The sequence below is a fragment of the Poromitra crassiceps genome, assembly GCF_964638095.1.
Source record: "Poromitra crassiceps genome assembly, chromosome: 4".
NCBI lineage: Eukaryota > Metazoa > Chordata > Actinopteri > Beryciformes > Melamphaidae > Poromitra > Poromitra crassiceps.
In genome coordinates, this window is record NC_139626.1 from 47,734,847 (window position 1) to 47,794,846 (window position 60,000).

General features: G+C 43.7%; 3 protein-coding genes across 5 annotated transcripts; 2 read left to right on the forward strand and 1 right to left on the reverse strand.

Annotated features, from left to right (window-relative positions):
* The first annotated feature begins 27,179 nt into the window (after positions 1-27,179).
* LOC310774653 (protein EOLA1) lies at positions 27,180-37,709 on the forward strand. Its single transcript, XM_083634756.1, has 3 exons — positions 27,180-27,290; positions 31,272-31,532; positions 35,533-37,709. Exons 2-3 carry the CDS (start codon positions 31,274-31,276, stop codon positions 35,739-35,741), a joined length of 468 nt encoding a protein of 155 aa, XP_083490882.1. The 5' UTR covers positions 27,180-27,290; positions 31,272-31,273; the 3' UTR covers positions 35,742-37,709.
* LOC310775824 (G-protein coupled receptor 35) lies at positions 35,848-47,084 on the forward strand (the record flags this gene model as incomplete). Its single annotated transcript, XM_083635953.1, has 4 exons — positions 35,848-35,974; positions 42,600-43,018; positions 44,306-44,475; positions 46,721-47,084. 4 exons carry the CDS (start codon positions 35,848-35,850, stop codon positions 47,082-47,084), a joined length of 1,080 nt encoding a protein of 359 aa, XP_083492079.1.
* Positions 47,085-48,914: 1,830 nt separating this feature from the next.
* Positions 48,915-54,911, reverse strand: LOC310774721 (uncharacterized protein). 3 transcript variants are annotated; one of them, XM_083634845.1, is made up of 3 exons: positions 54,794-54,911; positions 53,035-53,302; positions 48,915-50,011 (listed from the first exon to the last, which is right to left on the reverse strand). In XM_083634845.1, exons 1-3 carry the CDS (start codon positions 54,880-54,882, stop codon positions 49,325-49,327), a joined length of 1,044 nt encoding a protein of 347 aa, XP_083490971.1. In that variant the 5' UTR covers positions 54,883-54,911; the 3' UTR covers positions 48,915-49,324. The 3 variants fall into 3 exon arrangements, with proteins under 3 accessions (XP_083490971.1, XP_083490973.1, XP_083490972.1); XM_083634847.1 differs by having other exon boundaries at positions 54,783-54,899; XM_083634846.1 differs by having other exon boundaries at positions 54,733-54,835.
* Positions 54,912-60,000: the final 5,089 nt, after the last annotated feature.

Here is a 60,000-nt window from a genome sequence, read left to right on the forward strand (position 1 = left end):
TGTGTGTGTGTGTGTGTGTGTGTGTGCGTGTGTGTGTGTGTGTGTGTGTCTGTCTCTGTCTCTCTCTCTCTCTCTCTCTCTCTCTCTCTCTCTCTCTCTCTCATCTGTGGATTTTGATGTGCATTTTTTAATTTCTGTTTCTGAAAAGAAAATAGAATTACAAAAATGAGAAGAAATCAAAACATGAACCATGAGGCTGTGATTAGCTGACTTTTGGAATGTAATAAAATCTAATGTTTTAAGATGAGGTGGCGCTGATGATAATAATAATAATAATAATAATAAAAAATAGCCTAAGTTCCACCATAATGTTACTAAGTCCTTATACGTTCTAAACTTTCAATATTTGAATAGACGCCTAACCAAAACACAATGTTTATTACAGATTTATGACTATGAAAACTTGACACAGTGCTGATAACCTGTTTTATTATATAAAATAATTGTCCCCTCAGTCACTTGATTGTGGAGCTGTTTGTAACTGAAGTAACAAATGGTGTGATCAAAGACTTACCTGTGACAGTCAGAGTGACTCCAGGTGAAGCAGTATAGTTCCCAGCTGGATGGTTTGTTGTGAAGCTGAACTTGTACACAGCTGAGTCGCTCTCTCTCAGGTCTGTGATTCTCAGGCTGCAGTTCCTCTGATCACCACCATACTCCACACGACCTGCATACTCTGAGTCTGTTGTCACATCCACAGGTTCACCACCCTCCTCTTTAAACCACAACGTCTTCTTAACTGTGACAGGAAGGTCATCTAGGTAGGCTGGGTATGTGTAGGAGCAGAGTATGTCCACTGTTGATCCTTTGATGGCACAGATGTCAGTAGGAGTGTAAGTCACTCCCCAGTCATCCTGAGCCGCCTGTACCACTGTAACACAGAGCACATCACAAACCACAATCACATTCACAAACACATGACAGGATAGGGGTGTAAAAGAATAATCATTTAATCGATGCATCCAGGGTTCGATCGAATCATGAGGCCAGTGAAGATTCACAGCCCTGTTACAGGACAGACTCTCATCTGCAGTGGAACTGCTGCAGTAGAGCTGCACCACCACATGCACAAAATATAAATACAAATACAAATCTGATTATTTTGAGAGATATTGCGATTGCGATATCAGTCACAATTTTAGTGGGAATGCTGTTAGCATTTCATTTTCACTGAAAAAAGTAAAAATGATGATGTGATTTGGTTCGTACCAAACAAGCATGTTCCCACTGGAGAATCTGATTTGTAGGCCGGGGGATCTCTATAGCACCACAATGCTTCATTTACTGCATGTTGTCAAACCACAGCTGCTCCTGTGATTTGAATATTGTACTTGGCCATATTGTGATTTGAATATTGTACTTGGCCATATTGTGATTTGAATATGTACTTGGCCATATTCTGATTTTGATATTGATTCTATTATTTGTGCAGCCCTATGCTGCTGTATGTGATCCATGAACTACAGTTCTTCAAAGCACTTTGACATTTTGCTGGTCAAAGGTCAAAGTTCAAGCTCGTGGTGAGGCAAAGGGGCGGAGCTAGGGATAGGAAGGTCATAGAGGGTCGGGGTTTGACGGGTGGTTAGAGGGAGTGGCTACGGGGATGTGGGAGGCGGTGTCAAAGAAGGGGGTGGGGCTGGGGAAAAGGTGCTGTAGCTATGGATAGGAATGTCGTAGAGAGTCGGGATTTGAGGGGTGGGTTGGGGGAATGTCGACGGCAGTGGTTCCCAAATAGTGTGCCGCAGGGGCGTAGCTATGGGCCCATGGGGTACAAGGGCCCGTAGCCCCTGCCTGTTTTTTTTCTCCATCCAAATTCACCATTAACTATTTACCTGAATAGTTTATGATGTTATATATAGTGTCATTGTAGTCCTTGACCATCAAAACGGTGTCACCTTTTCTGTATTATCATGTGTGGTTCAGGAGATATGATGCAAAATGCATAATTTGGTTGGGGCAGAAAGTAAAATGGCTGCCATGGCCACCACAAGGCATTGGCCACATGGCTCCCTTTCTGAAAATGTTCAGAGCCACAAACTGTACAAGTACAGAAAGTTTCATGCTTTTATGAAAAAGTGAAAATCATTTTCACATCACCTCGACAACCAGTGACTGAAAATGCTGTTTTCTCTGATTTGAGGTATAGTGCGGATTTTCGGCTACAGCAAGGGTCATTTTTCAGATAGGAAGTTCATCTTGGGCTCAAATTGAAGCTTATGAACTTTGGCAGTTTTTTTTATACAAATGAGGAAGTGATATTCACCATAAAGTGCTGGGGGGGGAAAACACTTTCCCCCCATGGGGAAAAGTGCTTTTGAGATGGCCCAAGGTATAAGATAACAGGGAATCATAGTGAAAAAAGGTAGTAGAAAACATCCTGAGGGGCATGTCTGGCTCCCGGCCTTAATAAGCATATATCACGGTCTGAAGTAATATATTGCTTTTATAAAACGGTTACCAAGTATGGCAATATGAAAGTATACTAAACAACTCAGATTTAAATCGCTTAAATCACTGTTTTGTTTTGTTTTTGGTCCGAGTGAAATGTTATGGTCTCTCCTGATTCAAAATATTGCTGAATCGCTTGGTTTGACCAATAAAACTATTTTTATAAGCATTTTACGAAATGGCGATGCGAAAATAAATGGCGGATGAAATCCCCTGGTTCCAAAATAAGTGGACACTAAAAGGCCAATGAGACCGCGCAAGTAACTGTACTGTATGTCAAATTACACTTTTCTATGCAGGTCAGAGATCCTATCTATCTATCTATCTATCTATCTATCTATCTATCTATCTATCTATCTATCTATCTATCTATCTATCTATCTATCTATCTATCTATCTATTTATCTATCTATGTATCTATCTATCTATCTATCTATCTATCTATCTATCTATCTATCTATCTATCTATCTATCTATCTATCTATCTATCTATCTATACAACTATCTACTAGCAACTAGCTAGCCTAATATTTAAAATACCTGTTGGTGGGTTGCGTTGATGGGTACATTGGTGGTTGTCAGAGATGGGAAGTATTTTGAATACATGTATTTAAAATATGTTTTTGAAATACATTTGTGTATTTTGTCATTTGTATTTGGCTGGACAGAGAAAAACAAGATGTAATTTGTATCAAAATACTTTCAGACCTTGTATTTTGTGTATTTTAAATACATTTCATTCTCAAATTGACACATTTTAAACATTGACGCAGGTTTAAACGGTGGAATAAAAAAAACGCAATGTGAGATGTCACTTCTACTGCGCCTCTGATTGGCTCAGAACAAACTCAACCACAAATCAGAGGCAGAGTAGGGTGAGTCTTGAGTCGCACTTCACATCACTTCTTCGTCGAAACACTAGCCACAGGATTAACAAGTTCCGCTCACCATGAAAGCCATACTGCGGCAACTTTAAGTACCATGGTTACATGCTACTGAAAAGTCACCTTTTGTGGTGGAATAAATAATGTTGCTGTATTTCTATATTGTTAAATAAAGACTATATACTGTATGTGACAATTTACTGACACTAGGCAGTGCACTTGATTGGCTCGCTTGCTACGCAGGCTCGGTAGCTCGGCCGCTGTGTGGCCTCACCCAAGGGCGCGGGAAGGTGGGTGCTGAGGGTGCGGCAGCACCCCCTGGTGGCAAGAGATGGAATTTTCGAAATTGTTGGATTTGGCTCTACTGTGTTTCTGTGCATGAGTCTGTGTAGTGGATATCTTGTCCATAGACGATCTTTGCTCAACGCAGTGGTTCTTCAGTGGTTCTTGGGTAAAAATAGGATCCACACAATGTGAAGCGTGCACTCCGGGAAATGCTGATGTTTTGTTTACTTAGCCTCACGTTGAAACTAGTGTTGTTTACATCCTGTAGCATGTTTACTTTGTTCACGGAGTCGGAGACAAAAATTACGACTCTGCCAGTCAAATCCCAGCTTTGTGAAGAGAAAGAGATACGAGATGACAACACTGACAAAAAAAGAAAGAGAAGATGGGAGGAATAGCAGGTAGGCTATCACTGTCCTGAGGGTAAATTGAGTAATGCTGCAGAGAAGAGGAGAAGATACTGAATAATGACATCACAACAGTATGATCCTAATGTTCCTAATGGGACATCAGTTGAAAATTAGCCGTTTGGCTAACACTGGCATGTTTACAATCATGTTAATTAATGTGCACTGTCCCTCAAATAAATCAATAAATACAAATACAAATACAAATACACTTCTAAAATTAAATATTCCTCTAAATATGGCTAAAAGGCAAAAAAAAATCCCATTTTCTTTGGCGCAGGCAGCGCCGAGAGTCCCTTTCTTACAGCACCCCATACTTAAAAGTAGTTCCAGCACGGCTGCCCTCACCCGCCCTGCAGCTCGCATACGCAGCTCGTCTGCTGCGTGGCCTCGCCTGCTGTATTGGCATACGCAGCGCACAATTGCTCAACTTCGCATGCCTATGACATCATCAGTGATGTCATAAGATGATTTTACTCAATAATGATGTCACTGATGACATCAATGAAGATGTCATAGCCATTGTGACATCATCAGTGGGCCCAAATTTGAAACAAACAAACAAAGTCCACTGGCTCCCTTTCATATGATGATGGTGGATGTGAAGTTGTTTAAAGGGGACCTACAATGTTTTTTCTAGATTTCAGTTATATATATGTGTACTATTATGATGTCAGATATCTATGGCTGAACATGATCAACTTGCGGTTAACATGTAGAAATGCTGCCAATACTGTAAGTCAAAAGCCCTCACAGAAGGCCAGGGGCGTCATGCAAGCCAAAATGCTGAGGGGCCGACATTCGCCCACGACCAAAGGTCCCCGGCTAAAACATTTTGTTGGCGACCTAAGGTCTGAATAGATCTGCAATGATTCAATCAGTCTGCCCAGATAAAGTGTGCTGAATCCACTCATGATTGATTGATTTATCTATCCTCCATTTAGCTATTTCTAAAATGTTGGCCATTTGAAGCCAGATTTAGAGGAATATCTCATTTTAAAGGGGGACTAACCCCCCAGATATGTATCAGAACAGTGATTTGAAAATACCTATGGAAAAAACCAAGAAATGACATATGCTCTTGTCTATACTAAACTCTTTGGCTGTGTTCAAGTCAAGATTTTTTTTCGGAAATGGACGCCATTACAGTTTGCCTACTGCCTCAAAAATAATTTATTTGAGAGGGGCAATATCTTTTATAAATATCAACAACTAGCCAATGCTGGTGGCATGTATGGAAAGACTGTTGCTCAAAATGGTTGATAGTTATATCAATTTGGTAATTCAGTGGCGAACTAGAAATTTAATTATTTTTGTCCCATTTTGTCCCATGTGTGTGTGCGTGGCTTGTCTAAACTTACGTTAAAAGAGCCTCGCTGCTCGCAGCACACAGCACAGTGAGAACAAATCTCTCGCTCTGGGGTAACACAATGTGAGATTTCTCCACGTAATTCCCTCGTCTAACTAGAGATAAACCGCGCAATGAAATCCGTTTTGAGAGAAATCCGGTGCATGAGCGAGCAGAGCTTGGGGCTCGTCCATGAGGTTACGACTCTCTCCCGCCTGCCTGGGCTGGAGAGAGTGCTTCCAACTCGGACTGATAATATAAACATCATCATTCGAGCTTATCCAGGTAAGATATTAATAAAGTAGTGACACATTCAGCGGGAAACTAACTATAATTAAAGGTCCCATTCCGTGCAAAAGCTGTTTTTACTTGTAAATGCATATATACTGCTGTCAGCCCTCCCTGTAATGAGTGGTCACACGCTCAGAACTGCCACAGTTGGATTTGTCCCTATCCAGCGTCCCTCTGCAGTCTCCTCCAAGCCACACCCCCAAACGCTTCGTTTGCCCAGAGGGGAATCTGGGGGAATCGGGACGTCACTAGCTTCCTTCTGCATACTGCGCGGGTCTCTCTCACACAAGCTACCTGCACCATTTAGTCTATAGCCACAAAATTAACACTTCTAGCTGGAGCGACGCCAACTGTACGTGATCCAGCAACTGCAGAGGTGCATTCGGTAAGTCTAGGCATTTTGAGATGTCCTCTTTAGCGTAGTACCGTTTAGTTAACGATAACTCGCAACCTAGCGTGCTGGTCCACAGACGCTAATCTGATTGGCCGCTGGGAGCCTGGGGCGGGCTCTCCCTCAGCGGCCAATGGGAACTGTTAGTTCTGAATATATTATAGAAACAGGCCATTCTTGGAAAGCGACCAGAAGAGGGAGTGAGAACTCCGTCACAACAAACGGGTTTGCTATATTTTCGACAGATTAATCCAGAATCATGTTTTATGGACCAGAGACACACGTTTTTAAGAGGTTACAGCTGCACGAATTGGGACCTTTAAGACATGTGCCAACTTTGACGACGTTTGGTTCAGTATTTTAAGAGCAAACAGATTTTTTTTTACTTCAGTTAGAGCCCTCTGGAGCCTGATACTAAGTGAGGTTTTTCCATCTTGCCTAGTTGTATAGGCTTTGGAGATGCACCAGATGCACGCGCTAAACCCACCGTGACGTCAGGTTGTACCAAATATCCCATTCATTTGAGAAAAGAAAAAAAAGCAGTCTTCCACCCTTAGAGGGCGCTTATGCCAGATATGCTGCTGAAAAATGATACAAATGGTAAAATGGCAACAGTTTGGTGTCAAATGTGGAAATTCTGACCAGAATTCTTCACACATCACCCCCAAAGTCATATATATTGGTTAAAAGCTGAAAAAAAGTGTTTTGGGGGTTAGTTACACTTTAAATTAACAGGGTTAGATTAGCCTTTATTGTCTCCTTTAGGAGAAATTTGTCTTAGACTGTTGTGATGTCATTATTCAGTTTTAACCATCAATATGTTTGCTCCTTTCCTCATTATTAGGGTAAATACTAGAGATGCACCGATTGCCATTTTCATCAAACGTTTTTGTAACTTTGTTTGAAAATTAAGATTCATATAACAATTCTTATCATTTGCATGAAGTAGGACCATCTCACTCAAACACATCTCAAAATAAAAGTGTTCCAGGTTACTGGACCGAGCTTTTTTGTGCAAATACAATGAATTCAAAAATTAAATAAAATCCAATAGCCTATATCCCACAGCTATCATGCATTTACTTTTCCAAAAGAAAACAGGTGCAACAGAACATCAAAATGATTCATGGAGAAGGAGTTTATAGCCTGGCTCCAGACCAGTCCTCTTGAGTAGAGGGGAAATGAGTTAATGAGTTACAGTAACGATCTTCAGTCTGAATATCAGGCGGAGTTTACACACATTCTGAAATTTCGTATGCGTTTTTTTTTATCTGCCATCCGAAAAAAGATTGTCACGCACAGAAAACCTTGCACACTTGTGAGTCCGATGCATTTTTATTATTATGTCCGTCGTTGCAATACGAAACAAATAGTCTCTCCTGTATCCACGTTACAACATGACTGACAGGCTGAGGCAGCAGCGCTGATGTGGAATGGAGAAAGCAGGTCGGGGAATGGTTATACTGGACACAATGCTCGCGTTCACCTCGCCAAGCCGGCTGTGCGCGGTGGCGGGTTGCTGGAGCACCACTTCCCAGGGAGAGAGAGCAGAGAGAGGGGGGCCAGTGAGGTGAAGGCAGTGGGTGAAGCGAGCCGCTCAGACTGGACTCCAGCCGAGCGGGACTCGGCCGCACCTCTGTCTCCACGACTTATTTGTGACAAACTGCGAGCTTTGTCTACTTCACTGACGGTGAAAAAAATCCACAACGAGGGAGGTATGCTGACGTGTGTGGTGTGGTGGCTGGGTGCCTGTCTCGGTGCTTTGGGGTGCGCCGGGCCCAGCGCCACGAGGGGGCGCCAGGGGGCTTTGCACCCTCAGTTCAATTTTCTGCCCCCTCATTTTTTTTTTTTTTTTTTTTTTACAATAGTTCATCTATAAAGGCCAGTTAGACAATCTTTGTACCTGACATGTTTCGGCTGTTGTTTCTGCAGTCTTCATCAAATTTGATCAGTTTAAGTTGATGTAGGCTACCCCCTATAAACATAGCTCCGTTGTTTCAGAATTGGCAGGGAAGCGATATTTGCTATGCTTTGGTTGTCACACTCACAAGGTGTCAGAGATGTAGCTATTTATTAAATTTGAACCTCACTGCATGTTGTAGTGATCATGACGTGATTAAAAGAAACACACACACACACACACACACACACACACACACACACACACACACACACACACACACACACACACACAGAGAGAGAGAGAGAGACAAATCAGCTGCACCCAAGCACACAGCATGCCATGAGCAGAAAGATGGAGACAACACATCTGATCACTTTATTTCTTTAATTTAATGAACCTGGCACTGACTGGCTATTATTTTGTTTAGTTTTTTGTCGATTTTTGCAGCAATTGTTTATTCTATGACTTTTCATATAGACATATATGTTCAGAGTGCTCCAGACAGGTCCCGCATTTCACGTTATGCAAAGCTCAGCTCTATTAATGCCTTAATCTGCTGCTGTGAAATAAATGTTTTATTTGATTTTGAATAGTCTTTCTTGTGTTGTTATTGCGCTTTTCAGAGGTTATTATGGTTAAAAAGTCCAGAAATAGGCATAGCGGGTATATAACATATGTTTTACGATATAGAAATATCATATAAAAAAAAAAAAAAAAAAAAAAAAAATCAGCCCCCTCCCCAGTTATAACCGCCCCCTCAGTCATTTCATTCTGGCGCCGGCCCTGGGGTGTGCGCACGTCATGTGTAAATACTGTATATTTATTTAGAGATAAACATTCGGCGGCGACCAAAGGTCCCCGGCTATTTTTTTCCGGTGGTGACCTAAGGTCTGAATAGATCTGCAATGATTTATTCAGTCTGCCCAGATTAAGTGTGCTGAATCCACTCATGAGTGTGAGTGGCTCCACCAAAACAGGCTCACCCTGAACCAGAGAAAGACTGTCACCATGGGCTTTTCCATTAAAAAACAACAGGAACAACTCAGAGTGACAATGCAGGGAGAAGAAATTGAGACGGTGAACGAATTTAAGTATCTAGGTATTGTGCTAGATTCCAATCTTAAATTTAACAAACATGTGAAAAAGATGACAAAGTCGGTTAAACGCAACCTAAGTTGCTTTAAAATAATCAGGCATCATATACCACTAAAAGCAGCACAGTTGTTTATGCATGCCATGGTCTTTTCTCATATGTCGTACTGTATTACTGTGTGGAGCCAAGCCTCCCAAACCATAATTCAACCAGTTGCAACCCTTTATAAGCAGACTCTAAAAATAATGGCAAAAAAAACCCATGCGATGGCATCACTGCCGGATACTGAAACAATATAACCTGTTAAGCTTTGATAACTTTTTTCCCCCCAGCAATCTTAAACTGGTTTTTAAATGTCTACATAATTTAGCACCTGAGCCTCTGAGCCGATTTGTCAGTCGACAAAGCGGCATCAGGGTTACCAGGGGCACGGCTAGTGGAAACTGCAAAATTGCACGCCGCAAAACCTCTTTCGGACAGTCCGCGTTCTCCATTAAGGGGTCTCAAATGTGGAACACACTGCCGGAGGAAATAAAACTAAACCTAGAAATTAAGGGTTTTAATAAAAACGTCAAAGACTGGTTGAAGCTCCACCAGGTTTGTACACACTCTTAGGAGTGTGTACAATAAGCACACACTCTTAACTAAACTGAACATAATTTGAACTGTCTTAACTGTGATATTTGAATTGTTACTGTACTGAAATTTGACCTGAATTTTACGTTTAGTAGCCTATCTGATCTTTGATATGTGTCTTTTTATTGTATTTTGCTGTATTTTTGTGTATTATTATTTTTATTTTACAGGAATGTCTGGTTACATCTAGGGACTGGCATTGCAAACTAGCCCTGGGCTATACATGCTTTGGTACAACACATCATAGGTTTATTGACATTTTATGTTGTGAACACTATTTATGTACGTGTACCTGTCCCTATTCAAATAAACAAATAAATGAAATGAAATGAAATCATTCATTGATTGATCTGTCAAACGGTCCATTTAGCTATTTCTAAAATGTTGGACATTTAAAGCCAGATTTAGAGGAATATCTCATTTTAAATTAACATTAGGATTAGACTGTTGTGATGTCATTCATTTTTAACCATCAATATTTTGCTCCATTTCTCATTAGGGTAATCGTGCGTTCCTTTATCGCAAAAGAACTGGGATGTGAAGGCTAAATGACGTCACATCCGTTTTGTTAGCATTCCATTTGCAGAAAAGTTGAGCTGGGAAGTTCACTGTTCACTGGTCAGATCCACTCGCTAGCCAGGCTAGCCATTGTTAGCAATAACAGTTGATAACAAGGCATTTCGTGGCATTTTGCGCATACAAACACTGCAGCCTCATGTCCACACAGATAGAAGTATAGGCCGTGCTGTGTGTACAGCTGATTTAACGAGACACAAACAAGACAGAAGTGCTAAATAGCATTTATACGATTATAACTACTGTTGTTGCGTGGATCAGCCATCTTGGATTTTTGAGGTTGGGGCTGCTGAGGCTCCTACGAGTTTGGAATGTGAAATACCAGCTCTAGTGACGTCACGTCCCAGCTCATGAACTTTGAACCGGTAAGATGACCAGTTCCCAGTTATAAAGTAATGCACGATAAATACTGTATATTTATTTAGAGATTTTGGTCAATTATTTGTGCTTTTATGGTTATTAGCTTAATCACTCACTTCTACACTATAGCTTCTAGACTGCTGCCACTTTTGTTGAAATAGCTAAATCTTGCTTCAGCTAAAATGTTATTCACATAAAAAGACTATATCCACAAGAACTGCAGACCTGGATACATCAAATGGAATTCAGTGTTTTGCAACAGTAACTACAGTATAACCTGTGAGTGATAGTGGTGGAAACTAACAGCTTTTTTTTTTTTCTTCTCTCCCCCCCAGGGGCGGTTTTAGCATCAGAGCTTTGGGTGGGCTCAGCCCACCCAAAGGTCATGGACCGCTGAACCCCTAGGGGGGTCCGGGGGCATGCCCCCCCGGAAGAAAATTTTGTACAGTTTCAAGTAAAAATGGATCAAACTGGCGCACTTTGAGATCAAAATGAAGAGACTAGGGGCTCTATTCTCCCACAGGCCATCGGCGCTATTACGGGCCTTAACCGCAAAAAAACGTGCCTTGCGCCTGTTTCGGCAAGATAGCAATAGGCTTTAGGCTGCCAAATGCGCTTTAGGCCGAATGGGCGTGGCGCAGTCCCAAAGTGGGCGTGTCGGCGCTAAATACCAGCCTAGTCATATCTTGGGAGCTGGCCTACATTTAGCGCTTTGCGCTTTTCAAAAGCAGGCCTATTCTTTGCCTTCACTGCTTCTTCTCTGTCACCCTTCTCTCTCTCTCTCTCTGAGTTCCCAGCATGCATTGTGTTTCTTCATTTCGCTACTAAATAGCCACCAAATGAGCCAAAATAGATATAAAAGGTAGTTCTAAATTAATGTGTAATGGTAACACAGCCTGCCATTGTCAACATTTCAATATTGGACCAAATAAAACCTCGAAATGAAAACACCACCCTATGTGAAACATATATGTCCTCCTGGGCATATATATACCCCTTGTCGAGTTAACGTGATTTAGAGAAGTAACAGCGGAACGCGCTTCGGAACGCGCTTCTAATGGCATCTGCTATACTGTGATGTCCGTCCAATAACTTGGCCCTATTTCACATTTAGTTTTACAATAAAAACACATTTATGCAATGACTTGACATAATGTAGGGTATATTTATGTGCATCATCCTTCCTGCAGCAGGCGAGAGAAAATGATATCTTTCTGGACAAACTTTCACCAATCTAATAGGCTATATTTTTCTAGCTGATGCATAGAACATTATTTTCACTTTGATCTTGCTATAGTGTAGCGTATTTACATGCTTGCAGTATTGAAACTGCAGTTAGATTGGTTTGAGAAGCATAATAATATGGAATAATAGCCTATAATGCAGACAGACAGGCTGGATGAAGGGAGGGGGGGGGGGGGGGGCAGAGCGTTTGGCTTTCGTCTGGTTTTGCGGGATCACTGGAATTGGAGCTAAAAAGGCAAGCGTGCGATTCCTTTATTGCACTTATCCAATGAGCATGACGGTGCATAATTTTACGCCTAAAAGGCGTGGTTGTAATGCTTTGGGCTGCATCTAGCGCCAGCACGACGATATCAAGTGCGCCTTTCCACGCCCACTGCTTTGATCTGCGCCTGCCGCTCGGCCTAGAAACTGCGCCGATGCAACGATAGGGGCCTAGATCTATGAAGAACTACACACATCAATATCTTCTTTACCGTTCTGTGGTTTTACAGCAATGAAAAAATAATTGTTTCCCTATATATACTATATATATTCTGCATACAGGTTACTATATGGTAGAATTATGCTTGCATAAATAATACCAAAATCACTTCAGGGGAGTTTCAAGTAAAGTAACATTTTGCTTTGTAGGCAAAACAAAAGTAAAATTAAATCAAAAGGGAACTTCCTAACTTATTGGCTGGAATAATATTCCGACAAGATAATAACATACTGTAAGCACTAAAGCAGGAGTTTGCAGTCAACTAGTTGAAATTAATATGTGGCAGTATTTGTGGGGGTCAAAATCTATGTAGGGTGTACCACCACAAATAGATCAGTGTATGGGAAACACTGACTATTAAATTGTGTGACTAGAAAGACACCAATAAATCTGAGAAAATGTACTTTAATTTTGAACAACAGCACTACAATGGTGGCATTACAAATGGTATTATGAAATTATTGTGTGAAAAAACAAGAATGCCACTTTTTTCATGAACTTTAAGCAGAAAATTAAAAAATAGTTTTAAAGCAAAAATAAATAATAAATAAAGATCATTTTAACATTGGCTCAACCAGCCCATCTTACTGACCACCAGGGGTCCTGGTCCTTAATCCCTTTTTATTACTCCCATGCCACTGGTACTGTACACAAACAAGGCTGTTTAAATATCTGCCTTGCACTCCCTTAGGGAAATAACAAGCCTGTAAGAACTTTTATTGAGATACTGAACTAACATCACAGCAAGACATAAGTGATGCCATGCACGCATGTTAAGCTATCGTCATCATCACATCAGACAGGCTGTGTAAAGCAGCCACTTGCGATTCTGAAGGGCTTAATTTCATTCAGATAACAAGGGACCCGTTTGAAAATGTTTGTCACTTATCACTTAAACTAATCTCCGGTAAGAAAAAAGCACCATGGAGAAACGCTCCCTCTGTAAATAACAAAAAAAGAGATTGTAGGAAAGCCAAGCGCAAATGGCGGAAAACTAAACTTCACATCGATTATGACATCTATAAAAATAGTCTTCACTCCTACAACCAGGAACTAAAAAATTCCAGAAAATTCTTCTTCTCCGACATTATCAGCAAAAACACCAATGACGCTCGCACTCTTTTTGCCACTGTTGACAGGCTGACAAACCCCCCCCACAAATTGCCCCATATCTTCTATCCAATGTCAAATGCAATGAATTTGCGACCTTCTTTAGGGATAAAATTATAAACATCAGACTAACTATTTCCACATCAAGAACAAATGTGGCTCCGCCGCACCCACAGAAAAGGTGCTCAATTAACATGACTCAGTTCAATGTCATTGACCACAAGAAACTAGAAGAAACGATACGAGGCCTTAAATCCTCATCGTGTTGCCTAGACACCCTGCCAACAAGCTTTCTAAAAAATGTCTACAGTTGCCTGGCGACCGACATACTGAAGATAATTAATACCTCTCTTCTTACAGGCATTTTTCCAAAATCTCTAAAAACTGTAGTTGTTAAGCCCCTGCTAAAGAAGCGTAGCCTCGACCCCTCTATAATCAGCAACTACAGACCAATATCAAATCTTCCCTTTATTAGCAAAATACTCGAAAAAACTGTCTACCAACAACTCAATACCTTTCTATCCTCCAATGACCTCCTAGATCCCTTCCAATCAGGCTTCCGACCCCATCATAGCACCGAAACTGCGCTTATCAGAGTTATAAATGACATCCGAATGAACACTGATTCAGGTAAAATCTCAATCTTAGTGTTACTAGACCTCAGCGCTGCCTTTGACACGGTTGACCACGAAATTCTACTGGACAGACTGGAAAACTGGGTTGGGCTTTCCGGCACGGTCCTAGAGTGGTTCAGATCTTATCTGCAAGACAGGAACTACTTTGTCTCCATTGGCAACTACACATCTGACCAAACCAAAATGACATGTGGGGTACCCCAAGGATCAATTTTAGGTCCTGTCCTATTTAACCTTTATATGCTCTCTCTAGGCCTAATTATGCAAAAAAACAAAATAGCTTACCATAGCTATGCAGATGACACCCAACTTTACATAGCCCTCTCATCGGATGACTATGCCCCCATAGAGACACTGTGTCAGTGCCTTGCGCAAATTAATGATTGGATGTGCCAGAATTTTCTCCAACTTAATAAAGACAAAACAGAGATAATTGTCTTCGGCAAAAAAGAAGATAGGCTCAAAGTTACTGCTCACCTTGAATCCCTATCTTTGAAGCCAAAGGACCAGGTAAAAAATCTTGGCATTATTATTGACTCTGATCTAAATTTCAACTCCCACATCAAGCTTATAAGAAAATCTGCCTTCTATCATCTAAAAAATATAGCAAGGATTAGAGGCTATGGTCCCTATTCTCCCACAGGCCTTCGGCGCTAAAACGGGCCTTAAACGCAAAAAAACGTGCCTTGCGCCTGTTTCGGGAAAATAGCAATAGGCTTTAGGCTGCCAAATGCGCTTTAGGCCGAATGGGCGTGGCGGAGTCCCTGAATGCGCCGAAGTGGGCGTGGCGGCGCTAAATACCGGCGTACTACTATCTTCCAGCCATCTTCCGACCTGGCCGACTTTTAGCGCTTTGCGCTTTTGAAAAGCTGGCCTAAAGCAGGATTCTGTGCACCGGGGACAGGAAAGTGAATGGAGAATACAATATATAGAAAAAAATACTTTAGAATACAATAGAATATAAGATTGCAACCCTTCTCAGGCTTTTTGGGTGAAGCTGTAATGCAGTTTCATAAATTTAGTTTAGGCTATCATAATAATCCCCATTTATGTGTAATATAGCTCTACGTTTTATTACCCCCCCCCCCCCGAAATTAGCTAGGCTACTAATATTACTAATATTCCTAATTAATATGTATTATTATTTCATTCAGATAATTGACATTATAGGCATGTATATCGTTTAATGTGAGAGAAAGGGAGAGAGAAAGAAAGAGAGAGAGAAACTGGATCAACTGTTGTGTAGCGCTTCTTCAAACCCCACTCTTCATTACAGCTATTCATTACAGAATTGTCTGTTGTATTTATTTTTTCTGTGTGCAAAGCATAGAAAGTTATAATTATTTCCAAATGTTTCCCCCGTCTGTGGCAGCGGAGCTGTCCGAGGTGCTGAACAAGCGCAGCGCATAGACGGCCACCTGGGGCGGCTCACTCAGGCGGTCCAGGACTGGGCGCGGGGCGTCGGCGGGGTAATTCTCCTCCCCAAACAGTGCGCGATGGTACATTTGAACCTGAATGGATAGATGAATAAACAACTTAAGTAAAGAGTTGTTTTGTAGCTATTCAAAATGAATGGTGGACAGATATATCACCTGATTCGCCAGCACCATCTTCTCCTCAGCTGTGAATTTAGTGGATCGGTTTTGGTCTGCCATATTGATCACACTGCGCCAGCTGCTGCCAATCTGGCTTTTAAAGCCCCTCTGATTGATTACTGAAGATTTTATTGAGAATGAACATATTTGTCAGAGCCTGTGGGCAGGGGGTGGGGGGGACGCATATATAGGCCAAATAAAATACTATTACTCAATAATAAAATCCTGTAAATTAAATAGAATTAAGTTATCAGATCCAGTAAAAGTGATAGGTGTCATTCAGAGGATGTTGCATCGTGCAGTGGGGGAGGAGAGATAAAACGATATCATTCTGGCCATCTAATCTCATGACATCCAGCCATAGGCAATATTTTTTTCTATCAGATGCATTTAGAAATTATTTTCACTTTGGTCTTGCTATAGTGTAGCGTATTTACATGCTTGCAGTATTTTAACTGCAGTTATTGGTTTGAGAAGCATAATAATATGGAATAATAGCCTATATATGGAGATAGACAGACCGGATGAAGGGAGGGGGGGGCGGCGGAGCCCTTGGCTTTGTCTGGTTTTACCGGATTTGTCCAGGAATTGGAGCTTAAAAGGCAAGCGTGTGTCTCTTCCCTGCAATTCTCCAATGAGCGGACAATGCATAATTTTACGCTTAAAAGGCGTGGTTATAATGGTTGAGGCTGAGTTTAGCGCCGATACCAAGATATCAAGTGCGCCTTTCCACGCCCACTGCTTTGCGCTGCGGCTGGCGTTCGGCCTAGAAACTGCGCGGCTGCAACGATAGAGCCCTATGGGCTCTATCGTTGCATCGGCGCAGTTTCTAGGCCGAGCGGCAGGCGCAGATCAAAGCAGTGGGCGTGGAAAGGCGCACTTGATATCGTCGTGCTGGCGCTAGATGCAGCCCAAAGCATTACAACCACGCCTTTTAGGCGTAAAATTATGCACCGTCATGCTCATTGGATAAGTGCAATAAACGAATCGCACGCTTGCCTTTTTAGCTCCAATTCCAGTGATCCCGCAAAACCAGACGAAAGCCAAACGCTCTGCCCCCCCCCCCCCCCTCCCTTCATCCAGCCTGTCTGTCTGCATTATAGGCTATTATTCCATATTATTATGCTTCTCAAACCAATCTAACTGCAGTTTCAATACTGCAAGCATGTAAATACGCTACACTATAGCAAGATCAAAGTGAAAATAATGTACTAAACGCATCAGCTAGAAAAATATAGCCTATTAGATTGGTGAAAGTTTGTCCAGAAAGATATCGTTTTCTCTCCCCTGCTGCAGGTAGAATGATGCACATAAATATACCCTACATTATGTAAAGTCATTGCATAAATGTGTTTTTATTGTAAAACTAAATGTGGAGTAGGGCGAAGTTATTGGAGCGCACATCACAGTATAGCAGATGACAGTAGAAGCTTCCGAAGCGCGTTCCGCTGTCACTTACCTAAATCACGTTAAATCCACACAGGGTATATATAGGCTCAAGAGGACATATATGTTTCACATAGGGTGGTGTTTCATTTCATGTTTTATTTGGTCCAATATTGAAATGTTCGACAATTGCAGGTTGTCTTACCATTACACATTATTTTAGATCTACCTTTTATATCTATTTCGGCTCTATTTAGTAGCGAAATGGAGGACCCAATTGCATGCTGGGAGTGGACATTCACAGGCAGTAAACTTACAACTGCTATTTCCTATGGGAAGCTGGGTGCTGCTATGTGTTGTGTCTGTTTGAGCGAGGGAGTCAGAGAGAGAGAGAGAAGGGTGACTCAGAGGCAGAAGAGCACTGGCGCGCTGAATAGGCCTGGTTTCAGAGAGAGACAGAGAAGGGTGACAGGGGAGAGGCACAAGTGCACTGGCGCAGTGAATAGGCCTGGTTTTCAAAGGCGCAAAGCGCTAAATTTAAGGCAGGTGCCAAGATATCAGTACGCCGAGATTTAAGGCCGACACGCCCACTTTGGCGCATTCAGGGACTCCGCCACGCCCATTCGGCCTAAAGCGCATTTGGCAGCCTAAAGCCTATTGATATTTTCCCGAAACAGGCGCAAGGCACGTTTTTTTGCGTTTAAGGCCCGTTTTAGCGCCGAAGGCCTGTGGGAGAATAGGGACCTACATGTCCAAACAAGATCTTGAAAAACGAATTCATGCTTTCATTTCTAGCAGGCTAGACTACTGCAACAGTCTTTTCAATGGTCTTCCCAAAAAAGCTATTAAACAACTACAGCTCATTCAGAATGCGGCTGCTAGAGTTCTAACAAGAACCAAGAAAGCTGAACACATTACACCAGTTCTCAAATCCCTGCATTGGCTGCCAGTAAATCTTAGAATAGACTTTAAAATTCTGCTAATAGTTTACAAATCTCTCAACGGGTCAGGCCCACACTACATCTCTGAAATGCTTCTACACTATGAACCATCCAGATCCCTGAGATCTTCAGGCACTGGTCTACTAATTGTCCCGAGGACCAAATCAAAACATGGTGAAGCCGCGTTCCCCCACTATGCCTCTCATAACTGGAACAAACTCCCTGAACATATTAGATCTGCCCCTACTCTGCCTATTTTTAAATCCAAGCTAAAGACCTTTATGTTTACTCTTGCCTTTAACTGCTACTAAACTACTGCCTCTCTCCAGCCCGGCAGAATAAACCTGTATTCGGCCTGTAATTTTTAATTTTTTTTCCTGTACATTTCCAACAAATGGACTGTACATGTAATAATAATACTGAAGAATGCCTTGTAACTTATTTAAAACAGAAATAATGTTTCATGTTTGTTAATTTGAGTATATATTCTAACTAAAACTGTCGCCTGTGTTTTTTATATATGCATTGCTTTGCTGCTTGTTTTTTCGATTATTTTTTTGTAAAGCACCTTGAATTGCCTTTGTGTATGAAAGGTGCTATATAAATAAATTTAACTTGACTTGACTTATGCCCATATGTTTCTCAAAAAACATCACATCCATTTACACCCGCTTACTGCGAGCTAGCATGACATGGCTGGCTGGTGCCATGGTAGCCTACCTACCTTCCTCCAGTCCACCTGTTTGTCTGGCAGGCACAGCGACAAGTTCTTTTCTTTAGCCTACGACAACGTTACGTGCTAATTTGCATATCAATATGCGCTAATTAAGTAACTACTAACGACTCTGACTGCTCAATGCTCACCTCAGTTTCATTGATCATGAGTGGGGAGAACGATTGTGTGGACTGTGGAGGACCACTTCGCTGCTGTACTGTGTGTGTGACCTGTGTGAAGTGATGTGGGATTAGGCAGATAGATGGAGGAGGGAGCGCCTGCGCAGCCGCGGTTCTAGAAACTTTTCGGGTGGGCTGAACCCCCATAAATTTTTGTCTCAGCCCACCCTAAGAACATAGAGGGGGGGGGGGGAAACATGCACACAGCGCATTGAGTGTAGTCAGAAACTGCTACTAATGACCACCATGGATTTGGAGAGGGATTAAAAAAAAAAAAAAAAAAAGTTTTTTTTGCCTCTATTTTTTTGGGTGGGCTGAGACTATTTTTGGGTGGGCTACCCAAAAACGGCCTAGAATCGCCCCTTGAGTCCCCCCCCCAAAAAAAATCTGAGGGGGCAACTGCAGTTTCAATGGGCATGACACTTCTGCAGAAGGCGAATAACAGTTGAAGTGAGGGAGAAATTAGTTGTGCTGAAAAACAACTAAAACTGAAATGGAAGAGTGTGTTATGGCTCAATCCCACCACACTTAACAGCCCTGCACAGCTCGTCCCCACTCGGCTCCACTCGTCTCTACTCGATGGATGTTTTGCTTCGACCGGCGCTCGATCGGCCCCCACCCACCCCCGCCCACAGCTGGTCGTCTAAAAATAGCGACCGCATATCTGTCCTTCGGCTATAACATAACGTTACAATTAAATCCATCCACAGAACTTTTAAACTGTTTATGAAATACTGGTGCCTCTAAATGACCTACAGTGTACATGGGCAAATGTGACAATCGGCCAAGAGAATGATATCACAGGCATGCTGCGCTGTGCGGGGACGGGAGAGGCGCAACAGAGTGAAGCCTCTACCCCGCAGCCTCTCACCAGGCAAGACCGGGGCTTCCAAAAACCCGCTGCGGCCTAGCGGAGCGCTGCAGCCTCCACTCAGCTACAGAGCTCCCTGAGCGAGCAGCGGACTTTTTTCTCAGACAATTGAACACCCGCCACGATTTTATTTCACCGGAGGTGAAGGCAGCGACACAAAATACTGATGGAAATATACATAACAGAAGATAAGGTAAGACCACTAAACTGGTATGCAGCCGCCAGCATTGCATTGACAGTCAGTAGACAGAGTAAACACGATTCTCTCTGACCAATCAGTAGCCATCAGAGTTTTACGTCACCATTTGGGACCTACTCGCCAGCCCGAAGTACCCCGACGAGGCAGGGACCAAAAGTAGCACGACTCGGCCTTAAATCAAATCGAGCTGGGCCGGTTTTTGATGGTGGGATGAGACCAAAAGTCGAGTCGAGCGGAGCGGGACCGCGCTACTAGCTGCTGTGGAATTGGGCCATTAGAGGGTACATTACACAAAGGAAAATACTGTCACAGACGACTAAAGAGAAGAAAATGTCACATTTGAGATGCTGGAATAAGAGAATTAGGACATTTTTCCTTAAAGGTCCCAATTCGTGCAGCTCTAACTTCTTAAAAACGTGTGTCTCTGGTCCATAAAACATGATTCTGGATTGATTTCTCGAAAATATAGCAACCCCGTTTGTTCTGACGGAGTTGTCACTTCCTCATCTCGTTGTGTCCCAAGAATGGTCTGTTTCTATAATATATTCAGAACTAACAGTTCCCATTGGCCGCTGAGGGAGAGCCCGCCCCAGGCTCCCAGCGGCCAATCAGATTAGCGTCTGTGGACCAGCACGCTAGGTTGTGTCCACAACTAACGTTAGCAACGAGCTATCGCTAACTTAACGGTTGCTACGCTAAAGAGGACATCTCAAAATGCCTAGACTTACCGAATGCACCTCTGCAGTTGCTGGATCACGTACAGTTAGAAGTGTTAATTTTGTGGCTATAGACAAAATGGTGCAGGTAGCTTGTGTGAGAGAGACCGCGCGCAGGATGCTTTAAGGACCCGAGCAGGGGCGGACTGGGATCATAATTCAGGCCGGGCATTAGATACCAAGCAGGCCAGGCCGATACGGGCCGATGCGCGTGCCAGGGCGCCGGCGAAAAATTTGGGGCGTTTGAAGCTCAATTTGGGCCGTTTGAAGCCCAATTTGGGCCGTTTGAAGCCCAATTTGGGTCGTTTAAAGCCAGATTTGGGCCGTTTGAAGCCCGATTTGGGCCGTTTGAAGCCCAATTTGGGCCGTTTGAAGCCCAATTTGGGCCAAGTCCAATTTTACAATGAGATGCACCCACTTTAAACCTGAATAAAGTAATAAAACCACTAGTAAACCAGTAGGCGGCGCCTGGCCTGCTGTTCAGTGAGTGGCCTGGCCTGGCCTGCAAAAAAACAAAAAAAACATGACAGCAGTATATATGCATTTACAAGTAAAAACAGCTTTTGCACGGAATGGGACCTTTAAAGAAATGGCTTAAAATGATTAATAGATTATCAAAATAGGCAATTAATGTAATATTTGGCAATGAATCGATGAATTGACTAATCGTTGCAGCACTTTATCAGTTTTTATAAAATGTATTTTTATGTATTTTCAAAATACAAAATATGTATTTGTATTTCAAATACATTTTTCAGACCAGTATTTTGTATTTGTATTGTGATCAATTTTTTTAGCAAGTACTTGTAATTTGTATCAAAATACTTTTTGATGTATTTTCGCCCATCTCTGGGAGCACAGCAGGGGAGCAGAGCTCCCATACTTTTTATCCAACGGTTGTTCCTCATATAGGTGTGCTCCCCCAGTTCTCCAGCTAGCACTACACACCTGGTGAAAACCCATCTATAACAGCTGATCAGGGGTGGAAGTAACTAATTACAACTACTCAAATTACTGTAATTAAGTCGTTTTTTGGGGTACTTTTAAGAGTAATTTTTTCAAGTTTGTAATTTTACTCTTACTTAAGTATGGATTGCACTATGTAATCTTCGTTACTTTTAAAATCATAATTGATTACTGCAGTACAATTTGAATTAATTTAAATCCAAACATGCAAAACAAAAGGCTATCAACTGACTTGAGTCTGACTTGAGTCCTCTATAAGCCAATGCTATATGCTCTATGCTATATGCATTGGGTTTGCATAATAGAATAAATCAATTTATCTATATTGAGTCCCCCGACATCATGACTATATAAGAAACATGACTACACACACATAAAACTCATAAAACTCAGGTCTGGGTACGGTGTCCTCTTTTCCTCTATACTGCAGTTTGGACACCAAACATACCCCCGCTTGTACCTTGGGTCATCTGTTGCCCGTCGACAAACAGGCCTTTTTTTTTTTCTCTAAACCTTGCTTAAAACGAGTACGGCTCTAGTAAGCTCCCCTAAGAATGAAAGGCATGTCATTAAACACAACACTAAGATATCACTATGCCATACCTTGCACGCCATGTGAGGCGATCACACTGCAGAGAACCAAGAGAGTCCACATCATCAAGAGAGTTTCCACCTAACATGCTTCAAACCCTGATGTCTCTTATATACACAGAGGCACTAAACTTTACTCCACAGCAGCGACCGCAACTCCCTCTCCATAAACAACCAATGGACGATTTGCAATGACATTGAAACTCCCCTAACCCTAGAACACTAACGTGATTTAAAGTCACACCATCACTAACGTCGGGTGTTTTTCACCCGATGCAATATACCCCATAAAACATACTTCTCATCAAAATATCTTAAAGTACAACAATACATGGCAAATTGAGGTACTCTTCTTTTGTTTTTAAATGTGAAATATCACAAAAAACACAAGAAAGTTTATTATGGGGGACAATATAAAAAATATGTAAAATTCGGGAAAAATGAGGTAATCGTTATAAAAAAAAAAAAAACCCCAAAAAAAACAGGAGCTCCCAACTTCTCCTTCGGTCCACCCATTCATGGGACTTGTGTGGTGAAAAAAAAAAAAAAAGTCACCACAATACCATTGTAACTAACCCGAAGATATTTTACCCTCTATCACTAACGTCGGGTGAAAATCACCCGAACACGTAGCCGGTAGAAAAAACCATGAATGGGAGCAGGGAAACAAACCTACATTCAATGACGTCAGTGAGCATCCTGAAGGTAGCCTACCTAAGGACCCGCCCACCTCAGACAGCAGCAAGACAATGAAAATCACGTGAATTCATTTGTCCGGGTGAAAATCACCCGACGTTAGTGTTCTAGGGCTAAAGAGGCCCATCATTCCCGTCATACTCGTATGTTTCACAATACATTCTCTTGACACATACATTCAAGAGAATGTATGTGAATCATGCAGGTTTGACAGGAATGGTTCACAGTCATTCACTTTCACTTCCACTTTCAATTCAAGAGAACATTATGTGATGTGAATCATTCCTAACTTGATGTAAGTGTGGGGGGGGGGGGGGGGGCTGTCATGATGAATGTTGTGTGACTTAAGCTATGCTACAGAAGCAGTCCGCCGATCTGCTTTACATTCCACCCACATGCTATTTGCCTCTCCCATGGCTGCCCGGCTTTATAACTGCATTTTAAATCGAGGTATTTCTTCCCGGCAGTGTTCCTGTTTCATGTTTTCCAGAGACAGAGACAATGCTCCGACGCTCCGAAACTGCACGAATCCGAAATTTATTCATTTCCTTTAAATGTGCTTCCAACCAGCAGGCCTTTAGACTCCCACTAGTCTCGCTGGCCAGCTAGCCTCTCCCTACCGTAAGAGGAGTCTGGCGCCACGGAAACATAGGCAACTGTCTGGGATAAACCCTCCCCTGCTCTACAGCTGCTCCCCATTGGAGCGACTGTTTAAGTTGCTGCCGGATGTCCGCTCACGGCTTATTACAAGCTCTGTCATTGGCTCCGACCATGTCAATCAGAGCGGCTTCCGCTCCCTCCTCCCTGTGTGTCGCTGTAAATAGTGCCCGTGAAAAGAACAACGCTAACTAGCTAGCAAGCTAACGGCAGAAGCCTACACGCTGAAAACAAGTTGGATTGTTGGAAATTATTTTCTAAGGGCACTGCCGCTAAGCGCCGCCCATCGCAATCCAACTATGGAGACCTGTGGCGCCAGACTCCTCTCCCGGTAGGGAGGGGAGGCTGGCCAGACTCATCTCACGGTAGGGAGGGGAGACTGGCCTCACGGTAGGGAGGGGAGGCTGGCCATGACACGACAATTCAGGGGTGTCAAACTCATTTTAGTTCATGGGCCACATGCGACCCAATTTGGTGTCAAGTGGGCCAGACAATGAAAATCAATAATCAATAATAACCTATGAATGTGTTTACCCTCGACTACACCTCTGAGTGTAATGCACAGTACAGACAGCAGATAATGTGCTTGATGGTATCTGAGATAACCCTACATATTGTAGGGTTGTAGGCTACCTGTAATTCTTTACACTAAGATAAACGGGAACATTAGGGGTTATTATTGATTATTGATTTTCATTGTCTGGCCCACTTGACACCAAATGTGGCCCGTGGACTAAAATGAATCTCACACCCCTGTCTTAGTGTTTTACTCCTACTGGCCTTAGCTGAGAGTGGGACGTCATAGAGGAGGTCTCCCCAAGCGCGTGCATATATGGTTTGTGCTGACATCTTGGACACGAGGGTGTCCAGTGTCCAGTAGCTGTCCAGAAATGTCACCATTAGTGCGTTTGGGTGGGTCTCACAGGCCGCCATGTTTTTTTCTACTCCTACTGGCCTTAGTTGAGAGTGGGATGTCATAGAGGAGGTCTCCCCAAGCGCGTGCATATATGGTTTGTGCTGACATCTTGGACACGGGGGTGTCCAGTGTCCAGTAGCTGTCCAGAAATGTCACCATTAGTGCGTTTGGGTGGGTCTCACAGGCCGCCATGTTTTTTTCTACTCCTACTGGCCTTAGTTGAGAGTGGGATGTCATAGAGGAGGTCTCCCCAAGCGCGTGCATATATGGTTTGTGCTGACATCTTGGACACGGGGGTGTCTACTGTCCAATTTGTAAAGGCTATCCAGTCCAGTGAACAGCATTTATCTGTTTAGATACTGAGAAGAACGTTCTCAGTGTTATTGAAACAGTTATTGTCATACAGAAACATAATTTATACATTAACATATATGTGTGTGTGCGCGAGTGCATGCATGTGTGTGTGTGTGTGTGTGTGTGTGTGTGTGTGCGTGTGCGCGAGCGCGAGCGCATGCATGTGTGTGTGCGTGCGTGCTTGCGTGTGTGCAACATATTTATATTGAAGAAAGCTTCCACAAGGCGAAAAGTCAAAAAGTGTCCCATAATACTTCTATTCACCCTATAGCTTCGTTTAAATGCTTATAGTTTTACTGTGCACATTTATCATTTTTCAATGGCTTCTGTGTGCTCTAGGCTTGTGCAAAAAGGCTATGTTACTGTGACCGGAAGTGCTTATTGTTGCTCGTCTTATTGTTGCTCACGGAACAGAGGTCGGTTGACGCAGCTAAAGTAATTCCTGAGTTTGATATTGGGTGTGGGAAGAGACTGACTGGCTCTTTCACACACAGTGAAAGGGCCTCGTGTTTGCATGTGAAATGATGGCAATGCTTCTTGCTTTGCAATGGGTGGAGGAGGTGAGGCCAGAGAGAGTGTTCATTGCATCAGACTCTTGTGCTGCAATTAAAATGAGCTTGACATTTTGTCACTCTAGGTGCAGAGAAGATTTATTGTATGAAGTGTTGCAATCATTATTTTAGAATTCGTCAAATGTGTCTCTATGTTTTGTGTGGGTCCCTGCTGCCCATATTGGAATTGATGGGAATGAGAGGGCGGATAACGCAGCAAAAAGGGCTTTGAAGAGTGAAGGTCAAATGAATATAGGGTCGGGTCTAAGTAAGTCAGAAGAGTGGTGATTAAGGGACAAATCAAAAAGAGGTGGCAGAATGAATGGAATAAAGAAAGTATCGGGAGGTATATTTTAAAAAATGGGAGTGGAGAGTCTGGAGGTCGAAATACGAAAGAGGAAATAGTGCTTTAAACAGTTCCCTATTTTTGATTGGGAAACATAATAATGGGAGATGTGAGTATTGTGGAGAGGAAGAGACAGTGGATCACGTGTTATTATATTGTCAGAAGTATGTGTCAGAAAGAGATGTGTTAAAGAGCACACTCAGAGAGATTGGACAGGAACATATTAGTAATAGTCTATAAGGAAGTCTTCAGGGGATAAGTGTTGGATGCTCCTTCTGGAGTATTTAATATCAACACGATTAATAAATAGAATTTGAAGAAGTTATGATAGTTATTTGGTTCCTTATTATTTAATTATGATTAGTGTGTTTATTGTTTGATAGGAATTAATTGTTGGTATGCATAGAATTACAGAGATAGATTTTAGTCCACACTCCAGATCAGTGGGTGGCGGTAATGCACCAGAAAGTTGTTTGCCAACCGGCATTAAACGTAGCAGAAGAAGAAGAAGAAGAAGAAGAAGAAGAAGAAGAAGAAGAAGAAGAAGAAGAAGAAGAAGAAGAAGAAGAAGAAGAAGAAGAAGAAGAAGAAGAAGAAGAAGAAGAAGACGTCAGTTGAGACGGTGGAGCATGTTCTGATCTCATGCAGTGCAGGAGATATGAAGCAGAGAGTGACAATGATGACTGGACTGCAGAGACTGGCACAAATAGAGGCCAGTGTGAAGGGTATAATGGGGTGTTGTGGGAGTAGTGGAGGGGAAGAAACTAGTTGTCCGTTTTTTGAGAGGAACTGCATTGATAACAAGACTAATGGAATAGGGGAACATTGGATGGATTAGTCCAGAAGGAGGCGGTAATGCAACATGTTGGATGCCAACCGCCATAAAACCAAACAGAAGAAGAAGAAGTCAGTTGACGCTGCGTGATTTCTAACCCCACATAGGATAAGCAATAACCACGCCCTGTGGCGCCGGGATTGGCGAGGAGCATTGAAGCTTGGGACTAAAGTACCTGGGGTTTTTCATCTTTTAAAATAAAGATGTTTAAAAAACTATTGCTTGTTACATTTTCAGTGCTGTACCTTTTCTCTGGGTAAGAATTGAGCTTGAAATTAACGATATGATACAGTACATTATATGAGCTATGAACGTGAACACAACACCGTTTATATTATTGCATGTTTTTGTAAATTGTGCACATTGTGTAGATTACAATTATTATGCTTATTATTATTATTACTATGCTAAGGAAGGTAGGTGACCATAATTAATTTCAATGTCTGCTCTCAATATCGCTGTCTGTTCTCAAGAGCAGTTGGTTCATGAAATTGCTGGGCTGCGTGCCCTCCAGTGTTGCTCCTGGCCAATCCCGGCGCCACAGGGCGTGGTTATTGCTTATCCTATGTGGGGTTAGAAATCACGCGTTGACGCTGGTGTAGAAGAAGAAGCAGCAAAACAAGACAGGAGTTTAACGTCATTGATAGCCTACCTCAAGTCAAGACAGACAGTCGTTATATATTGTAAGTACGGACTGCAAATATCTTTAAGAGTTTCCATCCCTGCAGTTGTCTCCCTATGAGCCCCTCGCGACTGTGTTGTTGCAGTGGAAGGGAGGGGGGGGGGGGGGGGGGGTAACACGTTGTTAGTTCAATGTTAGTTAGCTTGGGGCTGATAGGCAAACATACACACACATATCTTCAGAGGCCTGTACAACAAAGCAAGATTAGTGGTTTAGCGAGGTAACTTCAGGTTTAACCAGCAAGTTAACTTCTTACCGACATATATTTCCATAGCAACTTATGCTTCACACTTAACCTGGTCCGCAGCAGGTTAAGTTGCAAGGATAAGATTAGACCTTAAATACACCGCCCACGAACCAATCGAATCAGCAGTTTGGAAAAATGGCCAACCCCTTTCTGGACGAGGAAGGAGCACGAATTGTAATGTTGAATTAAGCAAGGATTAAAGCCTTGCAGTTGTTGCAGGCTACATTTTAATTAAGCCCTACTTACCACTTTGGAATATGTTTTTATATATTCATTTTTGTGCTCTCAAGTAGCCTAGATACGTTGTTTGACCCCGCTGATCGATTGCAGCTGAATAGTGAGTGGAGAAATATCACTGAACCGGCATAAAAAGGTTACATAAACGTCTCCAAAGTGCACGGTGCCGTGTGCGCAACGGAGCTGAGACTGATGTTGGGTTGGAATTGAAATGGTCATACATGCTAGAATAGCCTACTACAACTAAGCAATTTAATATGGGATCACCTGCACACAGGCGATCCCATATTAAGATGATTCATATCTAGGCTACTCCTGCATTTTGCAGCTGCAACTGTGTTGCTTTTGGCCTGTATGATGTGATTGAACTTATTTCCAGCATCATTATATGAAATATGGAGATATGCGACTCTGCTGACATTACAATAGCCATGTGACCACAAAATAGGGTAGTTTTTATCAATGAAAACTATGCCCGCATCGTCTCAATTCAGTTCAGCAGTTTTCTCTTTTATAGGCTATTAGGATATCATTATTTTATATATGAATTATTCGATCAGTGCAACCACACACATAATGAGTGATAGAGATCATTTTTCATTGAGCATGCGTTTCTAAATCTATGGTCTAAATAGGTTTACAGATTGTGGAAATTTATAGACTGAGATTACACATTTACATTTACACTCGCAAAAAGCTGCTGTAGGAGACAGAAATCGCTGATCAAAGTAAATCAAATGACTGATGTGAATACAAGCGTCAGCTTTAGACAGTCTTTCAGCAGACTATATCCAACGCGGATTTTCATTCTGACAGGCTACATTAAATATCCGCTAAAACTCTGATCACTGCGCTTTCATTGAACGAGGAAATGGGTGTGAGTGGCATGTCAACTCAGCTGTTCATAATGTGATTGGCCACAAAATAGGCTATTTTTTATAAATGAAATCTATGCCCGCACGTACCGTGTCGATTCAGTTCAGAAGCATTTTTTAATTGTATTATCATTCTTTTTTTTATTGATTAGCCTATAGGAATTATTCAATTAGTGCGACTAAACACATCATGAGATCATTATTATTCATTGAGCCTAAATGGTCTATACATACGGATTTTGGACTGAGATAGATTACACATTGCTTCCACAAAAGACTGTAGATAGAGAGCTGTAGATAGCCTACGAAACCGCTCTTCAAAGAAATTACTGGTGTGGATAAAAGTGGTCACTTTAGACAGTCATTCGGGAACAGTAATAATATCCAACGCAGATTTGTATTTGCGGTTTCATTCAATGAGGAAATAGGCGTTTCTGGCGCTGTCAGAGTTGGAGCAGTCCATATTGCATTGTGATTGGCAGTTGTTAAAAACCACGCCTCTTTTGCGGGCACGAGCTCCAGTGCACGGGCATTTTCATGTGCACGAGCTCTGAGCTTGATTAGAAAAAACTGGTTCGAGTTAACGAGTGCCAATCAACGTTCGTAGTACAAGTTAACTACAATCGAGCTGATCTGGTTTAGACAAACCAGATCAAGGGACAGATCCTGGATCTTCTTATACAACATTCGTAGTACAGGCCCCAGGACTCATTCCTATGTCCTACGTTACACCTGAGGCCTACCACGAAGCACGATTAGTTAGCGAGGTAACTTCAGGTTGTTTAACCCTAGGTTTGCCGTACCACAACGCTAGTTAACTTCTTACCGAGATAGATCACCATAGCAACTTATGCTCTACGGCTAACCTGCTTTGTAGCAGGTTAAGTTCAGAGGATAAGATCAAAACCCATGAAAGACTTCTTACCAATCAGCTCTCCATATGAAAAATAGATTGCATTCAAATGAAAAAATATGTTTTTATATATTCATTTTTGTGCTCCCAAGTAGGCTAGATACGTTGTTTGACCCCGCTGATCGATTGCAGCTGAACGGTGAGTGGAGAAATATCACTAAACTAACCGTAAAAAGGTTACATAAACGTCTCCAAAGCCACGCACGGTGCCGTGTGCGCAACGGAGCTGAGGCTTGGGTCATGCATGCCAGAATAGCCTACTACATAAGCACTTTAATATGGGATCGCCTGCACACAGATTATTCATATCTAGGCTACTCCTGCATTTTGCAGCTGCAACTGTGTTGCTTTTGGCCTGTATGATGTGATTGAATTCATATTATTTCCAGCATAGTCATTGTATGAAATATGGAGATATGCGACTGCTGCCAAATGCCAATATACATGTGACCACAAAATAGGCTATTTTTTATTAATGAAATTTATGCCCGCACTTACCGTGTCGATTCAGTTCAGCAACCTTTTTTTATTTTATTATCTTTTTTATTTTATTGATAGCCTATTATAGGAATTATTCCATCAGTACGACCAAACACATCATGAGATCATTGTTATTCATTGAGCCTAAATGGTCTAAATATGCCTACGGATTTTGGAAATTTAGACTGAGATAGATTACACATTACTTCCACTCGCAAAAAAGACATGCAGGTTTTATAGAGTTTATTGAGGCAGAAACCTCTCTTCAAAGAAATGACTGATGTGAATAAAAGCCGTAACTTTAGACAGTCATTCAGGAACAGACTAATAATATCCAGCGCGGATTTTGATTCTGACATAGGTACAGTAAAGCTTCACTTATTTGCGCTTTGAATGAATGAGGAAATAGCGTGTCTGGCGCTGTAAAAGCTGGAGCAGTCCATATTGCATCGTGATTGGCTAGGTACTACAGAGTGTACTTGAGAGAAAGAGGAAAGTGGAAAAATGTATGAATAAATCATGATTTTTTTTTTTTTTTTAATATAGATAGATAGATAGATAGATAGATAGTAGGGGTGGGAATCACTAGATGCCCCACCATACAATATTATCACGATACTTAAGTCACAGTACGATCGTATTGCGATATGCTAGTATTGCGATATATTGTGATTTCTTTGCCTTTTTTCAACTGCAAATTGTTTTTTTTACTACTCAGTCCAGTAGCCTAGGCTTGATGTAAAATGACGCTCGGCACGTGATCAAGTGCACATTCACACCTTGAAGCAAAATGTTGTCATCGGGTAATATAATAATAATAATAATGGATTGGATTTATATAGTGCCTTTCAAGACACTCAAAGCGCTTCACATATCAGGGGAGGGAGGGGAAGGGAACTCAACTCATCCACCACCGATGCGTAGCACAGACCTGGGTGATGCACGGCAGCCAGTGTGCGCCAGAACGCTCACCACACATCAGCCTATCACGGTGGAGAGTTGAGGACTGAATGTGCCAATTATTGAAGGAAGGCCTGTTTGGGAATTTAGCCAGGGCACCGGGGGGTGTGAAGAGTGCCGATGGGATCTTTAATGACCACAGAGAGTCAGCACCTCGGTTTAACGTCTCATGGTCCGAAGGATGGAAATGGGTAAATGGGGTTACTTACTTGGATTCAGAAATCAAGGAAATGGGAAGTTGGAGAACCACTGCCATTGTGTTTTTGACAGAGATGTCGGTGGAGTTCCCCTGCCTGTCGTTCCGCCAGCCGTATGCCGGCCTGGTCCTGTCCGGGGTGAAGACGGTGGAGAGCCGCTGGCGGCCCCTGCTGGCCCCGCTGCAGGGCCACACACTGGCCGTGCACATTGCCCAGAGGGACTGGGAGGGAGACGACTGGAGGGCGGTGCTGACCGACACGCTGGGGATGGACCGGTCACAGATACAAGCGCTCACGGAGGCTGGAGAGAGGTTCGGCCGCGGCGTGGTGGCAGGTAAAACTAACTCACCTCAGTGTGCACAGCGCACGCAGGTGTGTGCGCTATTCCACATGCTTACAGTAATGTCACACTATAGCCCAGTGATTCTCAACCTTTTACATATGAAGGACCCCCTAATTTAGTCCACATGAGGGCCACGGACCCCCATTTGATGAGATGTTGTCTCTCGGACACAAATCGGAGAATAATGTTAGACAAGACGTCAAACTATGATCAAATAATAGTAATTCTACTAGATTTTATAACTGCAGTAACTTCTTGTAAATTACATAATGCTGAAGTTTATCAATTGATCAGTTTGCTGGGGACCCGCTGGATTCCCCTCCGGGACATCTGGTGGTCCCTGGACCCCACATTGACAAACACTGGTTTAGCCTATCATGTGACCAATCATCTGAGGTTTAGCCTATCATGTGACATGTGAGTCCAATCATCTGAGGGCGAGCTTTTACACTGGTCAGTGCAGAAACGAGACGTAGGAAAGAGAAGGTGTATTCTTCATCAGAAATACAGCTTATAGCTGGCTACACATCCTTGTTTACACAACCCTATTGGCTGATTCATGCGCTGGGCCAGGAGGAGGCGAGTATCTTTTTTCCTAGGATGTTCCCGGATGACCCGCCCCACTCTGCCTCTGATTGGCTTACCATAACCCTTTACCAACCTTAACCAATCGTCACTTCTCATGCCTAAGCAATCGCCACTCCTCATGCCTAAACCCACCCTCTTCATGCCTAAACCCAACCCAGTCAGAGGCAGAGTTAAGGCGGGTCACCCCGGGCCTCTCCTAGGTACAAAAAAACACATCCAGGACAGGTGTGCAGGGCTAATGCCTCCTCCTGAGTCTTTTGTGTAGCAGTGAACCTAGAAATTGACGCACACAATTGCCTCGAGACGACCAGTGTAGTGTATAGTGTGGTGTGTATTGATTAGGGGTCGACCGATTATCGGTTTGGCCGATTATTATGGCCGATATTCAACATTTTGCCGATTATCTGTATCGGCATTTTCATTGGCTGTTTGCCGATATAATAATTCAATAAAAAAATGCGCTAATTTGCAGCTGCTGCGGCTGGAAGGAGCCTCTCCTACAGTACTGTAGTTCCCTCTGTGTGATCTGGAGCAATGTCCCTCCCACAGCGCTATCTGATTGGTTACACATCGAGCAATAGCCTATCAGAGAGCTGCTCAGAGATGAAATCTGACACCTCAGTGCTCCAGCCTGCACAGAGGCAGGCCGTGGCCGTCTGAGCTGTGCTGCCTCTGTGGAGCGGACAGCGGACTTGACTAGTTGGCTGTTGCGACTGTGTGACAGTCACAGTGTTAAGGTAAAGCTGCAGATATTGCCATGCCGAAGTTGTACTAAAGTTAATATACATAATAATTACCTACGCTGACATTTCAAAAACACCACGATCTTATGAGCGATTCGTATGAAGCGCAGCCTCGCACAGTGCAAAGTGTGTGGAGATAGGTCTGTCTATAAGTGAGAGAGATGATTGTTGCAGTGATAACGATAAGATAACAGAGATTATTTGTGTACTGATAGCATATATCTTTGAGTAACGTTGGTGCCTGCTGTGCAAGTGCAACTCAAACTTATCACCGTCCACCGCTGTTGAAGAGGGCAAAATAGCCTAGTAACCTCACAAAGCAGTGTATGGGGCACTAGTTTTTAATTCCATAGTAGCGTGCGTGTCCACGGTGTAGCGTCGCTCTTTTTGAATCAAATGGCCATGGTTGTCAGTAGCGAAGCTGTTTTATTGATCCAGTCGGCTGCGTGTCCGAAAAATACATTGGCAGGCAGGCATGTCTGGGCAAGCAGAGCGGCTCTCTCTGACTCTCTCTCTGCTTGAAACAAGGAACCGAATAAACGAGGATGAGACATTACATCAGCGGATGCACGGATGAACGTGTTTGTTTCAGTATTCTCCTTTGAGAGCCTGGGGGTGAGGTTAGTGTCAGGTGTAAGCGGAGGGAAACCCTCTATTATTTTGTTACTGTAGTGAGTCGGTGTTAGTTTGTTAAAAGTATAAGTCCACAGCTTTATCTTGATAATGTGCCCAAGTCTCCACTAGATTGAACAAACACACACACACACACACACACACACACACACATACACTTTTCAATATTAACTCATTAAGTGCCATAGACGACCTAACTCGTCTTACATAATCCAACGCTTAAGTGCCAAGGACGGACTAACTCGTCTTACATAAAGATTTTTTTTTTTTGACAGTGGGACATCAATCAACCCCTTTTACATCTTCGAGTTAACTATTTGGAGCAAGAGCATGTGTGTAATCTATTTTACCGACCACTAAGTGGCGACAGAGACCGAGAGAAGTCACAGCCACGGGACCCAAAAGCCACAAAAGCAGCCGCCTCCCGCGGCACACAGAACGGACAGAGATCCCTTCCCCCCAGAGCCGCGCAGCAACGCGCGAACACACACACACACACACACACACACACACACACACACACACACACACACACACACACACACCGCGGAAGCAAGCCATTCAAGGAAATGGCGACGCGATTTTACAGTATTCCATTTCAGACTCGTCTTGCCCGACAGGCAAGCAGGCAGGCAGGCACGCAGACAGACAGGCAGGCAGCACAACGCGCTTCTGACACGCCCGCTGAAGCCAGGAGGAAGGAGGAGAAGACACACGGAGGGAGGAGTTTGAATGAGAGGGGTGTTTCCTGTTGTTATGGAGGAAATTACTGTTCAAAACTATTGTTTAGAATGTCTGACGGTCTTACTGATGCCAAAAATGAATGGTTAAAGTGACTGTTTCACAAAAAGCCATTTATCTCTGAATAAATTTCCAGACGCTGAAACCATGCTGTACTCAACGGCTAATATCTACATAACTACTAACTCTGCAAACTAACTCTTTTAGACAGAGAAAGCACACATTCTATTAGTTATTTTTAGATGATTGATGTTCATGAATTCTTAACAGAAAAGAATCCTCGGCTGTTCTAAAATGAGCCAGAATCGTCAAAAACACCCCTGGCACAACTTACCTACAGGAATGAAAACATGGCTGGCATTCAATGTGTTAATAGAGTGAATATTTTCAAATAATATTGTAGTTGGATAAACTGAAGAAAATGAATTTCAACAACGGGTCGTGTTATTCTAAATTTTGACACCAAGATTTAAATTTTTACTGCAAACATATATCGGTTCCAAAATATCGGTTATCGGTGTCTTTCATTGCCGATAATCGATATCGATATCGGCCCTGAAAAACCCATATCGGTCGACCCCTAGTATTGATCCAGACAGAGAACAATCAATATGTAAAAATACAGTATGTCAATGAAAGTGCATCAGATAAGACTGGAGCAGCAGACCCAGTTTCATAAAAGGACAATAGAGTACCGCAGGGATGACCTATTTTTGTAGGCTTACCCAGAAATCGCCAGAGTAAGAAAGAAGCAGGCCAGCACTCCAGAATGTCCTTTCAAAATGTAGTAGTCACCTGGGACAGAGAGAGCCAAACCAGAAACCGCCGCCATGTTGGTTCGTCGGGGGAAAAGTCTAATCGGGATTTCACTTAAGGGCATCAAATAAGGTCTGTGTGGTTAAGTTTATGGGGGCGGTAATTTGGGTTCAGCAGGATCATCTTCACCAACGTTAATCACTTTAATGCCTTTTGAAGCGTTTTCTAAAAATCACTAATTTACGTTAAAAAAAAGTCATACAAGTGATTCACGTTTGTGAAGATTATCCCGCTGAACCCAAATTACCACTCCCATAAAATGTTAGACTTTATTTTATGCATTTAAGCGAAATCCCCGTGTTAAATCCCCATAGACTTTTCCCCTGACAAACCCAAGCGCTACTCCCGGAGTCATTCCTGCGGCGCTCTATATCAGACCAGATATCACTTTTCAAATTTGACATGTGGGCTGATTTCCCCCCGGAGCACCTGAACAAGGCACCTGGTTAATCCCGTCCCGTCTCTTTAAGGGCTGGTGGATGTGGGCGGGACTTGGCTTTGCCCCGCCTCCCCACCGGAGGAGGAGCTGCTGCAGCTGCAGAGGTCAGCGGTTCTGATTGGTCTGCAGGAGAAGCACCTGACCCGACTGACCAACTCACGCTGGCTGCAGGCGCCACTCCACCTGCGAGGAGGGAAAGACATCTGGACTGTGGAGATACCTGCTGAGCTGCTGCCCTGACACACACACACACACACACACACACACACACATTGTCAGGGAGACACCAACAGACCAAAACGTCACCGCTGTCAGCTGTTGTGAAAAAGCATTCACGGGACTTCAAATGTTAAGGAACGTCATCGACGTCATCGAGTATAGGATTGTGGCCGTCGCCGTCTTAGGGTTCTTGCACAGCTCGCGTGAGACGGCACGAGACCAGGGGGTTTCCCCGAGCTGCAGCTCCGCCGGCTGTTGGTCCGTGATCGGCAAGCTGCTCTGTCATTGGACAGGCGACCTGTCAATCACGCCCAACGCATAGTCTTTTCTACGTCTATATTACTCTGAACAGGGGAGTTATATAAAAACTCACCATCGTATAGTTATGGAAAGTGAAATTAGCTATGTAGACCAAAACTGCGTTTTGAACCTATAAACTCACTTAGTCCTGTTATAAAATCGGGCATTTTAACATGGGGGTGAATGGGGTAGGACTCCCTTTTAGAGCCAGCCTCAAGTGGCCATTTGAGGAAATACAGCTTTCAGGATCACTTCTGTGGCTTCTTCTGTCAAAGCCCGAGCTAGCCCACTGAGGAACATCAGAGAGTTCATACAGGAGAGAAACTTGAATCCTGTCAGCAGTGTGGGACATCATAGTCACGTAACCTAACAAGATCTCAACGCAGTCACCCTGGAGAGAAGCCATACTGGTGTGAGCGGTGTAAGAAAGGCTTGACTTGGTCTTATCAGCTGAAGAACCACTGGTGCATCTGAACTGCTACAGAGTGCCCCCACTGTCTGCAGGAGGAACATGCTTCTCTCTGTCTCACCGATGTAGCAAAGCTCAAGTGTTCAGCTCACAACACCAAACTGGGCCTCGTTCATTGTACATTTTGTTTTATTCATCCATTCCAGGCTAGTCTCGCTAGCCAGCCTCCCCTCCCTACCGGGAGAGGAGTCTGGCGCCACGGAAACAGGCAACTGGGATAAGCCCTCCCCTGCTCTACAGCTGCTCCCCATTGGAGCTCAGTCGCTGCCGGATGTCCGCTCCCGGCTTATTACAAGCTCTGTGATTGGCTCCGACCATGTCAATCAGAGCGGCTTCCGCTGCCTCCTCCCTGTGTGTCGCTGTAAATAGTGCCCTGCCACCTCAGTGAAAACAACAACGCTAACTAGCTAGCAAGCTAACGGCAGAAACCTACACGCTAGCTCGTTGCTACACGCTGAAAACGGCAAGTTGGATTGTTGGAAACTATTTTCCAAGGGCACTGCCACTAAGCGCCGCCCATCGCAATCCCACTATGGAGACCTGCGCCGCCACGGTAGGGAGGGGAGGCTGGCCAGCGAGACTAATTCCAGGCCAACGTGATGAAGGCTGCTTTATCAAGCTAACTTAATTATCCATGTAGGAACAGGCTGCTTTATCAAGCAACTTAGGTCGCTTTCACATATAAGCTGTTTGGTCCGCTTTAACCACGCCAGAGTTTGTTTCCTCGGATAGTGCGCTTGGTTTGGGGTGGTGTGAAAGCGCAAACAAACTCTGTTGCGGAACAAACAAGTGAACTCTGGTCCGCTTGAAAACGTGGGTCTCGGTTCGTTTGCAAGTGAACACTCGTTCGTTTGTGGTGTGAAAGCAAGCCGAACCAAACACAAGAGCAAATATAGGAAAGGCTGTGCATCATGAGTAGAAGGAAGCAAAACAAACACAGCGGCGCGCCTCGCTCATCTCGTCTCATCTGCAGAATGATGTTGGACGCTGCCTCGTCATCTGCTGCTCATATTGGGCGCATTCTTGTAAAATATTGATTTGATAGCAACACCAAAGTAAAACCAGAAATCCCAAGATCACATAAAGGTGGTGTTTCTCTATGGGTTGTGTTTCACGGATTCACTTGTGTTGTTCAGTCAGCCCTCAAGCAGGCAAGGCTGCAGAAGAGGAGAGATTCCCCCTCTATATTCTGTCCAATAGACGAGTGACCGTGTCGACCATGTGACATTGTTCAGAAAGTTTGGTGCTTGTGGCAAATTGCTGTGTGAAAGTGAACCGGACCAAATAAAAAATGAAACAATGTTGCAACTTCACCCCGCCGAATCGCACCGAGTCCAGCAGCTTATATAAGTTAAGTTAAGTTATCCTTTATTTATCCCCTATGTGAAAGCGACCTTAATTATCCATGTAGGAACAAGTCCCCAGACTTTAATTCACAGCTGGTTTTTTTGGATCATGTAGTCTCTCCCCAGACTCAAATATTACGTTGAATAAATAGGCTCGTTTGAGATAAGCAAGTTCTGCGCAGATTCGACCAGCGCCTTGCTTGCCCCGTTGCATGATGGTTAGAAAAGTTGTCCGACTTGCGCCGACTGCGTGAGTCACGTGACTCTCGTGAGAGTGAGGCGGGCGCAGATTTGGAGCGAGTCGCCGCAGTTGCTCCCCACCAACTGCGGATGACAGAGGATGACGAGAAACGCATCAAGCTGAGCGCCCATTGGTTTAATACAGGTGCATCACAAACCCACAGTGAAGTGTAGAAACTTCAATGTTATATCTATTCCAAGCTGTCACTCCATATTTTACATAAATACCACCTGGACTGCCTACATTAAAATAAAAATAAGTAATCTGAAGGGCTGGGTCATTTGAGCAGTTTGTGTGGGTGGCGCTAATGCATGTTTTAATTTGTTTACAAACCGCTGTTAAACAAAACTGTAGAAGAAGAAAAGCAGCAGTGAGTGTGCTGTCAGGGGTGTTCGACTTGTTGACACCTCGCCTGACTGCGCTCTCCTGCTCTCGTCTGCTTTCCAGGCGAGGCGGCAGTCAACTCCAACGAGCCTATAGACTGAATCTGTGCCACTCTGTAGCCCTCGCTGAGGGCGGAACGATTGAATGACTGACAGGTCGTAGCACCAATGAAACGGGTTCATTTTCAAAAGTCAACAGAGTCCGTCACTAAAGTCGTTACTGATTGGTGGTCCCAGGATTCTGGGGGAACCAATCGCTGGCCAGGATTCCGACGTCAGTTTGGAGCGAGCAGTGTCCCAGTCCACACCCAGAGAGTGATCTGCAGCATGCAGAGACACAGTGGATCAGTGTAAGAACTCTCATGGGTCTGGTGTTGAGAATAGGTTTACTCTATCACAGGCACACACTAGTTTTAAAGGTACACCAAACAGGATAGAGACATCAACACCGTATTATCAGAAAATTGTACGTTCACCTGTACTGTCATCTACAATTAAAAGAAAATATTTGTTCCAAATGTGAAATATCCACCATAACTCTTTTATAGACCACTAGATCCTATGGATCCTATGGTGGAGCTAGTGAATGACAAACTCCATGACGTACATGTAGTGTTTTTCAATCAAACTCTTCAGGGTCACCTGGAGGAGGGTGTATGATGTTGAAAGACCAGAAATAGCCGATGATTCTGGGAACATCACTGAAGATGTGTCCAGTGGCATTAGTACTAGTGATCCTATACTGTGGAGATACTCGATGACAAACTCCAGGTACATATAGTATTTTTCAGTAGAACTCATATAATCTCATTTAAGATCAATTGTACATAGCGACAGACACCATGATAAACATTTACAGGCACTTTACCTCCTAGAAATCAAATCACAACAAGGGATGTTCGATATTGGCTTTTTTACCGATATCCGATAATGTCCAACTCTTAATTTCCGATACCGATATCAACCGATACCGATATAAGCGGGCTTTTTTTCCACCAAAATTTCACGTAACAAGTTACATAATGTAGCTTAATGTAGCTGAAGAGTTTAATATATAATATGCATGTTGTGTTAAAGTTGTAAGTGTTAGAGAAGCGAGCTTGTGACCAGAAGGTCGTCGGTTCAATGCCTGGGACCGGCAGGATAAATCTGGGTGGGGAAAGTGAAAAGACAGCGCTTGCCCCTCCCTCATTACCACCACTGAGGTGCCCTTGAGCAAGGCCCTTAACCCCAACCGCTCCAGTGGAGCTGCTCAGTGACCAACAGATCAGACTGTGGTTGTACTGGTCAGCTTCCAGGTATGAATGTGTGTGTGAATGTGAACAGGGCACTCCTGAAAAAGAGAGCATTGCTCTCAGTGAGACTCCCCCTGTATTAAAAAAAAAAAAATCGGCATGAAAACCGATACCGATATTTTCCGATATCGATTTTTTATGCTAATATCGGCCGATAATATCGGTAGGCCGATAATATCGGACATCCCTAATCACAACCATAGACCCTTTTCACGGGGGTCATTTTGTGTCGAAAAGGTAGAATAAACACAGGTGCAAGCAGAACACTAATGAGGGTTTCCAAATTCCAATCATGGAAGTTGGAAACCCTCATTAGTGTTTTGCTTGCACCTGTGTTTAACCTGCCTTTTCGGCACAAAATGGCCCCCGTGAGAAGGGTCTATATCAGGTGTTGTGTGATGTGTGAATATCAAAGCGACTGTGTGTACATACCATTGCCATATTATATACAGTCAATGGTACGTACCAGTCGCTTTCTAACCAGTCACGTTTTTTTAAAGTTGTTCGGTACTCTTGCTAATCGGAAATGTTTTCCAAGGAGATGAAACATTTTATTTAAAAAAATATATGATTATTGATTTTTTTTTTTTTTTTTTTTTGCTTCCTCCAGGTTTTAAACAAACTGTATCATGACTTCACACCATGCGTATTTTTCTTTCTTTCAATGCCATTATGATCAGTTCTTGTGGCACTTGGCAAATAATGAATAATAAATAGTCATTCTGACTCTGTCTTGGTTTTGATTTGCTTCTGTAATAGTGAGGCAGGCCAGGCAGATTCCTCGTGGTTTCCAAGCTGCTCAGCCATAGCATGACATGACATACATAGCATGACATGACATGACATAGCATGACATGACATACTGTACATAGCATGACATGGAGAAAAAAGTGCTGTGACTTCAAATACAGCACATAGATACTGGAGAGCCCAAATAAATGGCATGGGCCTTCAGAACACAAGTCTGTGGTAAAATGTCATCATTTCATCACTCCTTAAATCATTTTGTAGAGACAGACTTTTATGTTGTTGTTTTTCACTTAGCCTATAAAACTACTTGCCTGTTTTGTTCCTTTTTAACCCCGTTTTCAGTCATATCTGAGTCTGACCTTTTTTACAGGTAACGTTGACTTTTGTGTTATGGACTGCCAAGCACTTAAGTGTTCAAATCAAATCTCACATACAGTATAGTGTAGCTCGTACACATGTAAACCTCCGCAACTTGTGTCGTTATTGTGTTGGTTGGAAGCACAGTGCCAGCTAGCACGTGAGCCTCTGTCGGCTACTTGTTACATAGTGGTGTGAAAGTGCAGTGTGTTTGTCATGACCGCTAGCTAACAGATAGCATGTATTCCCAAAAGGGCTTTTCTATATATTATATAACAGTCATTAGCTACATTAGTAACACCTTGCACTGGATTTCTCACTTTGAGTCCTACTGCTCGCCTTGCATCACCTGTTTACTGAGCGGCCTACAGTTGCATCAGTGAGAACAAAATGTGCAGCGGCAGCAGCCAGTGGCGCTTCTAGAGGGAAAGCGCCCATATTGGTGGCACAGACCTGGGATCAGTTTGCACTCCACTCCCTAGAACACAGACCATACATGAGGAAAATGCCAAACTGACCACAGGCCAGCAGCTGGCGGGCAACTTTAGAATAGAAGGCTTTATTGGCCAAACCTGGAAGTATGCGTTGTACACTTTAACTCAAACACACAACATTCAGGCCAAACATAATAAAAAAATAAACGTTATTTAGCACTTATTTAAAACCAGAGTTTAGAGCTTTCCTGGGAGGCATAAAGCCAACAACAGTAAAATACATAGAGATTTAAAAAAATAAGTAAAAGCAAGAAAATATAGATTGAAAGATGTATTATAGGAGCTTTTAAGAAGCAACTTGGAGGATAATGGTCTTGCACAGTGTAGGAGCCCTGAGGGCAAGTCTCTTTTAGACATATACTAACAACACAAAGACCAGACAATATTAAAAAGGCTAACACCTCTGCCGAGAGTCAGCATACAACCTTCAACCAAAACTCATGATGAAAATGTTGACAACCACCCACGTGGAGCTCTATCTGCACACCGCCCCCCCTACGAATCCAGACCGCCCAATCCCTGTAGACCGCTCAACGTGCATCACCAACTCTTCTTTGGCAACGTCGACCAATCACAGCTTGGGACTGAGACGTGCTGAGGGATGGCTAGTTTGTATTATCGTCCCTCAGATTGGCCCAATGCTAAAGTGGTACGAGTCCCTGTGGATGGTGTTTAAAAGGCCCCGGCCCCACTGATCTGATGCTCTAGTTCAACTGCTGTGCTGAGCTGCTGCTGGGGACAGACAGAGTCAACTGAGGACTAAAAGTAAGTCAGACAAACTTTAAACTTCAATTTATTTTTTTATTTATTTTTTTACTTTTCACTGTAAACTCTGTTAATCTAAGACGGATTCAGTTGTTTGGTTCTGTTATATAGTTTAATTTAAGGTGCTTTGGGGGCATCGCCATATACTGATATGGAGCATTTGGACTTGAATAAAGAATAAATAATGAAATAACATTGACACAAATTATTTCTGCATTTTGGCGCGTCAATCCAGAGAAATCTGGGGCTTTTGGATGGGATGGTAAGGACGTAATCATTGGTGTTGAAATGTAGTTACTGGGTTGTAAAGCACTGCTGTATTTTAGAGTGATGCCGACGTTTTCATCAGTATGGATATTTAGAAATATCAGTAATGTGACAGTGACAATGCAACAAGCATTCTGTAGAGGGCGATGTTGAGAATGGAAACCAGCTTACAACGCTCTTGATTCCCTACTCCTCCCTTCTCTTCCCCACAGCATCCAAGCCTCTTCCTCCAACGTCTGCCGCTCTTCTTCTCCCTGCCATGGTCAACACCACTGTGAACCCCAGCCTTGACCTCTACGTGAACTCCACCACCTCTGGCGGCCCCCCACCATGGTACCAGTTCCCCGTGTGCGCCGTGGCCCCGTACGGTTTCATCTTCTATTTCGGGGTGAAGGTGTTGAACCTGGCGGTGGGGACGCCCTGTAACGCCCTGGTCCTCTGGCAGATCGCCACCAAGAAGAGCGACGCCTCCACCAGCGACATCTTCATCTTCAACCTGGCCGTCCTGGACGCCTACTTCTGCCTGATGACACCCATAGAGATGGTCAACCGCCTGTTGCTGGGCGACAGTCGCATCTGGTACTTCCAGAGGTTCGCCTACGGGGTCAAGGACGTAGCACCGCTATTCTTGGTGAGTATAGGGCCCGACCCATACTGGATTTTTGGGGCCGATATGGAGTAAAAGAAAATCTGATATCGATATAACGGCCGATATTCTTTATATGCATATACATACACGATTCAAGATTCAAGATTTTTATTGTCACTCCATGGTACAAGTATCACGTGTGAAATTCTTGTGCTGTGGACTCCGTTTACAACATAGTACAAATATAACAGGGCATATGAGTGCAAAAACAACAAGTACAAAGCGAATAGACGCAACGAAATAGACAGACACACACACACACACACACACACACACACACACACACACACACACACACACACACATCAGTGATGGCACTTGGGCAGTGTGTGACATCACTGATGACATCATCAGTGATGTCACTCAACTGGAAGTGATGTCATCAGTGAATGTAACTTGGGCAATTCTGCATTGTGACATCACTGATGATGTCATCGGTGATGTCATAAGAGCAAAATCATCTTATGACATCACTGATGATGTCATCATAGGCACTGATGTAAACACACACACACACACCCTTGTATGCATGTAAACTTAAGGGCACATAAGTCATTTTGTGAGTAACACACACACGCACACACACGCAATAGGGCAGGTGAGGCCACGCAGCAGCCGAGCTGCGTATGTGAGCTGCAGGGCCAGCTCGGTGAGCTGCAGGGCGGGCGAGGCCACGCAGCGGTGAGCCTAGGAATCGAGCGCGCATAGCTTATGAGATGCCTAGTGACTTTAAAGAAGAAAATAAAACACTAATGGTGCATTTAATGGACAACATATATGCCGATACCGATATATCTGAGAGAAGAGAAGGGATGAGGAAGTGCTGCATGGGTCTCATACTGTATTTTCTAACAGGTTGCTGCTGCAAGATAGAACTAACATTTAAAATTGATATTACCCATCGTAAGTCTTAAGTGCAACTTTGTAGGCTACATCAGATGTTACTTTATTTTCAAGAAACCCTGTTTGTGCTGGAAAACATAGGTTGGAGATTGAAAGGGGCTTTCGGCAGATAAATGAAAGTTGTGCAAATACTATAGTGCACTTTCTTTTGCACTACTTTCTTGTGTTCACCGCGCCCTTATCCCTGTTTATATCTATAAAAAAAACACCTAAACGTTCAACTTTATATATATTTTTTATATATAATTAATTCGGTTCTCACACCCCTTAAAACCAAGAAGACCTTGCGACCCCTAGTGGAGGTCCCGACCCCCTGGTTGGGAACCACTGCACTACAAGTAGTCCTCTTTTTGGTGTCCCGCCCAGGTGTGTATCTGCCTGGACCGCTACATGGCCGTGGTCCACCCGGTGCTGTTCACCGGCATCCGTGACAACAAGATCCGCATCGGCGTCTCTGCGCTGGTCTGGGGCCTCATCCTGGCGTACGGCCTCACCAAGTGCACCCTGGGAGTCATGAGCGTCAACCAAGTCTTCAGGTCGGTGTCCACTTTTAACAACAAATTAAAATACTAGGAAATAGGAAAATACTCTTGATCATTGTAACTGCCCCTAAATTGTTCTCCCATGTATGAATGTATTTCTCTGTTTGTATTGCTTGTGTTTTTGTTGTAACATTGTTTTTTATGCTGCCCTCTTGGCCAGGTCGCTCTTGAAAAAGAGATTTTAATCTCAATGAGACTTTACCTGGTTAAATAAAGGTTATTGATTGATTGATTGATTGATTGATTGATTGATTGATTGAAAAACCAAAATGGTCTAAACGAGGAACTAAGCCTCTCTTGTTATTTATAACCTGTACCTTTCCATTGGGAGAAAACTGTTATTTGTGCCTATGTATTTCTATTTCTATTCTATGGCTTATATTATATTGTTATTTATAAATGTTGGCTGGCCATTATAGCCTACTTCACTGTGCTGTTTGAGTGCTATTGGCTTACTGGGTTTGGGCACCTCCCATCCCTAGCAGCCAATGACGGACTGCTATGTGTATTGGGGAGGCTTTTTAAACAAGTTGTTTTGCTTGTCACCCTGTTTGACTCTGATGAAGATGCAGCAGGCGTCGAAACGTTAGTCACTGCACCTTGAATAAAGCAATTTTCCAGTGAATCGTGTGCTCCAGGATCCTCTTTGGTTTGTCCATTGAACTTTTGTCGTGATACTGTCCTGTCCTGAGAGCACCGACCTCCTTATGTGGAGGGGCCGACGCGCAAGAGACTCCTTTTGTAACAAATTAAAAACGTCGCTATTCTCCCAAGCTTAGAATAGACCTTTTCCACTGCAGCCGTTTTGAGTCTCAAAGCAGGGTAAACACAGGTGTAACAGCAATAACACTGGGACACCTAAATACAATGGAGCCATCATTGTAGGCCTGCACAATTAATCGAATTGCAGACGAAATCGCAATATGGCCACGTGCAATATCATATCTGTCAGTGTAATCGCAATATTTCTTATTATTATTATTATTTCGCATATCGTGCAGCCCTACATTAATGTTATGGGTTACACCTGTGTTTGCCCTGCTTTGATACCTCAAGATGGCTCCTGTGAAAAAAGTTCTAGTAGCTACTCTGTGTGTTCTTGTGTGCGTGCATGCGTCACAGAATGCTATGTGGCGGCGTGGAGCTTTAGTTTCTATTTGATTGTGTTGACGTTTCTTGTTTTTTTATGGCCGTGTGATATGTTTAATATAGGCAGGGTTTATGCTTCAACACATTATGCTCATGCTTACAGTATAAAAAGTGATTAAGAAGTAGAGTCCGCACACTGCAGATAGAGGCGTCTCCCAGTGGATTGGGTTAATGTAATGTGTTCATACTTCTGTACTCTCATCAGGATCCTGGCAGTGCTGTTCTGTAGCTATAGAGAGCCAAAGTGAAACGTCACTTCCTGCTTTCTCCCTGTACCAGCGCTGGGAAAAATATGAATGGCGGTGAACGGAGAATAACATTACTTTTTTGATCCTGTTTGAATTGTGCCAACGCTAATTTTGTCATTTTAAAACATAACTTTGCATGTAAAGAAAGTCGCAGTTTGTCGTCAAACTGAAACGTAGGGGTTAGTTTAGTATAAAAACTACATGGCTCGCGGAAGCTCGTGGCATGTCGCCGGTCTTCAGCTTTGCCGGTAGAGAAAGTGACGTCACTTAGGCGACAGTGCATGTAGTCTTTCTGATTTATAACTCATATAGTGCAACAGTTTGGCGACAAACTTCAACTTTCTTGACATGCAAAGTTATGTTTTAAATCGACAAAATTAACGTTGGCACAATTCAAACGGGATCAGCAAAGTAACGTTATTCTCCGGTTCACCGCCATTCATATTTTTTCAGCGGCTGGTACAGGAAGAAAAGCAGGAAGTGACGTTCACTTTGCCTCTCTATACTGCAGCTTCTGGATACTCTTGCCAGGGATTCCGATGAACAGTGAACTGCAGTAGTCCAGCCTAGGTCGTGAGACCGAAACGTTAAAATAAATCTAGTGGGAGACACCTCTACCTGCAGTGTGCGCACTCGACTTTTTATTCGTTTTGTGCTTCCTTTGTCCAGCACCTGCTCCTTTAGTGGATGTGCGCGTCATCTGTACATGCTTGCTTACAGTATATCCTTACATTTATCTTGCTTACGTTTTCCTGGTTTATGCCTGGTATGTGAAGCACACTTACTTGTATTGCAAATGTAATGAAATGCGTTTTTTCTTTTTTTATGCCATTACCTTTCAGCGGCGTCATCCTCTCCGCCTTTGCCATCATGGTCTTCTGCAACATCTCCGTCATCTGGGTCCTCCGTCGCTCCGTGGCGGGAAAGGAGGCGATGCACCCGGTGAAGAAGAAAGCCCTCAAGATGGTGCTGATCATCCTGGCCATCATCGTGGCCAACTACCTGCCCCCCGTGGCGCTCATGCCCTTCGTGCCCTACTACTCATTTGTGGCGTTCCGCTGCCAGATCAGCATCAGTGTCTTCTCCATCATGGACCTGAGCTGCAGCATCGAGCCCCTGGTCTACATCACCAAGATGGACTGCATGGAAAGGGGGGGCTGCTGTGGGAGGAGCCCCGCTAACAAGCCGCAAGACGCGAAGGTGTGACGAATCAAAAGTGAACCGCGTCTTGGAAACGCTGTGCAAATCTGAAATCGATAACCCCCTTTTCACTGAAGGCCAAAAAGCCCAAGAACGTTGGCCCAGGAACTCTTCTAGTGTGGAACTTGAGTTCCTGGTTTTGGCCTATAGGACAAAGTGGAACAGGGGTCAGGAAGTAAGTTCAAGCACCAGGTTTGGCCCTCAGTGGAAAGGGGACTAATGTGTACTGAAGAACACTGTCAACACTATACTCTCTTGCCTAAACCAAACTATTTTACGACTGTTGCTCTTGTTATGTCACCGTTATTGCTCTCTCCACTTACACGTGTAAACCACAGCTGAAATGCAAGAAGTTCAGGCAGGTTCTCCAGGGGTTGTCAAAAGGCACCCTGGGAAATGTAGGAAATCATTACTCGAAGTAGATGAGGCAGGTTGAGGGAAAGTGGGTACACCAAAAGATTAAATTACAACAATCTGTCACAAAATAAGTCCTGGAATGAATTAGCTCAGAGTGGACTATTTCTTTAAAGCAGCTACGAGCAACTTTTTCGATTGTTATTAAACAGTATAAATTTAATATCAATGCATCACATCTTACCTCTAATAGTCGACGAGAGCAACGCAGAGTAGTCTCGCTTGAACCCCGAGTGAATCGGCCAGTGTTAGTGTGTCTGTAGCCAGGGCAGATCAGGAAGTGAAATGAAACGGTTTGCAGCAGCCACTTCGGCCATAACCACAAAATAACTTCCAAAAAACCTGTTAGAATATAACGAGAGATGTTCCCGCGAGTATGCGTGGCGTTCACATTGTTTATGTTATGTTGCTAGGCAGCGCAAACGGCGTTGGAAGGCAGCTGCGTTTCACTTCCTTGTTTCACTTCCGCGTTTCACTTCCGGGTTACCCGGTCCGGTCGCTCTAGAGAGCCCCCTGTTGGCGCGAGTTTAGACAGACTATAGACTTAATAATCACCTAAGGGAGCAATCTCAGATACACACGGCTTTGGTCTCGTCGACTATTAGAGGTAAGATGTGATGCATTGATATTAAATTTATACTGTTTAATAACAATCGAAAAAGTTGCTCGTAGCTGCTTTAAGAGAAAACAGTCCCAGTTGAGTCCATTATTTTCTACGGTCTCCATGGGAACCGGCTCGAGAAACGCCTCCCCTCAACACTCACGCCTCTTGATCTCCAGTGTAATGACAGCCTTGGCCGGTGCTTTGTTTACAGAGCACTAATTGAACACTTAGCCAGCTATTAATTAAGTGTCATAATGAAAAACACTGCGGGACCAATTAGCAGCAGTGTAATGATTGGGCGTGCAGACGATGTGATGAACTCACTATATAAACAATGCAATTCATTAAGGCACACGAATATGCGGAGTGATGATACCGCAAATCATTTAATTGAACGCCTCCCCTAGTTTGCATTATGATGCTGCCTGAATCACCGAGTAGGGAAGATAATAGCAACTACACCCAAACCCAAATGTTGGCTGAAGCCTGAAAAATGGGCACAGAACTGGCCTTCATTTATTGGCTGGTCTCTTTCCTCGGTGACGTCACCACCTCAGAGGAAAGAGAACAGCCAATAAGAGACGGCCAGTTCTGTACCCTATTTTTTACCATCCGGTGGCAGCCTTCGCCAAACATTTGGGTTCGGGTGTGCATTCCATACTGACAAAAGTAACCTACACTCTCAAAATGATCAATGGAATCAAATTAAAAACCAATTGTGGTACGCCATAATGGGTAAACATGTCTGTGGTTGACTGGACCCTCTGTATTTATGAGATACTGAATAAAGACTCAGGTGATTTATTTATTTATTTATTCAAAATGGGAATCTTAATGTGCTCTTCAGTTGTAAATCACAAATGCTTCGTGAATCCGTAAAAACATCCGATTTGTATATAAAAGTTGTGGACAATTTCATTCTGATCAACAATCTTCGGCAAGAGATTTGTGCCTTTATTTTGACCCACGCTTTCGCCTATACATTGTTTTCCAGTGTTTATTGTATGTTAAATGTTACAGTATGTCATATTATGCCATGAATGTATAGGGCTGCACAGCATGCTTTGTCTTGTTGCTATTCATATTTCGATTAGGAAAAATGTTATATTTTACACCGATCATTAAAAAAATACAAGCTCATTGTTGAAAATATACATACAAAGTGAGGCTCAGAAGAGAGGCCCAAGGCCAGCCTGGAGTCTCTGAAGGATTTACATGCCAGAATCACTCAGAGATAAGCCGTTTCTCTCCGAGTGATTTTGGCATGTAAATCCTTCAGAGACTCCAGGCTGGCCTCAGGCCCGTCTTCTGAAGTCACGTACCCAGGGTAGGTGGGGTACAACTGGGCAGGAGGCATCTCAGCGGTGGCTTGCCCTTCTCCTGATGATGGGGGGGGCAGTAGTGGTATCAACTTGGCGTGGGCATAGTCGATCTCAAAGCCCTCGAAAATCAGCCCCACCCCCGAGGCTCCCAGCCCCTCCTCCAGAAGCCTTGCCACCTTCCAGGTCGCCAGCAGCAGTCCTTCATACTCCCCCTTTCCCAGTCTGAATATATCCGAGGTCAAAGGTCGCCGTGGGACCAGCACCGTGAGGCCGGGCGAGTTGGGGAAAGGAGTGAGGAAAGCCACGTGACCCTCGTCCTCCCACACGCGCCACTGCTGCTCCTCCCCTCGGACGATGCGCGAGAACAGGCCGGGGTGAGCGGGATCGTCCCCCAGGAAGGAGAGGTCGGGCGGGGCTTCGGGGAGCGGCAGTTTGGCCCGGATCCTGGCCTGGACCTCTGCCAGACGGGAGTCGGTCCAGCGGGGGGCGCTCTTGGAGGTGCAGTATCCCGGGTCATAGGCGTGGTGCTCCTCCTCTCCCGCCAGGTGAGGGCGCCACTCAGAGTCCAGGCCGTGCAGAGGGAGCACACGGATCTGTGGGCCACAACATAAAGGATACAAGATATAAATATTTTGCTATCACCGACCGATAGAACACAGTTGTGATTCAAACTATAACCACTGGGAGGTCTTTATAACCACTGGGAGGTCTTTCCCAGTAAAAACCCTCAGGCACACAAGAAGTGATGCATTTGACTTTTCCAGCATAAACAGCAGTTTGTTAGCATCATTATTATATTAATTGACTTGACAAACTTCTTTCTTGTGAAATAACATAAAACACTATTTTCTCCAGCAACGAAAGATGTGAGGAGCATCAAAGTTAGTAAAAAGAAAAGAAAAAAAGTAGCCTCATTGCAAATATGAAAATCAATCTTGATTGGAAAATGGCAATACTGATTACAATCAATATTCAAGTACAAAATAAAGATCTTACTGAGGCCTCAGTAAGATCAACCAAAGGTTCCTGTTGGTTTGCATAAAGGATCTCTCACTACCATCATCAGTATATAAATGGGAGCTAGGGCTCTGTCTGTCTGTCTGTTTGTTTCTCTGTCCCACTGTGATGTCATATATCCCACTGTGACATCGCCAGTGATGTCATGAATCCCACTGTGACATCACCAGTGATGTCATAAATCCCACTGTGACATCAGGGATGTCGTCAATCCCACTGTGACATCATCAGTGATGTCATAAATCCCACTGATGAAATCCCACTGTGACATCATCAGGGATGTCGTAAATCCCACTGTGACATCATCAGTGATGTCCTAAATCTGACATCATCAGTGATGCTGGTCTCATTGGCCACACAGCAGCTGAGGCCGAGCTGCGAATGCGAGCTGCAGGACGAACGATGCCGCGCAGCGGGCGAGCCTAGGAATCTATGCTACATGGAAGATATGACATGTTTCAGCTCGGTACTACAACCCATCCAGCTATACATCAAGATAAATCGACCTATACGTACCTATCAACTATCAGTGAACAACTTACCATTAGATGGTTAACGTTCATGATGACATCCTGCACCTCTGTATTTGGCATGATTCCGTTTGTTCTTTTTGTCTTCCTAAACTGTGCAGGAGGCTTTTCTTATCTCACGTTCTGTGCGGCTTTTTGGTTGCTTGTCATCACTGTTGTGTCGACCGAGTGGTTGCAAATTGCTCAACATTGTTCAGTGCTGATATGATGAAAACACGAAACAAGCTTCAGGGTTGGCAGGCTATAAAGCCTTTAGTAAAAACTGCCTCGCCCTGCCTTATAGGAGGAGCTCCGAACCCATCTGAAAGACTTTAGTCAGTAGTAGTCTGGTTTCACTGGAGAGGTTTAGTGTCCCAAGATGCTCTAAATACTGTTTCACAGACTTCTTCACCCCGACGAGAATACAATTAGGTGGGAATGCTTGACACTGAATACTTTAAACCAAAGATATTGACTCTTATTATTATTTCCTGTAGGCTCCTACGTGGAGCATAGGGCCGCAACCACACCGCGCCAACGGCCTCCAGGCAGTTCCTCATACAGAGGTAGACTGCCTCATACAGAGGTAGACTGTCTCATACAGAGATAGACTGCCTCATACAGAGATAGACTGTCTCATACAGAGGTAGACTGCATCATACAGAGATAGACTGTCTCATACAGAGGTACTGTCTCATACAGAGATAGACTGCCTCATACAGAGATAGACTGCATCATACAGAGATAGACTGCATCATACAGAGATAGACTGTCTCATACAGAGATAGACTGTCTCATACAGAGATAGACTGCCTCATACAGAGATAGACTGCATCATACAGATAGACTGTCTCATACAGAGATAGACTGTCTCATACAGAGGTAGACTGTCTCATACAGAGGTAGACTGTCTCATACAGAGATAGACTGTCTCATACAGAGATAGACTGTCTCATACAGAGATAGACTGTCTCATACAGAGGAAGACTACCTCATACAGAGATAGACTGTCTCATACAGAGATAGACTGCCTCATACAGAGGTAGACTGTCTCATACAGAGGTAGACTGTCTCATACAGAGATAGACTGCCTCATACAGAGATAGACTGTCTCATACAGAGGAAGACTGCCTCATACAGAGATAGACTGCCTCATACAGAGATAGACTGTCTCATACAGAGGAAGACTGTCTCATACAGAGATAGACTGTCTCATACAGAGGAAGACTGTATCATACAGAGATAGACTGTCTCATACAGAGGAAGACTGTCTCATACAGAGATAGACTGTCTCATACAGAGGTAGACTGTCTCATACAGAGGTAGACTGCCTCATACAGAGGTAGACTGTCTCATACAGAGATAGACTGTCTCATACAGAGATAGACTGTCTCATACAGAGATAGACTGTCTCATACAGAGGAAGACTGCCTCATACAGAGGTAGACTGTCTCATACAGAGATAGACTGTCTCATACAGAGGAAGACTGTCTCATACAGAGGTAGACTGCCTCATACAGAGGTAGACTGCCTCATACAGAGGTAGACTGTCTCATACAGAGATAGACTGTCTCATACAGAGGTAGACTGTCTCATACAGAGATAGACTGCCTCATACAGAGGTAGACTGTCTCATACAGAGATAGACTGTCTCATACAGAGATAGACTGCCTCATACAGAGGTAGACTGCCTCATACAGAGGTAGACTGTCTCATACAGAGATAGACTGTCTCATACAGAGATAGACTGTCTCATACAGAGGTACTGTCTCATACAGAGATAGACTGTCTCATACAGAGATAGACTGCCTCATACAGAGATAGACTGTGGGAGGAAACCCACAAAAACACGAGGAGAACGTGCAAACGCCACCCAGAAAGGACCCTGGACGGCCCGGGGTTCGAAACAGTGCTAACCACTGAGCCACCGTGATGTCCAAAAAGATAACTGACATTAAATACCAGCCCAAAACATTGACTATCAGCAGGAGGATTCACTCCAAAACTATCTGCATCGGTCTTCACAAACCCACATTGGTCAGACCCTCCAGCCAGCCCTGAGCAGATCCTTGGGCCAGAGAAGCTCTCACCTGAGCAGCAGGTGTGTCTCTCTGGGGCCTGGTGACCAGCGCACACCTCCGGACCCCCAGGCGCTCACACAGCAGCTCGCCCACCGCCCGGGCCCCCATCAGCATGGAGAGATACTCCTGCTCCTCCAGGTGGAACACGCCGCCCCCGGGGCCGCCGGGGCTCCTCCGCTCCAGGACAGCCGAGCCCGGGGTCCAGGGCCGGGGGTGCAGGTAGGCCACCAGCCCCTCTGACTCCCAGATCACATGACGGGGAAGAGCAGAGCACATCCTGCTGACAGAGGGGTGGAACATAGGAGTGATGAAAGGATATGGTCGACAAGACAATAAAAACAAAAAGGGCAATGTCTAACAATATCAACTTATGTTTGTAATAAATATTGAATGACTCGAGTCGTCTCTCCCGCTCACCTCCACAGAGATATGAGCAGGGGATTATGAGAGAGGAAACCACAGACGGCTGAACTTCTACAGAACATTATTTTGTGATAAACGAGTGTGTCTCGAGCAGGAGCAAGAGCGGCCGCCATAGGCGTATGACTCCGCTCTGAAAACACAAAACACATCTAGACTGTCTATATATTTCTCAGTTTTTTAGGCTGTGGCATCTGGTTTGAAAGTGTAAAGAGTGAGACAGGTGGGATTTGAACCAGTGAACAACTGCACACCAATAAGCTGCTGTTTACCTAGCTGATGCTAGAGCCGGGGACTGCCCAGTCTCCATCAGCTTATCAGTGTTCAAACTGCTGATGAAAAAGAAGCATCTGCTGCTGGCATCTTGCAGCTTTCTCAGTTTAGGCTCATCATCATCAGGAGTCTGATGCAGGGATTGAACCAACAACCTTCCGCACCACATCCCTATGTTTATCTGGGTGAGCTCACAGCCCACTTCCTCCAGCGGAGAGCAGGGCAATATTATGGATGAAAAATCATATCTCTGTATTTGTAGGCTTTATGGTGATACACGATATACTGAATGTCTGTATTTCCTACAAGTGGGATACATGTTCAGTTGTACTGTATAAGTCAAGGCCACGTGTGAGATGGAGGGGCTGAGCGATATATGGACAAAATCAAATATCACAATATTTTTTCACCAAATACCTCAATATCAATAATGCGACGATATTGTAGGGAGGGATGACTATTTGTGCTTTCACAAAATATTTAGGCTACGAGGAGATTTTTGATCATCATCAGTAATGTGGGTAAATACAAATAATAAAACAGTTAGAACAGTCTGGTAAGTTCAGAAAATGACATGACTTTACTGTAATGCAGCCTTTTAAACCAGCAAAAGACAACGCTTGTGCCATATATCACCATATTACCATATCCAACATCTAAGATCATCTAGTCGCATATTACCATATCCAACATCTAAGTCTAAGACCATATCTAGTCTCATATCACCATATTACCATATCCAACATCTAAGACCATATCTAGTCTCATATCACCATATTACCATATCCAACATCTAAGACCATATCTAGTCTCATATCACCATATTACCATATCCAACATCTAAGACCATAGACCACTAGCTAGATATTATCTAGTCTCATATCAACATCGGACCATATCTATCGTCTTATCTTATGTAGCCCCGCCCACTTGACCCAGAGAACATGCAGCGGGGGCTAGCTACTGACCTAGCTAGCTAACCTTAATTTAGACTGATAACTCTGGCTAACCCACCTTCTAATCAAACACGTTGCAAACAGCATAAAGTAGAAGGTAGGACTCACGCCACACCGACCTGTCCACTGTCTGCTTCGGCTCGTAATAAAAAATCACATAAGCACAAACTGCGATAAATACAATGCCTACTCCGTTCACAGTTATCATGCTCCACTCACTCTGCCACAAAAACAACTTCTTCTTCTTCTTCTTCTTCTTCTTCTTCTTCTTCTTCTTCTTCTTCTTCTTCTTCTTCTTCTTCTTCTTCTTCTTCTTCTTCTTCTTCTTCTTCTTCTTCTTCTTCTTCTTCTTCTTCTTCTTCTTCTTCTTCTTCTTCTTCTTCTTCTTCTTCTTCTTCTTCTTCTTTTTGTTTGCAATATTTGACTTTGAAGGTGCATACCGCCACCTACTGTACCGGAGTATGCAGTTTACACTACATTACAGAATGGAAGATAATTCCTTCCTAAACAAATCCATACATAACACTACTTGCTAGATCCTATTGTATAATTTATAATTATAATGTATAATGTAGTAGAATCTTGTATCCTCCTTTCTGCACAAGTCTCTAGAGCACAAAATCCCGGAAGTCAAAACGGCGCATGTTTGGGTTTGGAGGCACTTTTTCCTTATGGCTCGATGGCTGGTGTGGCTTTATCTGGGGACCACATGTGTTTTGAGACTTCCATGATGTGTATATAGCGTGCATAAATTAACCCTATCTATTCCACACAGATTAAACAGACAAGTCATAAGATGACGAAATGCAATCAGCTGTTCTCAGTCAGTTTTGTCATGAGCTGTTGACCTCCAATATGGCCACCAGAGGGCAGCATCCATCAGCTGAAAGCGGAGACGGCTACCCACTCCAAGCGCCGCCAATAGTAAGAAATTGTACTCACGTACAGACTAGAAGACCATTCCCTGCTATGCTAGCTTGTCGGCGAGGGTGGTAAATAACAGTAGCAGGGGTCCCTTGACCGCTCATCTTAAGATATCTGAATAGCAGACCTGTCGAGAATGAGAATGGGTTCTATTGGGGGTAGCCTACCCACCAGTCTCCCCATTACAGACATGCCCATCTTATGCTAATCCCATGCTTTTTCCTTCTTTTTTTGTACAAAGTTTTTTGCATGCAGTAGGCCTATTTAAACTTGTTATTTTCGCCTATTCAATTTAGCTATATATTTCCTCATACTGGGACCCCTAAACAATCTTGGAATTGCACAAGTTGGGTAGTATGCCTGGAAAGCTGAGATTCTTCTGCTGGATTCAATGAGCCCAATGATTTTCATGTGTGATGATTATATTAGTTCCCATAGTAGTCATTTCATTGTAGTGAGACCATTCTTGAAACTTGACCTCACTGTATAAAATGACCTTTGTGACGTCTAGGCTAATCACAGCCTCATGAAACTTGACAACCACAAACTAGAGGCCGTGGGCATTCAGGGGATGTGTGGCATGGGGTCATATTTTCATCATAATGTCCTAAGCCCTTGTACTCTATACATTTGAATAGACCCCCTAACCAAAACACAATGTTTATTACAGATGTATGTATGACACAGTTCTGAGCTGCACCTCAAAATAACCTTCAGGTTCACAGCTTTCAGATGATGTGGACCACTTCTATTTGTGTTAGGCCGGGGTCAGGTGGATTCATTCGCAGACACATTGACGGCCGTAAAAGGCTTGCAGGCAAGAGTAAACGTGGACTGGCCATGGATGATTCTACAATCTGACAGTGAAGCTGGCAGAGCTGACTCTAATAGCCCTCGAACGTGACAACATTACCGTATGACATCATAAGTGAAACACTAAACTTCAACAGTCAGGTGTAAATATTCAATGATGAACTTATCATCAATTATGGCATCCTCACTGTTGATGATGACATCATTAAAACCTTTGACAGTGACATCACTGTGACGTCGTAACCTTCAACAGTGACATTATCAGTGAAATCATCAGTGATGACGTTATCATCAGCGGTGACGAGACATCATCATCATTGACAACAGCGCTGACATCATCCATCATCATCATCGGTGACATCATCTAACAGTCGTCATCATTGGTGACATGACATCATCTAACAACTTGGCATAGATAAGACTGTTCACCTGCTATCTCACCCTAGAGTTTTCACAGAATTGTCAGTCCTGCTCTGCCTTGATGTTTTCGGAGATGCCCTGTACTAGCAAACACTGCAACAAGAAGTGAGCTGGGGTTCAATTTCAAATGTTTTTGTTGTCAAGTTAAAACCATCTATATGTATTGTTTTCTTCATAGCCGATTTATATGTTGAATAACTTGATGATATAGCAGGGATAATGACCGTGTGCAAACTAAGCAAATTGGTGCGAAAGCATGTGAACTAAGGGTTACAGGGCGTTCACACCATACGCCGAAGCAACGCTCAAACTATGCTCAACCTACGCTGAACCCACACGTTTCACTTCGGCGTCCTTGTTAACAGGCAAAGCCGATCACACACCAGCCGCGCGCGTGCCACGCTCAAGCCACGCTCAAGCGATTGCTCTGGATTCAGTTCTATTTTCCAAGCGTGAAGCTGCCAGGCATGAAGTCAATGGAAGTTGTGGGCGGGGTCAAGGCGCGGCGAGCGAGGCACTGAGGAAAAGACAGTGCTTCTTGTGTGACCGGTTAAGCGTGAGCTCAGCTTCAGCGTCAGTTCTGCTTATGTTAAGCACCTGGGTGTGAACAAAGCGGCTTACACTATTGTGGTACTCAAAAATATCTGCACGGCCCTGATGACACATAACCTCTGGATGGCACCCCGGCCTCGTCAGCAGGTTTCAATCCTCAAAGCCCTGCAAACTCTTCCACTGAGCGGTTCATGTTCTAACTGAGCTCAGCTCAGCTGTGGCAGCAAATATTATGGCAACTTCTGAAGCTCTCTCCTGCCTTCACAGCAGCCTCTGAAGCTCGTGCCTTCACAGCAGCCTCTAGAGCTGTATGATATCATCGGTGACCACTTTTCTTCCGAGCAAGACACACAGACAGACGAACGAACGGACCCTCTCAGAGACACCTCGGCCCCTAGTGGCCACGCCGTAAAACGTTTGTATTTCCCTGACACGGAAAGTCCACAGCAAAGCACCTCCCCTTATGGTAATTTATCAGATTTCCAGGTCAAGAGAGTCTCTGTGCTTCTCAGAAATGTACTCACTTCCTCTTTCAGCAGAATGTCAACAGTGACTCAAAACCACAGCACATGGTGTGCTTCTCCTCTCTCTCTGCCAATCTCAGCCCCCCAGTTACTATGCCCTGAGATGACTCACTACACACACACACACACACACACTACACACACACACACACACACACACACACACACACACGCTACACACACACACACGCTACACACACACACACACACACACACACACACACACACACACACACACACACACACATAGACATACACACACACACACACACACACACATAGACACACACCACACACACACACTACACACAAACACTACACACACACACACACACACACACACACACACACACACACACACACACATAGACACACACTACACACACACACACTACACACACGCACACACACACACTACACACACACACACACACACACACATAGACACACACTACACACACACACACTACACACACAAACTACACACACGCACACACACACACACACTACACACACGCACACACACACACACACACACACACACTACACACACACACACTACACGCGATAACTAGGCTACTTGCTATCTCGACATGCGGTGAGGTTGAACTCTGCTGACCTGACAGACGGTGTGTGGAGGCATGGGGGAATGTGTTGGTCCACTTTCTCTAATCAGATCAGCTCCTCAGATCCTCTGCAGGCCATTTAGCTCGACTCTGTAACAGATGAGGCGCTGCACTGGGTCACAGCGGACTGGGTTACTACATGTGAACGAGGTAGCAACATATCCAGCTGATGAGGAAGTATATAGCCTGCTGTAACTTTCCCTTGAAGTAGAGGTGAATTTACTAGGCCTACTGTTAGTATCAATTCAACTTACATATCCAGTGGGCACCATGATTTCAACAGGAAACTGGTTTGATGTTGATTTCTAACACAAGCAGCATCGTTCTGCACAGTTTCTGAAGTTCAGATGGTGCACAGCTTCTAGGACTGCAGTGTTTCCCACAGGATTTTGAGTATTTGTGCTGGGGGACCGCAGACCCCCTAGGGGGACGCGGGGGCATGCCCCCCCCGCGAGATTTTTTTTTTTAACATTTTAAAGTAAAATGCATGAATTTGGTGTACTTTGAGAAAGCTTAAGAGCAAAATTAAAAGGCTAGATCTATGAAGAACATGTTATCATTACTGTGCTGTGGGTTTACAATGACAAACTAAATTTCTCCCTATAGGTCAGGGATACTCAACTTGCTTTGCCACTTTCGTGAAATGATAGAAGGCGAGGGGCCAGTTAATAAACAAACAATATACATTTTTCTGTAGCGGATTGTAGGTTTTTGGGGTGTCAGCCGGAGTTTAGTCTGACAATGTTGTGCACACCGGATAGTTAGTTAGGTTAAGTACATACATACCGTAAGTGCCTGGGTAGCGAGCAGATGGCGGTATTTGACAATTTAGCAGCTAAATCATAGATTATTGAAAGATATTCCATATTCCAGACTGAAATGCTATAAGTCAGTCGTTCGCCCCAATGTTAAAATGTCCGACTTTACATTAGGATTAAACATGTTTACAGTCTGGTTAAGGGGGAAAAAATTGGTGTCTAATTACACCTTTCATTAATGTAATGGAGTGCATTTTTATATAACTCACCCATTTAGAGTCAAATAGACGATAGGAAAAGATTATGTTTTGGCACGATTGACAGGTCGCCTGTCCAGTGATCGCGCAGCTTACCAGATGACAGACCAATAGCAGACGTTGCTGCGGCTCTGTGGGAAACCCCCTGGCCTCGTGCCGTCTCGCACGGGCTGCACAAGAATGCCCCAAGATGGCGACGGCCTCACTTCCATACTCTAGGCTTCAAAACGGGAGCGTTGAATTTGGAATGTAATGGTAATTATTTCCGCCATTGGCGAGACACCTACTGCTATCTGGATTCACAGTTTCTAGGTTTAGTTTTGTGGAAGAATACACAGACAGGATAAGTGTTCAACACACAGCGATAACACATTACCAACACACAGGATGTGACATAGTAACAGTCCAGATGGCGTCTACTACAGGATGATGCTCTAACAACTGGACTACAG

Coding starts and splice junctions, on each gene's coding strand:
- LOC310774653 (XM_083634756.1), top strand. CDS start 31,274: ATGTCGGTGGAGTTCCCCTGCCTGTCGTTCCGCCAGCCGTATGCCGGC. Junction 31,533..35,532: donor CGGCCGCGGCGTGGTGGCAG/GTAAAACTAACT, acceptor CGTCTCTTTAAG/GGCTGGTGGATGTGGGCGGG.
- LOC310774721 (XM_083634845.1), bottom strand. CDS start 54,882: ATGATAACTGTGAACGGAGTAGGCATTGTATTTATCGCAGTTTGTGCT. Junction 53,303..54,793: donor CCGAAGCAGACAGTGGACAG/GTCGGTGTGGCG, acceptor CTCTGTCAGCAG/GATGTGCTCTGCTCTTCCCC. Junction 50,012..53,034: donor GAGACACACCTGCTGCTCAG/GTGAGAGCTTCT, acceptor TGTGGCCCACAG/ATCCGTGTGCTCCCTCTGCA.